The sequence below is a fragment of the Petaurus breviceps genome, unplaced genomic scaffold (genome assembly GCF_028583685.1).
Source record: "Petaurus breviceps papuanus isolate PSGF00001 unplaced genomic scaffold, PetGlider_PUasm1.0 185, whole genome shotgun sequence".
Taxonomy (NCBI): Eukaryota; Metazoa; Chordata; class Mammalia; order Diprotodontia; family Petauridae; genus Petaurus; species Petaurus breviceps.
In genome coordinates this window covers 12162228-12224569 of record NW_027185797.1, presented here as the reverse complement: position 1 = coordinate 12224569, position 62342 = coordinate 12162228, and the positions used below count along the sequence as shown (strand labels likewise).

Genomic DNA, 62342 nt, shown 5'->3' with positions numbered 1-62342 from the left:
TAGATATTTAAACATTTGATTTTAAAACTTTGAATTCCAGATTCATTCCCTTCCTCCCTTGTCACTCACTCCTACTGAGAAGATAAGCAGTTCAATATAGGTTGAACATGTGTAGCTAATGCAAAAGAATAACATAGTAGATATATTGTAAAGGACTGATTATATTTCCCTCCCTCCTATCTCACTTCCCACTTGTTCTATTCTCTACTTTGATCTCATCCCTTTTCAAAAGTGGGTGCTTCCAACTTCCCTCCCCCCCAGCCTGCCCTCCCTTCCATCATCCCCCCTATTATCCCCTTCCCTCCCTACTCTCCTGGAGGGTGAGATACCCTATTTAGTGTGTATTTCATTCCCTCCCCGAGCCAAATTCAATGAGAATAAGATTGACCCATTCCCTTTTGCCTTCCTATTCTACCCCTCCATTGTAACCATTTTCCCTTGCCTCTTCTTTATGAGATAGTTTACCCCATTCTGTCTCTCCCCATCTCCTCTCATTATATTCCTCTCTCACTTCTCAATTTCACCTTTTAAGTATCATCCCTTCCTATTCAATTGGTCCTATGCCCTCTGTCTATATATACCTGTAGACATATATACACACATTCACATATGTATTCATATGCCCATATACCCTCCGATATAGACATATATATGTATATATGTGTATGTATAATATATGTATATGTGTGTGTGTGTGTGTGTATATATATATATATATATATATTCCCTTCAACTATTTTCATACTAAGAAAAGTTTCATCAGTTACAATTATCGTTTTTCCATGTAGGAACATTAATATTTCAACTTTGATAAGTGGCTTATGATTTCTTTTCCCTGTTTACCTTCTCAAGCTTCTCTTGCTTCTTCTATCTGAATGTCAAATTTTCTGTTCAACTCTGGTTTTTTCAGCAAGAATGCTTGAAAGTCCTCTATTCCACTGAATGACCACATTTTACCCTGAAATATGATACTCGGTTTTGCTGGGTAGGTGACTCTTGGTTTTAATCCCAGCTCCTTTGCCCTCCGGAATATCATATTCCAGGCCCTTCGATCACTCAGTGTAGAAGCTACTAGATCCTGGGTTATCCTGATTGTGTTTCCACAATATTCAAATTGTTTCTTCCTGGCTGCTTGTATTATTCTCTCCTTGATCTGGGAATTTCGGAACCTGGCTATAATATTCCTAGGAGTTTTCTTTTGGGGATCTTTTTCAGGAGGTGATTGGTAAATTCTTTCAACCTCTATTTTGCCTTCTGGTTCTAAAACATCAGGGCAATTTTCCTTGAGAATTTCTTGAAGGATGATTTCTAGGTTCTTTCTTTGATCATGGCTTTCATGTAGTCCAATAATTTTTTTAATTATTTCTATTTTCCAGGTCATTGGTTTTTCCCATGAGATATTTCACATTGCCTTCTTTCATTTGTTTGGATCTGTTTAACATCATCTTGATTTCTCATAAAGTCACTAGCTTCCCTTTGCTCCATTCTAAATCTGAGGGAATGATTCCCTTCATTGAGCTTTTGAGATTCTTTTTCCATCTGGCAAATTCAGCTTTTTAAGGCATTCCTCTCCTCATTGCCTTTTTGAGCCTCTTTTGCCAATTGAGTTAGTCTGTTTTTTAAGGTGTGATTTTCCTCAGTCAGGATGTTGACTCTCATTTCGTAATTTTCTTGCATTGTTCTCATTTTTCTTCCCAATTTTTCCTCTGCTTCTTAAGGTCCTCTATGGCCTGTAACCAGCTCATATTTTCCTTGGAAGCTCTTGGTGCAGGATTTCTCACTTCGCTGTCTTCCTCCTGTTCTATGCTTTGCTCCTTTTTGTCCCCCAAATAGGAGTCTAATGTCGGATTCTTCTGTTTGTTTTGTTTCCTTTGCCTGGTCATGTCACCCCTCAGTCACTTGACCCCTGGGCTTTTTGCCACAGTAGGACTCTACCACCAGACAGTGGAGCTTTTGTCCCAAATGCTGGGGTTTTCTCAGCTGCTGGAGGTATTAGTTGGGTGCCCTCTCTGAAGCCTCCACATGCTCTGGCAAGCTGGTCACACACCCCAGAACCTCCACCCTAGACTGCAATCCAAATCCAAGTAGGTTAAAGCAAGAGCGATTATCCCTCACAACTGGTTGCTTGGTCCCCCTACAGTCTGTAGGCCAGCAGCTGAAGCTGCAATGTGGCACCAGCTGCACAGCCAGGGCTCCTCAGCAGCTTCTCGCCCCCAGGGGCAAAAGCCAATGCACTCCCAACTACTGGTCCCAAAGTCCACACTGCACTGACCTCTCACTTTGTCCTTTGCATCTATGTGTTGATAAATCTGGGAACAGCCACAGCTGCTGGTAATCTGAAGTCCCTCCAGCTGGTGGTTGGTCAGGCCTGCCCTGAGGCTAAAACCTCCGGCTCATGTGGGCCTGGGCTCAGCTCCCACACTGCTGCACTGTCCAATTCCTGCCATCCTGCCGGGCTGTCCTCAGAGGAAGGTTAGCTTTTCTGTGTCATTTTGTGGGTTCTGTAGGCTCCAAAGTTTGTTCAGAGTCTCCTTTTACATGGATTGGGGAAGGTGGAAGCTGGTGCCACATGGAGGTCCTGTTTCTTCTCTGCCATCTTGACTCCCCAACTTTATTTCTTAAATGAGTGTTACCTTTGTGTACCATCTCTCCTTGCATTTGGTAAGTAAGGCAAAGTATATGCTTACAAAAGTGCTTTTGGGGCTTTATTGGTATCCCTGTGATACCAATTAATATCTCTCTATAAAATTTTTATAATTATTGCTTTTAATTGGTTTCTACTGTTCACTATTCATTCTCATTTTTAAGTACTTATTTAATTAGTTCAAGATTGAGTCACTTCAACTTTAGGCCCTATTTTTTTTCATTATTATTCTTTACTCTAACTTTTTATTAATTCTGATCTGTCTGTTACATGGCTGATATAAGGATTATTACCATATCAATAATTATAAAAAATAGCTAGTATTTGCATAGTGTTTCAAGTTGCAAAGTACTTTAAAAATACATACTCATTTTATCCTCATAATAATCCTGGGAGAGAGGTACTATTCTTATTTCTGCCTTCCAAAGGAAAGAATAGAGGCCAAGAGAGGTTAAACTTGTTTAGGATTACATAGCCAACCAGTGTCAGGGTAGAATTTGAACCTAGGTCTTCCTGACTCTAGGTCCAGAGCTCTAGCCACCATAGCTTTAATACAAGCTTTTTTAATACACACCACTCTTTAATACAAGCATATGTATCCTAACGGTGCTTGTATTAAACCATGTAAATCTCTGCTCATTGTATGTACTAGGAGAAGGACCTGCTCAAAGAGACTATTGCAGTTTCTAATTGCTTCCTGCATTTATTAACATCTCTCCCCCTGTTTGCAGAATGCTATGGAAGTCTAAGGTACCGAATGTTGAGCAAATTCCATTCAAGGAGGAGAGGAAGTCAGAAGATGACAGTAAGTCTGAAAATTCCATATTCCAAAGAGAATCCACAGAGTTTCCAACAAGTGGAGTGTCCCAAAAAGCAGAAACAGGAACAACTCAGAACATCCCAGCCTTTCAAAGGTTAAGCCATGGGTTCAGAGCTCCTTACAGGCTCACCATTCCCTGCTCGTTATGCAACCAAGAACTTCGTCCATCTGAATTTTTTGCCCATAAGAGACAGCACAAAGCCATGGCTGTGATGGGCTACAAGTTGACAGATGGAGAAAAACCAGAAAGGCATAAGGTTATAGTACAGAGGCATTTTATAATCTCTACATTAATTGAAGCTTATTTGTACAATGAAAAAACCAGACAAAACATTGACAATGCTTGTGAGTTCCTTTGTAAGCAGCACATACCTTCCTATTACAAGGTTCTTAACAATTCTTTCAATAGCTCTGTGCACCTTAGGAAAACAGATAATCCACTAGTGAATGCTGTTGCCATCTGTGAAGACCAGAACAAGTCATGGAGACCAGTAATGGAAGACAGATATATCTTCCGGGACAGATATGGGAAGAAATCCAATGTGTGTTTTTTTGGCTTGTTTGATGGACACCATGGCTCTGTGGCAGCTGAAATCACTGCTGTAGAACTCCCTAAGTTTTTTCTGGACCAACTTACTCAATATGATCTTTCCTATAGGATATCCAAGGCAGAACAAAGATTTGTCCACTCTTTTGACACAGTGTTTAAGGAGGCTTACAAGAGACAAGAATACTTGTTTTCTTCACAAAAGAGAAATACTTCACCTTCAAAATATGATTATGAGTGGATCCATAGGGCCTTTGCTAAAGCTTTCTGGAGGACGGATAAAGTTTTGAAACTTGGGAGGAAGGAAGTATCCAGTTTCTACTGGAGTGGCTGTTCAGCAGTTGCGTGTTTACTGGAATGTGATGACCATTTTGGTAGTAGTACCTCTTGGCAAACTGCCAGTTTCACTGATGCTTCAGAAATGGAAATGGAAATGGGAGAAAAGAAGAGTTTTCAGCTTTCCAAACAATTTGAAAGCAACTTTGGAGTATTACACATTGCAAATGTTGGTAAGTAAGTCGCCCACTGATTGCCAAAAGTTGGCCTTATTTTATTTCTTAGTAGCAAAAAAAATGTTTTGTGAGGAAAGTAATACATGACTAATATATGCCAAATTCCAGTATTATTCAGTTCAATTCCACAAACATTTTTTAGTGACTTCTGAGAGTTGGGGCAGCTAGGTGGCACAGTGGATAGAGTGCTGGGGCTGGAGTCAGGAAGACTCATCTTCTTGAGTTCAAATTTGGCCTCAAATGCTTACTAGTTGTGTGATCATGGGCAAATCACTTAACCAGATTTGCCTCAGTTTCCTCATCTGTAAAATGAGCTGGAGAAGGAAATGGCAAACCACTCCAGGATCTTTACCAAGAAAACCCCAAATGGGATGATGAAGAGTCAGACACGACTAAGCCACAACAGCAGCGACAACAACTGAGAGTGGAGCATTATGCTGTGCCTTGGGAGACATGTAAGTTCTAGAGAGAAGACATGGTTTCTACCTCCAAGGAAGAAACTGTCTAGTAGGGGATGTAACAGACACAAATAAGAACACCACTAAATAATTCAAGATAAATGCATAAGAGGTGAAAGAAAAGAACTGTGAGAAGTCTGGGGAAAAGGTATTCTCTCCTGGAGTAAAGCAGTGAAGGCTTTCTAGAGAGCCAAAGTCTTGAACTGGATCATGGTTCAGTTTGGTTTGGTAGGTAGAGGGCAGAGAAGAGGAGAGCATTCCAGACAAAGGAAAGAGCACTGACATGGGATGTGTAGCGTGTTCAGGGAGACAAGGAGGAGTTTAGTTGGGTTGGACTACATAGAATATGTGGAGGGCAATCATTTAAGATAAAGTTGGAGAAGTTGGCATTGTGTTAGACCATGGAAAACAAAGGATGTATGAGGGAGTATCCATTTTCCTGGTTGGCCATGGAAGCCATTAAAGGGTTTTAAGCCGAGGAGCAGCATGGCCAGATCTCTACATAAAGCTATATGTAATAAGGAGAGGTATAGGATGATTTGTAAGGGGGTAGGGAGGAGGGTGGATTTGGGAAGATCAGGAGAGAGTACTCTTGTAGGGTAGTGGCAATGGAACTATGCAGGAGAGAAGAGAAGTCTAAGAGGATGTATATAGAGAACTGAAAGGATTTTGTAACGGATTAGAGATGTGAGGGAAAGACGTAGAGCAAGGGTGGGGAACCTGAGGCCTCAAGGCCACATGCAGCCCTCTAGGGCCTCAAGTGTAGCCCTTTGACTGAATCCAAACTCACAGCACAAATCATTTGGATTCAGTCAAAGGGCCTCACGTGAGTCCCTGGAGGGCCATGTGTGGCCTTCAGGTCACAGGTTCCCCACCCCTGACAGAAAGAATATCAAGGTTAGGAATTTGCAAGATGAGATGAATGGTGGAGCCAATGATAAGTAATAATAATAATAAATCAAGAGAAGAAGCAGAGTTAAGGGGAAATAGAACAATTTTTTTTTCCAAATATTTTATTTTTTCTAATTACATGTAAGCTTTTTTTTTAGTTTTGAGTTTTAAATTCTCTGCCTCCCTTACCTTTTTTTTTTTGAGGGGCAATTGGGGTTAAGTGACTTGCCCAAGGTCACATGGCTAGTTAAATGTTAATGTTAAATGTCTGAGGCCAGACTAGAACTCAGGTCCTCCTGACTCCAGGGCTGGTGCTCTATTCACTGCGCCACCTAGCCACCCTTCTCCCTTACCTTTTTTCCCCTCTCATTGAGAAGGCAAGCAATTTGATATGTTACACATATGTAGTCATACAAAACATTTCCATATTAGTCATGATGTTGCAAAAGAAAGTACAGAGCAAAAAAAATAACAAGAAAAATATGGAAAGTTATAAAAGTATGCTTTGATCTGCATTCAGACTCCATCATTTCCTTCTCTGGAACTGGATGGCCTTTTTCATCATGAGTCCTTCAAAATTGTATTGCTGAGAATAGCCGAGTTTTTCACAGTTGATAACCTTACAATATTCCTGCTACTGTGTAAAATGTTGTCTTGATTCTGCTCACTTCACTTTGCCTTTTCATCAGTTCACATAAGTCTTTCCAGGTTTTCCTGAAACCATCTTGCTCGTCATTTCTTATAGTACAATAGTATTCCAATTCCATCACAATCATATACCACAGCTTGTTCAGCCATTCCCCAATTGATGGACGTTTTCTCAGTTTCTAGTTTGACATTACAAGAGCTACTATCAATATTTTTGTGCACATAAGTCCTTTTCTTTTTTGTGTGATCTTTTTGGGATAGATCTAGTAGCAGCACTGCTGAGTCAAAGTTTATGCGCAGTTGTATGTTGAATTTGGTGGGCTGATAGGAGTTGCAAGTAGAAATGATATGTAGGCATTTGAAAATGTGGATGGGGAGCTAGATCAGGGCTGGAGGCAGAGATAGTCAAGTTATTTGGATAGATGATAGCTGAAGCCCTAGCAAGGAAGATTGCTAAGGGAAAGAGTATCAAGAGAAAAGAGAGAGGCTTGAAGATAACACTTTGGGATCTACCGATTTTAAGAGAACGGGAAAAAGAGAGAAAAGAAAGGAGAAAGAGGGGGGAGCTCAGAGAAGAAGCAGCACAACTACCAAGGAAGGAGAGAGTAACCAGTATCGGGGGTGAGGAGGAGAGGGTGGAGCGAACCATGTCAAAATCTGCAGAGTGATGGAAGACTGAAAAAAGGACAGTGGGTTTGGCAATGAGGATGTTTGGTGATCTTTGTTTTTCAAAGTTTTCAATAGTAATGGTTTCAATATTAAAGCCAGCACTTACGTAGCATTGTAAAGTTTGCAAAGCAATGAACACTTATTATCTTATTTGATCCTCATAACATCCATTGTGAGATATATGCAATTATTATTCCCTTTTACAGATAAAGAAATCAAGTGCAAAACGGGTTGCCCCTAGGACCATGAAGCAATTGTCTGATGGGAAAAGATTCAAACTCAGATCTTTCTAAATCCCAGTCCAGTAGGCTAACCACAATGCACTTAAGAGCATTGGTGGTAGAGGGTGCATATTGAGGTGATGGTGACAACAGGTGAAGAGAATATTTTAAAGAAATTTGGACCTAAAGGGGAGGAGGAAAATGGCCATAGGATAGACTGGTCAAGGGTAGGGTTTTTGTTTTATGTTTAATTTAAAAGATTGGAAAAACCTGAGAATGTTTCCAAGTAGGTGGGAATGAATGGATATTTAGGATTCATGAGAAGGAAAAGTGATAATTGGAGCTGAATCCTGAGATTAAGGGTATGGATGGGGTAAGAGACTGTACCTTAACAAGATGTTAGCAATAATAGAAATGAAGGCGGAAAGAAGGAGGGCAGTTCTGAGTCATCACTGACGTCTCCTCAATCTTCTCTGTGAAGCAGGGTGTAGGGGAGGTTGGGGAGAAAGGAATGTGGTGGACAAAAGATCAGCAATCAGTGAGACAAGTTGAAGGATATGAGCAACCTTGAGGGTTCAAGCATGAAAAAGAAAATGTAGATTTAATGCATAATAAATTGAAGTTGAGGAAAAGATAATCTCAGAAACAAGGGTTCTTAACCTTTTGTTTGTCATGGATCCCTGTGGCAGCCAGGTGAAACCTAGGGACTCCTCCAAATAATTGTTTATTGCCTATATTTGTAATAGAAGGAAAGGCTAACTTTTAGTTAGAGGTTAGATGTTATTTTTCCCTATTCAAGTTCATTGATCCCCTGAAATCTGTCCATGGCCCACACACCCATGTTAAGAATGTTTAATCTAAAATGTCTTTGGAACTTAACCAATCATTTTTTTTTTCCATTTAATTAACAACACAAGCCCACTGCTTCTTTTCAAGATAACTGAAACTTTGTTTCTTCTTTTTTTAATAGTTGTAAATTTAAAAATGCTTAATGTCTTGTTTTTACATAATTTTCAGTTCCAAAATACATTCCTTCCCATTTCCTTTGCCAAAAAGCACGACTGGTAACAAAGTTAAAAAAAAATAGAGAAAAACAGGTTGGCAAAACTAACCAAATCTTCTAGTTATGGGAGGGTCCCCACCCATAGTGCCCCACTTTTGCAAAGAAAAGAAAAAAGTTGGTCCCTTTGCTCATATCTCGTTTAGGACCCAAACTTCCTCATTTCTTAAGGAAACTGTAAGTCTAGTGGTTCAAATTGGCTTGCCCCTTTTGGTAACACAAATTAATCCTCCTAGGTCATGCTCACTATCTGGGGTAAATAACAGCAATGGCTTCCAACAGAAAAGATTTCATGGAAGCGGCAGCAGGATGTGTGGATCTAGAATAAGGAAGAACTGGGGCCACCATTCCATTTCTCATGGTTACTAGCTGTTTGACCTTGGGCAAGTTATTTTATCAATAAATATAAAATACTCAGTGTATAGTAGGTTTTGATAGATACAAAGACAAAACAGATCTGTCCTCAAAGAGCTCACATTCAAATAATCTGTATACATATTAATACATACAAAATACATATCAAGTAAATTGAAGGAGATTTATGGTCAGGGCAGGGAGGCACTAGCAGCTGGAATAAGGAGGGAAAGAAGAAAGGACTTTTGAAGGAGGTGGTGCTTGAGTTGAACTTTCTAGTAAGCTGGAAAGCCTAAGAGGCCTAGGTGAGAAGTAGCATATTCCATGAAGGTAGGGGTGGGGAGGGAACAGCCAGCTTGGCTGGGTTGTACAGTGCCAGAAGAGGGGTAATGAGTAGTAAGCCTAGAAAGGTCATTTGGACTACTTAATTAACAGGCCTGTTGTGAGGCCCAAAGATAATGCAAGTAAAATTTAAAGTAGTTCTTTGTACATGCCAATTACTATGATCAGGACATATGCTCTCTTATGATTTCTACTGCTATTAAAAGAAATAATAGGGAGCTAATTTTACCAATAAGTTCTCCAAACACATCATGCTAATAGTGTTTATTTCTGTAGTACTTAAAGGTGTATAGGGTGCCTGCCTTACAATAAACTCTTTAAATATATACAAGTAAGAGTAGTATTATCCTAATTTTCCAAATTCAGAAACTGAGTCCCAGAAAGTTAAAGTGAGTTTCCTAGTGTCACACATTGAAGTACTCAAACTCAGGGTCTTTGAACCCAGATTTATTGACTGAATCTAATGCTTCTTCCATTAACTGGGCCAAGTTGCCTTGTCATATGACACGCTAAATTGGATATATATTTTTTTAAATAAGGATTCAATCTATGATTTCATTGGTGGAGAGAGATTCCCAGATGAGAAAACTCCCTCTATCCCTGCAGGTTGGTACCCTCTGTTCCACTTATATAATCTTTTTGCCCCTCCTCTTTAACATTTATTTTAAAATGTTGAGTTCTCAATTTCTCCCCTATCCTCTCCTACTCACTGAAAAAAGGAAAAGAACCTGTATGTTTTAAAATGTTTGTAGCAGCTCTCTTTGAAGTGGCAAAGAACTGGAAATTGAGGGGATGTCCATCAGTTGGGGAATGGATGTGGTATATGATTGTGAGGGAACACCACTGTGCTCTAAGAAATAAGCAGGTTGATTAAAAAAATAGAAAGACTTGTACAAAACAACAAAAATTGAACAGAACCAAGAGAACATTGTATGTAGTAACAGCAATATGTGTGAAGAATAATTCTGAACAACTAAGCTATTCTAAGTATTGTCAACCCTCAAGTCACCTACAAAAGCTGTCAACCTCTAGAGAAAGAACCGATAAAATAGAAGTCTGCATAGTATTGTTTTACATATATTTATAAATCTGTGTCAAACGGTGGCCGCCTCTTGAGGTGAGGAGGGAGGGAGACACTTTAAAACTTAAAATGTAACAAAAGAAAATTAAATTAAAGGGAGAAAAGGTAAGTGATGATAACCACTATACTATACACGTGAAGTTATTCAAAACATATCCATATTGACTGTGTTGCAAAAAAAAAAAAAGCAAGAGGGGAAGGCTAAGTGGCACAGTGAATAGAGCACCAGCCTTGGAGTCAGGAGGACCTGAGTTCAAATGTGACCTCAGACACTTAACATTTATTAGCCGTCTGACCTTGGGCAAGTCATTTAACCCCAATCACCCTGCCTTCCTCCCTCCAAAAAAACAAAAGCAGGAATATATATAAAAAGAACAAAATATGCTTCAATCTGTACTGAGTTCATTGGTTTTCTTTCTGAAGGTAGATAGCATTTTTTATTATAAGTCCTTTGGAACTGTTGTAGACCATTATATTGATCACAGCTACTATAAGTTCTTTTTGTGGTGGCAAAGAATTGGAAATTGAGGGGATGCCCATCAATTGGTGAATCAATTGTGGCATATGATTATGAGGGAATACTATTGTATATAGATGTTATATATTGAATATATTACATATTGTTATAAGAAATGATGAAGACTATGCTTTCATAAAAACCTGTAAAGACACATATGAGCTGATGCAAAGTGAAATAAATAGAACCAGGAGGACATTGTACCCAGTAACAGCAATATTGTGATGATCAACCATGAATGGCTTAGCTATTCTCAGCAACACAATGATCCAGGACAACTGAAGGACTTGTGATGGAAAATGCTATCCACCTCCAGAGAAAGAACTGATGGAGTCTGAATGCAGACTGAAGCATACTTTTTTTTCTTAAAGCAATCGGGGTTAAGTAACTTGCTCAAGGTTACACAGCCAGTTATTTCTGGGTGTGGTGCTGAGTATCTGAGCCCAGATTTGATCCAGGTCATCCTGACACCGGAGCCAGTGCTCTTACTCGCTGAGCCACCTGGCTGCCCCTAAGCAACTGGGGTTAAGTAACTCGCTCAAGGTTACAAGGCCAGGTGTTTCTGGGTGGGTGCTAAGTGTCTGAGCCCGGGATTCGATCTCCAGGTCTTCTCAACACTGGAGTTGGTGCTCTTACTCGCTGTGCTACCTGGCTGCCCCATGAAGCATACTTTTAAAAAACTTTATTTTTAATTTTTTTCTTTCCCCCCTTTGGTCTGTGTCTCTTTCACAACGTGACTAATATGGAAATGGAGCATAGGATGCTCAGAGAAGACTAGTATCTCTGGTGTGAGGGCTTCTGAACCCTTTTCAGGGCTACTTTCCACCTTTGGTGTCCACCTGATTCACCCACTTCTTACCTGTGACTCCAAGAACTTGTAACATGCACAGCAACCAACCATACCCTAGTAGACCATTTTGGCAGACAGGCTAAACTAGGTTGAGGTTAACTGGGAAGCCTCAAACCCATGAGTGAGTTTGTGGGGTGTCTACACCAAACAAGTGAAGACTTCCCCTGGCAGAATAAGCAGATGAGAACAATTTGTTCCAAAGGCCATAAAGGTAGCCGAAGCATGCACTGTGGAGTGCTTAGGGCTTGGTTAGACATCAAAGACGCCAGGGTCATTCGCTGGCAGTTGTCTTAACTTTTGTCCTGCCACTGGACTTCAGTGACTGAAGAGTAAAGCTGATGACTTTGCACAAGTCTGTTTCACTTAAATACAATTTACGTGAGAGTCAGGACACCACTCACACCATTTTTACCTACCTCAGAGTCCTGTGGGACAGGCAAGTGACAAAGCAGCAGTTGCAGTTACACTGGAAACTGTAGTCACAACCCTGCACAGAGGTGGCCCAGGCCGCAGGGTCATCTTACTGGACTGGGGCAGCAGTAGGATTAGGGGCACCCTGGGTGTCTGAGCAGCACCCCCCCCCTTTTTTTCTGTTAACTGTCTTTATTTCAGAAGAAAAAAAAATCTTTGTAGAACTGAAGAGACCACCAAATGCCACTTGCAACACCCCCCCAAACTGCAAGGATGTACAATATATAGAGCAAAGGCAATACACATCACACCATGCCCAAGCAGAGACTGAAGCTGTGGCTGATCATAGACTGACCAAGGAAGAAAGATATCTAGTGTACAGAAGGCAACGTAGCACTTCTGCATCAGATTTGTGGTCACCAGTCCAAGCAGATCTTCTGGTGGTCATGTCATGGTCATGGCTGCGAGGTGGATAGTCTCCAAGAAGCTGCATTCAGATCACAGCAGGCAGTATTAGAAGTCACTAGTAACATCAGCTGTGCTACAGGCCTGCCTGGCTGGGCTGCTACCAAGTCAATGTCACTCAGGTTCCTAGTCAGCCAGACACCAGACACCAGCAGCAGTCCCAAATTAACAATCAGATTCCTCCAGAAGTCCTTCCAGTCGGTGGTGAAGTGTTAGGCGCCCTGCAGCCATTCCCCGATGCCCCCGGGGGCTCCAGTCCCTCCTCTGGAGGCCCCTGCAGGCAACACCACCTGAGGGGGCACAAGGATCCGCTGGCAGCCATCTCCCCCACCCCCACCCCCAGTAGCCCTTTTTAAGGACCACACTGCTCTTCTCCTGGCATGTGGAAGGGGCTAGCAAAGGTGCCTTAAAAACTGTCTGCTGGGGTGGCTAGGTGGCGCAGTGAACAGAATACCGGCCCTGGAGTCAGGAGAACCTGAGTGCAAAGCTAGCCTCAGACATTTAACACTTACTAGCTGTGTGACCTTGGGCAAGTCACTTAACCCCAACTGCCCTGCCCTCCCCACTCCAAAAAGAAAACAAACAAACAAACAAAAACCAAACTGTCTGCTTCACTCAACCCTGGCCTTCTAGCTGAGTCTGGCAGGAAACCTACCCTAAGGTTGAAACAACAACAACAAAAAAAGTACAAAAACTTTTGTGAAGATCTTTCCACTCACCATCAGTACATGGGATGTGTAAATGCTCACAGACAACACAAAATCTAGCAGACCTGAAAGACAAACAGGTCTTGTCGTGAGAGAATTCAGTAGGTATCATATTCAAATAGCAGCCTTGAGTGAAACAAGGCTGGCAAATGAAGGCCAGTTGATCAAAGCTGGAGCTGGATACATGTTTTTCTGGAGTGGCTTCATTGAAGGGGAATGCTGCGAAGTTGGTATAGGTTTTGCAATTAAAACTAATCTATTCCACAAGCTTGTATGCCTAGCAAAAGAAGTGAACAACAGACTCATGACAATGATTGTCACTTGCAGGAAAGTACCACGCCAGATCATCAGTATGTATGTTCCCACCATGACGTACCCTATATGAGGCTAAAGGAAAAACTTATTAAGACCTGGAGACCTTCATCATTAATGGACCAAAAGAGGAAAAGCTTATAATTCTGGGAGGCTTTAATGCTGCAGTAGGCACAGACTAGCAGACATGGCAAAGAGTCTGAGGGAGGTGTGGAGTCAGAAACAGCAACAGCAGTGATCACTTACTCCTGAAAAGTTGTGAAACTCATGACCTCATCACCAACACTGTCTTCCATTTACCTAAATGCAATAAAACTTTGTGGCTGCACCCTTGCAGCAAACATTGGCATTTAATAGACTGTGTCACTGTAAGAAGAGACAGGCAGAAAGTGAGAGTAAAAAGGAGACATATCCCACAGAGTGCTGGAATGATCAGAGACTTATCCTCACATTCAACAAAAGCAGGCCCCAAGGCAAGATGACTACCAGAGGACTTAATGTCTATAGATTTGAGCCTTTCTCCAAGTGTGAACAATTGGTTGCTAACTTGGAGGGAAAATTGATAAGGGAGGATGTTGAAAATAAGATTTCAGATTAAGAGATGAGTCCAGAAGCTTTTAGACTATACAGAAGTATTCTATCTATATATCATGAAACATTTCTTCAAGAGGAGGTTTCAACAGAACTGGACATAGAAAACAATGAGTACCATTGCAAAAAAATGAAATCCATGTTACCTTGATAGGAAATAATTGATTATTAATATGGAGTATCAGAACCAGCTGTCTGTAGGTAGTCATACTTGACTTGTTTAAACAAGTAGAAAAATAAGAACATCAGAATAAAGATGAGAAGTTGCAGTATGTAATTACAAAAGTTCTAATTGACCTACTCAAAGGAGTTATATTGAACAATGAAAACAGATAAAGGAAAGGACATGAAACAAAGCACTATATTAAGGAAGCCAAAAGTTTATCAGTTACCTGAGCCAGCAAACACTTCAGCTCCCTGCCAAACAGAAAGTGATGGTAGCCAAAGGCAACCCAAGTTTAAAATTAAAAAAAAATATTTTCAAAATCTTATCAATGAAGATAGAGGAAAATTTAGAGCATTATTGCCTGAGAAAAGTGATGAACAGCGGAAGGGAAAAATGAGATTGCAGAAAGCCTGACATAAGACTCTTTGACAGTAGAATCATCACATTTGGACTCACATCTCAGATCCTTATGCTATATGGAAAAGTGAAAATGGTACTAATGAAGATCACAATGAGGGAAAGAGCTGTGATAGAGCAGTAGATACAGAGGAAACCCATGCTGGAGGAGAAAGAACTTTGAAGGCATTTTTTTCCTCAATAAGAGGAATATATCAAATTACTTATGGGGGGGGGGGTGGAAATCACTATCTAAAAAGAGGGAAAAGATTAATGACTATTGAGTCATGTGCCATAAAATCCTTATGAGCATGACATATACATGTATGGAGCCTATCCAGATGAAAATAAAAATATTTCATTGTGGAATACATGTGAACCTAAATTCTCAAAAGAATTACTGGCTTGCAAAATTTTACTGTGGTTAGGCTTTTGCAAATGATTTTCTATATCAGATTACAACTTTATAGCCACACATTATTTGAAAAGTAGAAAATATAGGATCTCAATATGGTTTGAGATTTGATTACAGATGTCTGACTTGGATCACAATGCAGACTTAAAGGCTTTTCTCAAAGCATTTCCTACACGCATAAATGAACACTATATGATTGCTTGATGGACGTAACAAGGTCATTCAGTGATTGTTGACTGTTTTCATTCATGTCAAAGATGTTTGTCACTGAGGATGTGATGGAAAAGGGATTTCCTACAGAGGTTCAATTCCTCCAGATGCTCCTGTTTGCAGACTGACATCCGAGACCAAAGCAACGCAGATCTAGGGCTGAAAAGGATAGTAGTAATCTAGTTCAAAGCCTTCAACTCAGGGAAGATAAGTGATTTGCTTAGGGTCACACAGATAGCATCAGAAATGGAATTTGAACCCGTCTTCTGAATCCAGAGCCAGTGGCTCATAAGTTTAGAGCTGAAAGGGAACTCGGAGGTCATATACTCCAACTTTTTCATTATGGATGAGAAAAGTGGAATTCTGGGAGGTTAAAGTCCCTTGTCCAGTCACAAAGGTAGTAAACAAGACTTAGACAGGATTTCCTTAATGAGAACTGTCACCAATCAAGAATTAGTTGTAACAATCCAAAACGGGAAAATCCCAAGTAGAAAAGGAATGCTTATTTTGTCAACTAATAACCAGTTGGATGAGAGCCAATCATTGAGTTGGTAGAACAGTACATATTTCTTAAGATAATGAACTGGGACTAGGAGTAGGAAGAAAAGAGGCTGAATTTCACTAAGGAAACTGTGAAGCTGATTCAATGATCCCAAGGCAGTTCTTGAACAAAGGCTCCCTTTTAAATGGCATATAGATGTGAATTATGGAATACAAAAATTGCCAGAGTACAAATGCTACTCATCTGCAACTTAAAAGTTTTAAGTTATTTGGTTGCCCTGGGTGGTTGTGTAATTTGCTCATGACCAGAACCTAGTATGTTATAATCAGGCCTTACTGACTCAAAGGCCAGTTTTCTATCCACTATCGCACACTCTCAACATGTAACAAACAACTAATGCCCTTCTCTTCTAACACAAAAGACCTTTCTCCTGCCAGAGTTCTATTTCATCCATCCCAACATTCCTCAGTCTAACTTTCAGACTGACTTGCTACACTTACTGGGAACGTTACTAGACAGAGCCCTTGGCTAGCAGGAATCAGAGGGTCTCCATTCAAATCCTGGCTCTTCCACATACTTGGTATATTACTTTGGGCTTGTTTCCTTAGCTGTAAAATGATGGAACTGGGAGGACATGATCTCAAAGGCCCTTCTAAAGCTTAATATTCTAAGATTTAAAACTGTCTGAACTGTTAGATTAGATTTCTAACAGCAGATCATTCTGTTTTTTAGGAAAACAATTTACATGAAACTTTGCTAACAGCTAGTGACAATTTGACAGGCTAGCAATAAAAAAGTATTTTCATTAATTTCATTATATAAATGGCATATCTTGCCAGGGAGGCCAAGCTACTAGAAAAATATTTTGGGGTCAAATTTTTGTGTTCAGTTACATTAAATTCTGAATTAAAAGCAAAATTTTAAAATATGCTTAGCGATTCTTTACATTTATAAGTGTTTTCCAGTTTTCAGGGTGCTTTCAAGTATATTTAGTTTGTCACCTCCATTCCAATGACTTTCTCTAACTTCTGTTCATTTCAATGAAAGCTCTGCATACCATTAGTGACAGTTCCCATAAGCTAATAAAAGCATTCCAAAAATATTAAGATAATTTAATTTAAAAATCATTTAATGATCCTCTTTACAAAGTTTACATAAACAGGGGAAAATCTCAAAAATAACTGAAGCAATATTGTTGTCCCTCATTTTACAGAATCGTGATCCTGAAAAGGATGTAAATTAAAATTCAGAAACAGAAAAATCTGAATGCACCAAAACTCTTTCAAGGCATCCTGAAATATTTGAAGTTATTTAGTAATAGAAATAATTACTCCTCACTACTTTATATTCTCTTATGTTGGATTTTCTTAAAAAGTACATTTCATTTTCAATATGGATATTGCAGCTGATGTCTGTGAATATGGTAATGAACATTATCAGGCTGGAAATCTTTTAACAATTTTGTTCTCAGGGCAGCTAGGTGGCACAGTGAATAGAGAGCACCGGCCCTGGTGTCAGGAGGACCCAAGTTCAAATTCGGCTTCAGACAGTTAACACTTATACAAGTCGTGTGACCTTGGGCAAGTCACTTAACCCCAACTGCCCTGCCTTTCCCCCTCCAAAAAGCAAACAAAAGTTTTGTTCTCAAATGTTCTATTAATTTAACCAATTATTAAATGTGCCAAAACCATTAAAAAAATTACCTGCCATATACTAAGGATGACAAAGTCAGCTGGATTGTCAACAAAGCCATCAAGAGAAACAATCTATTTTATTGATCAGTAGCAAACTTAAGCTTTAGCTTTTACTCATAAAAACAGAGTTTTACACAGAATTAAATGCTGAAGCTACTACTTTAACCTTTGCTAATTAGCATCCTATCTATAAAAGGATTCTACTAAAATACGCATAAACCAATGTACTTTCTTGGATCTTTGTATGTATCAACATTACTAAAAAATCCTAAAATACTCAAAATTTTGGAGTGACAATATATTTTGAAAATTAGTGCTGGAAGAAACCTTAGCATTGAATGTGCCTTCTTTAAAAGGCATCAAAAATCAGTGACTTGTCTAAGATCCACAGCTGAGTAGTAGAGAAGTGAGGCTTGGAATCAAGACTACATGGTTGACAGAGAAGCTAAGTGGTGCAGTGGATAAAGCATCAACCATGGAGAGGAAGATCTGAGTTCAAATTCAACCTCAGAAACTTGACATTTACTAGTTGTATGATCCTGGGTAAGTCACTTTACCCTGACCGCCTTAAAAAACAAAACAAAACCCCAAACCAAAAAGATTACATGATTAAGTCCAGTGTTATTTCACCTATGTCACACTGCCACAATTTACCCAAGGGGAAAAAGCCAGAACACTAGACTTCTTATATGACTACTGACTCGTGTCATCACCTTAAACGTTGTAAAGTGCTTTACCTGGAATACTGTCTCATTTGATCCCAACAGCCACCTTGTACAAATTAAAATTATTATCCCCATTTTATATTTGAGTAAAGGAAGGTTCAGGTCATTTAAATGGCTCATCAAGCTGTGTAGGGCTGGAGATGGTAGGTAAGTCAGTCCAAGTTTTTCTGACTTCATTCTACTCACTACAATCATTCTCTCTTCATTCATGACTAAGAATCATATCTCAAAATTGGGGTTATTGTAAACACATTTTGAAAAGTTATGTTAGCCCTACTTCCTAGTATTAAGCAGTATTTTGATATTATTTACTTTGATAATATAAAAATTATTTGATTTTAAAAACAGCATGATGCACATAATGCTATATTTTGCTGCTATAAAATTGAATTACTTTTTTCTTTTAAAAAAAACTTTAGGTAATGTACACGTAGTCTTATGCAAAAGTGGGCAAGCCCATCTTCTTACCAAAGAACATACAACGCGAAGCCTAAGTGAAAGACACCGTGTATTAAGTGAAGGAGGAAAAATCAGCAGCAATGAACCAAATGGATTCACTGAAGGGATTGTGCAAATAACACGTGGGCTTGGGTTTCATGGAAATCCAAATCTGAGAAAGTCTGTTATTCCTGTACCCCAAACAATCTCTGTTCCTATAGATGATACGTGTCAATTCCTTATTGTTGCTACTACTGGACTTTGGGACGTTATAGATAAAAATGAAGCTGCAGCAATAGCAATGTCATTATTTAGCATATATGAGGAAATATATAAAACAACTAAGCGAGAAATGTACAGGCCACTCCAATACAGAGCACCTTTTTTACCTAGTATATCATCTTCAATTCTTAGTGTGCAAGACAGTAAAATCAAATTATTATACCGTAATACTTCAGCATTTCTTCAGAAAATGCCCAACCACAGCATGGGTGAAATTTCACAAGTAAGTAGCCAAAAAAGTAGTTCTCCAACTTCAGAAAGTTTGGGTAAACATAAAGCTTCAAAATCTAAGTTAAATAGTAAAACAGAAATTTCAAGTTCAAGACCTTTTTATTTGTATGGTGTTGAGGATAGTGATGAAACAGACAGCAGCACATCTTGTGAATCATCAAATTCAAGTATAGCAGACAAAGAAATAAACAGGAATTTCTTTGATTATGCAGCAGAATATGTAAGTCATGGACTTGTCAAAGCTGCTCTTACAGCAGGTTCTAGGGAGAACATTACTGTGCTGGTAATACTTCTCAATGGAATTGGCTATCAGCTATATGGAAGTGAAATCTGATCCACCTCTTCTGGACTAAAGAAGCATGTGCCATAAGAAAATACATGTACTGTATTTGTATAGTACTGCATAACCTTGCTTTCAATCATGTGTGTGTGTATGTCGGGGAAGGGGGTTGGTGAGGAGGAAGAGGGGAACCACTTCTCTCACATATGTGGTACAATAAATGTTGTTTTGTGATTTAAAAAAAAGAATGATAAATGCAGTCCTGTTTTATACCACTTTATTAAAACCTGAGCACCTCAATATAAAACTAAACACTGGTGAACTCTCATTTTCCTTGCTAAACCCCAATTACTGCAAATTTACAACCTGCACAAGTAAGTTTCCACTAGCAGTTCAACATTTAAATAGATTAAATTTTCTCTGACACACTTGGTAGATTTCATATAATGAAAATAACTAAAAGAATTAGTGCAATATATGGAACAGATCAAAGTAAAATGAACTTTAGAAAACAAGGCTGCAGAGTTCGTTATTGACAGACAGCAGTACTCATGTTACAGACACAGTAGCTTCATTTTATTACTGTTCTAGCCATGGAGGAATAACTGAAATCCCCCTCAAATCCAAGGGAGGAAGGGAGGGAAGTGGTGAAGAGGAAATAATTAGCTGTTTTAGTAACTGTACATTTTTGCATACTTTTAAGCAACTCTTAAATATTACAGAACGTATTAAACATAAATGGAGACTACAATGCAGTACTCTATTTACAGTACATCTGAAGATCCAAGTTTAAAATAATCAAGTTGAATGTACATAATTGTTAGTGCATTGACTAGATTATGTCCAAAGGGATCAAAAAACCCCCCACCACAAAACAAAACAGAACCACCCCATGTAAATGGCCAGCAGTGATTAAAGAGAAATCACAGACACTTGGTTTGTTTCATTTTAGTTGAAGAGTTCTTATGTTTGAAGGAAAACACTTCTTTCTGTCAAGTTGCATTTATTAGTTTTGTCTTTTTAAGACAAAATGGGGATAAACTTGATTTTTATCACCATTTAAAAACAGGATAGGGTGCTATCATTTAGATGCCATGTACCAACTACAGTTCATTTTTTTCTGAAGACATGGATGGCTAAGTCTTTTTGTTCTAGTTTTTTAAGTGGTTAAATTATTAAAATGTGGAATGTACATTTAAAATAGACACCGGCAGGAACTATCATTTTAATGAACACTGCAGATAAGCAGAATTATCTCGAGGGCCTGCTTCTAGAAAGAACTTATTTTAAAATAACAATTTGAGGAGTCCCAATTCTGTGGCCTGGATTAACACCTGCATCAATCTGGGAATTCTTCTATATTTCTAATGGCAAGAACTGATTCCCCACCCCGACCTTCCAATGAAGCAAATATTAAGAGCTTCTAGTTGCCCCTTCTATTGCTGAAACATTAGTCAAATAGTGACACATGCATGTTATTAAAAATTAAGTTCAAAACACATAAAATAATTCTGTATTAGAAACGACTATAATAAGTCTCTTCTCCTTTTTGGAAGTTGTACTGGGCCAGGCTAAATGCTCCAATTCCACTGTTGTTAATAATCAGGAAGCAGAAGAATATTCCAGATAGTTTAGTTACTACAACACTGACTCCTAGTTGGTTGTGTGGGTTCAGTAAGGTCTACACCTCTTCCTCTGGCAGAATTGGCTCCTGGATTCTGTGGTTCGTTCTTCGGCAACTTTTTGGCTGAAAGAGTAAACATCAAGAACCATCAAGACTAAAACAGCTACAGTTTACCTCAAGCTACACGTACATTTCAAGGGAAAGAAAGTCACTTTATGACTCCACGCCACTGTCTTACGGATAAAAGCTGAGATTTTGTCATCTTAACCTTCCCCTCCCCCAGCCCCATTTGATAGAGAAATCACAACCAATGATACCAAGATGTTGGGAGGATGCTACTTAATATCAGGAAGGCGAGAGAGGTTTCTCCTACTGGATAAAAGCTGCCAAAACAAGAGTTAGAATGGTGTCAAAGTGAGAAGAGTCCTGTTTATAGGCTCTCTCTCTAAACTTCTGAAGGTTACTAAAGTTACCACTATGGCTGGACCAGAGATCAGAGTAAACACCACTAAATGGATGGTATAATTAATATACAAATTAATCCTGACTCAGAGAAACTATTTTTTAAAACCCCAAATGACAACTTGAACGTATAATATTTAGTAGTCTGATGAATGAAAACTGAATAAGTTCTAAGTATACTCTGAACCAATTATTTAAAAGCCCAAACTGATAAATATGGTTATGACATCATTCCAGAATTCTCTCTTTACTACTAATACCATCCTGAAATGACTAGAAAATATACTATCAAATATCACACACCTCTACTAAAAGATCAGTTGTAGCATTTGCAAGTTTTATGTATAAAAACAAATGTGCTAACTATGGAAATATTTAAACATTAATAGGAAAGAATATGCACACAAAGGATAAAAACACCAGCACAGGAATAGTATAACATAAAGAGAACATGAGACAGAGATTATCATGGTTGGGTTTCTCAGAGATTATCCACCCCAAGCCCTTATGTGACAGATGAGATACAAGAGGTGAAGTAACTTGTTCAAAGTCACACAGTAAAGTATGTATGGAGGGGATGTAAAGTGTGAGTGAGGGCGTGAGTGAGTGTGTGTGTAGAGGGATGCGAACCAAATCTACCTGGCATGAAGTCCAATGTCTGATCCACTATGCCATAGAAAAGGAAGGGTAGGGGAATGAGGGAGAGAGGAAGAGGGGGAAGAGAGTAAGGAAAAGAAGAGAGAGAAAAAAAAAGGAGAGGAAGAGAGGAGAGAAGGAAAAAGTAGAGAGGGAAAGAGGAGAGAAACAAAGGGAAAGGGAGCATGAGACAAATATATATACACAAGGGGATCAGTGACCTGCCCTAAATCACAGGTAATACAATTTAGCAAAACTAGGATTTGAACACAGGTCCCATGACTAAATTTAGTTCTATAAGTCTAGTTTTCTTTCCACTAATTTCATGCTCCCTGATAATTGGGATTTATTACTAGTAACTACCATCAGTGCTTAGTAGGAAAATAACATGGAATGTTCTAAGATCTTTAAAATTCAAGATGTAAGGAACTTTTTCTTCTTTTAATTTCCATCTTTAATATCTGATTCTAAGCAATAGCATGAAGTAGAGCAGTTAATTCCTTCTGGTGGGGGAGATAAGATGGTGGAATAGAGGAAGCACTGCAACTGAACTCTCCCAACATTTCTCCCCAAACAACTTTAAAATAACACCTCAATCTGAATTATGGAGTGGCAAATCCAACAAAAGATTGAGGTAGGATATTTTTCCAGCCTAAGACAACTTAGGAGGTCAAAAGAAGAGGTCTGTGACACTGAGGCAGAGGCTGGCCCAGGGGATACAAGGTGGCAAAAAAGGAATTGAGGGAATAAGAATAAACAAAAGGAAACAAAGCTCACTTTCTGCAGACATTATGAAGAGATACTCAGAAAACCCTAGAGAATCAACTAAAAAACAACCACATAAATCATCAGCATTTCTCTGTCACCAACAAAACTCAACTGGAAGTGAAGGAGAAATTCCATTTAGAATCTACCTGTCAAGACAAATCCAAGAATTATACGAACACGATACAAATACAAAACACTTCACACAAATACAGATCTAAACAATTAGAGAAATATTAATTGCTCAGGGATAGGCTGAGCCAATATAATAAAAATGACAATTCTACCTAAATTAATGTACTTATCCAGTGCTATGCAAATCAAACTACAAAATAATTATTTTATAAAGCTAAGGAAAAAAAAAAATTCACCTGGAAGAATAAAAGGAAGAATATAAAGGAAATCAATGAAAAAGAAAATGTGAAGGAATGTGGCCTAGCAGTATCACATCTCAAATTATATTTCAAAGCAGTAATTCTCAAAACAATCTGGTACTGGATAACAAATAGTGTTAGATCAGTGAAATAGATCAGGTACAGTATACAGAGAAGTAAATGGTCATAGTAATTTAGTGTTTGATTTACAGAAATGCAAAACAGATCCTAATTCACACCTATCAGACAGGCTAACATGACAAAAAAAGAAAATGACAAATGTTGGAGGGTCATTAATACACTATTGGTGCAGCTGTAAACTGGTGCATTCTGGAGAACAATTTGGAACTATGCTCAAACTATAAAACTCCATGTCCACTGATTCAGCAATGCCACTTACAGTTCTATGTCCCAAAGAGATCAAAGAAAAATAAAAAGGACCTATGTGTACAAAAATATCAGCTTTTGTGGTGGCAAAGAATTGGAAATTGAGGGGATGTCCATCAACAGGGCATCTCCTGAACAAGTTGTGGTACAAGATTACTGTGCTGTAAGAAATGATGAAGAGGCAGTTTCAGAAAAACCTTATGAACTGATGTAAAGTGGGCAGAAAAGAACACTGTACACAGTAACAGCAATGATCTGCTGTGAAAAACTTAATTACTTTTAATCAATACAATAATCCAAGACAATTCCAAAGGACTCAGGAAGAAAAAATGCTATCTACTTCTCCAGAGAAAGAACTAATGAACTATGGGTATAGGCAGAAGCATACTGTTTTCCCACTTTTTCTTTTGTGCAACACAGTTAATATGGAAATGTTTTACATGACTTCACATGTATAACTGACATAATGTTTGCTTTCTCAACAGGTGGGGGAGGGACTAGGGGGAATTGAAATCTCAAAATTTTTTTAAAGGAATGTTAAAGTATAATTAATTTTTTTTAAAAAAGCAAGTATTTCTTCCTTGAAACCTCTCCTCCAATTCCTCAAATCTCAAATGAGCATGGAGTACTTAAATCTTTAAAGAAGCTTAAAGCCCTGTGATTTCCCTGTTACATTAAACATCTGACAATTTTTTTTTTTGCTATATCCTCAACATAAATGATATCTCTACTCATTTACAACATTTTAAAAGCATTACCTCCATATAATCACCACAAACAAAAGAGTATTAAAACTTAAAGGGTAAGTTCAGTGAGGTATAGAATTCACAGGTACAACAGGGTATTAAAAGACTTCTAAGTGATAAGGGTCAGAAATGAGCCATAGAAACTAGTGGAATGCCTAATTTCTAGAGGTAATCTAATATTTCTTGATCAAATGAAATAGCACTTTTAATATTGGAAATCACAGAGCTGACATGATAACCTGGTGTCAGTGAAACTGAACAAAATTTGCCAGTGTATGAGTACTATTTCCTTGCCCTCAAGGCCCTTCCAAGTCCCGGGAGACAGACACAAAGAATCGAACCCAAATAAATTGAATAAATAACCACAAAAGAATTTTTGTTACCTTATCATTTAAACCATATAGTAATTATAGCTATTTATGTGAAAATAGGAAGAATAGTTCACATTACCACACAAGTTTTCCCAGAAATCTTTGTACTAAGTTTCTCTGAGAAAGGTCCAAGTCAAATTTATAATATTAAGAGTCATTCCCCAAATGATAAATGGTCAACAGACAGTTGATCTGAACATGAATAGACATGTGAACAGACAGTTTTCAGAGGATGAAATCCAAGCTATCAATAGCCCTATTCAAAAAATTGTTGGGGTGGCTAGGTGGCACAGTGAATACAGCACCAGCCCTGGAGTCAGGAGGACCTGAGTTCAAAGCTGGCCTCAGACACTTAACACTTACTAGTCGTGTGACCTTGGGCAAGTCACTCAACCCCAATTGCCTGCCTTCCCCCCTCCAAAAAGCAAGAAAAAAATAAAATTAAATTAAAAACCTGTCTAAATCACTAATAGAAAAATACAAATAAAACAACTTCAAGGTGTACTTTATACCTCTCAGATTGGCTAATTTGACCAAAAAAAAGAAGAAGAAAATGATAAATGCTGGAAGGGCTGGATTAATGCATTGGTGAAGCTGGGAACTAATCCAACCTTTCTGGAAAGCAATTTGGAATCATGCCCCAAAAGCTCACTAAACTATTCATAAACTTTGACCTAGGATAGACACCAGTACTAAGTCCATGCCCCAAATATGTTAAAGAAAGAAGAAAAGGTCCTATATTTAGAAAAAATCTTCACAGTGGCTCTTTTTTTGTGGTAGTAAAGATTTGGAAACTGAGAGGACGCCTATAAATTAGGGCTGAACAAGTTATGGTGTATCAAGGTGGGGGAATACTTTTGAGCTACAAGAAAAGATGAAGAGGACAGTTTCAGAAAAACCTGAGACTTGTTTGAACTTACACAAAACGAAGTAAACAGAACCGGGAGAATAATTTATACCACAATAATATTGTAAAGATAATCAACTTTCAAAGACTTAGTAATAACTCTGACCAACACATAATTCCAAAGGACTCAAGATGAAACATTCTAACTATCTCCAGAAAACTGACAGTATAGACAAGTTTTCTTTTCTTTCTTCATTTTCCTCTTTACTTTTTTTCCTTCTCTGTCTCTCTCTTTTCTTTCTTCCTGGATTTTGTTTTATATGACCTCTCAACAAGTAGAGGAAGAGAAGAAGAGGAGAGAATTCTGAACTTAAAAAAAAACCAAAAAAAAAAAAAAAAAAGCAATGAAAAGGGGGAAAAAAAAAGAGAAGTTTCCTCAGGGATAGAGAAACTATCCCTTTCATCAATTCTTATGGTATGGTTATTTTTTTTCTCCAAGCAAGCACCAAACTCATGGCAATTCCAGGTTCAACGTGGGATGAATCCAGTATTATATTTATTGAGGTTAGTTTAGGACTAATTTATGCTTTGGATCAAGCTAATGTTACTTGAACTAGCCTTGTCAGGATCCCTTAGAATCAAATTCTTTATCAACAGTTCAGGCAGGAAACATAAATGAAATAACACAACATTTAATCAGAACTGAACGGCAAAATAATTTGTTTAACCTAACCTGTGAAATTCTGGTGAGGAACTCCTTCCACAAATGTAAATTAATATCACCTGAGTTAATCCTTAACTTTTCCTCTCATCCCTTTTTTAAAGCCAATCTGAGCCAAGGCCTACGATTTCACCTGCAGAACTTCTCTGACACTGCCACTACCCTAGGACACATCCTCATCAATTCCTGCAATAGCCTATTGCATGCTCTACATGCCTCAGGTCTTTCCCTACTCCCCGCCATCATCCATTTAGTCACTAACGTGATTTTCCTAAAGAGCAGTTCCAATCATGTCATTTCTGTACTTAATAAAGTCCAGTAGCTTGTAATCACTTTCAGGATTAAACACAAAATCCTCTGTTTGGCATTCAAAGTCCTTCAAAACCTAGCCCCACCCCACCCCACCAATTTTCCACTCTTCTTTTTCATTCAGTAACACTGGAGTCCTTGTTATTTCACAAATAAAGACATTCCATTTCTCAGCTCCAAGCATATTCTCCTGTAATACTCTCCATCATCTCTGCCTCCTGGTTTCCTTCAAGTCCCTGCTAATATCTCACCTTCTCCAGGAAGTCTTTTCCAAACTCTCTTCCCTTCCTTTTCTTGTTTGTTCATTTGCTGACTGTCTCCCCACACTGGTCTGTGAACTTCGAAAGGGCAGGGACTGTTCCTGGTTTTTCTTTGTATCTTCAGTGCTCAGCACAGGGCCAGGCACATAGGAAGTGCTCAGTAAGTGCGTATTGAGTTACTCTAGTCATATAGCCAGTATGCATACAGCCATAAAGCAACTTGGACTCAGGTCCTTCCTGACTCCCTGAGGCTGGTTTTATACCCACTCCATTAGGTTGCTTCTCCAAAATAAGCAATGGGAAAATCAAGCAGTTGTACCATTGTGCTCTTAGCACCTTTACACACATGGACAGACCCCCACCAATTACTGTGCCAGTGGGAGAAGAAACAACCCACAGCCACATCGCCGTCTTCAGTGTGCCTTGAATGCTGCTCCCGTCACCTCTGTAGCTGCCATCTGCTGCTGCAGCCTCTTCTTTCTTGAAGGGAGGCTGTGACTGCTATTCTCTCAAGACTGCCACTGGGCCTGGGGCTAACCACCACATTTTATCTCTGGTACAGTCATGCAGGATAGGCACACAAAACAGGCCCTCCAGCAGTTGTCCAGGCTTTGTTCTCTTTCAACTGTACCCTCTGAAGAGGAGAGGTTCATTATTTTCAGTTTTCTTCCAACTCTCAAAAAAGGTGACAGGCCCCAAACCGTCAAAAATGGCACAGATTTTAGATGATATTTTTGACACTTCTATCATGATATATGACTAGAAGGCAAGGTTGAGAAATTGCTTCTTATATTTTAGTCAAATGGATTCGCTGCTGTTATTTTGGGAATTGACATCTTAAGCAAATACAAAGCACAAAAGCACTTGGTCCACTATCATTTTTATATTATGTGGTTACCATGGATTTTCTTCATTAATGTAAAGTTCATTCCATTCTGAGGGCGGCTAGGAGGCACAGTAAATAGCGCAATGGAATCAAGAAGACTTATTTTCCTTAATTAAAATCTGGCCTCAGACACTTACTAGCTGTGTAGTGGTGCTGGGCAAGTCACTTAACCCAGTTCCTCATCTATAAAATGAGCTGGAGGAGGAAAAGGCAAACCACTCCAGTATCTTTGCCAAGAAAACTCCAAATGGGGTCACAAAGAGTCAGACGCCACTGAAATGATACAACATTCTATTCTGAATGGTTTACTTTTTTGTACTCTTTGAGCCTGTGGAAAAATTTAAACATTAAGGTTGGTTTATATATAAAATTTCTTAAGGTTGGTTCACATGTAATTGTCCTGAAGTATGTCTCAAGAATTCATACAGATGGGGAAAAAAACCAAACCAAGCCCATTTGAGTTTTACCAGCTCAAAATCTATTTTATGTTCTTCTTAAATGTGTTTTCAAAAGGATGATGTTAATGGAAAGTAATTGGGCAGTTTCTTCAAGGGTGGGCTGTCCACCAAAGTCCAGATCACTAAAATGATGTTGGAAAGGAGTTATAGCCTAAATTTTAGACAAATAAGAAACTAAGACTAAAGTTAGATCTCATTAGCCTCCTATTGAGAGAAGATGACGGCATGCGTCTTGAGCAAAAGGAAGTCACATACAGCAAACTAAATGCTGTCCTGGCCTCTTCCTTCGGCTTTTGATCCCATCTCTCCCTAAAACCTTCTTTTGAGTATCTCAGCTTTAGATGTTCCTCTAGAAGATCTTGGTGGTCTCTTCCACAAGTTGTGATCCTGCCTTCTGGCTTCATGCTTCAATCTCTGTGTATAACAACGGGCCATCTAGTTTATGGGATAGGCTGCAATGTTTTGTTTTGTTTTTAAAGTGAGTCCTCGAGGCAACTAGATGGCACAGTGAATAGAATACTGACTCTGGAGTCAGGAAGACCTGAGTTCAAATCCAGCATCAGACCCTCAACACATACAAGCTGTGTGACCCTGGGCAAGTCACTTAACCCCAACTGTCTGCCTTCTCCTCTCCAAAAAGACCAAAAAAAAAAAAAAAAAAAAAAAAAAAAGGCCTAACCATATATGGATGTAGGGCATTATTCTAATGGAAAGGGGAAACCTGGAAGAACTCAGAAGCAAGCTGCCAGACAAATACCTAAATGCCACAAAAGAACCACAGGTTCATAGGTCAGCAGCACTATACTATTCTTTTTCACTCTAATACTCTTGCAAGAAGGTAATGACATGCAAAAAAATCAAGGAATCCCAAACAACTGGAGGGCATTTAGGGGCTTTTAAATTCAAAGACCATAAAAGAATGGCTTCTGTGAAAAGGTCCTTTGTAAGGTAGGTCACATTTTGCTCAAGTATAAGGGAAAGCCATTAGGGTTAATGAAATTAAGAAAACAGTTCTATTTTTGTAGAAAACTATAAAATATCAATAAAGTATGATAGCTATATTTCTTAGTTATACATGTCCATAGCAAAACTGTTTTGACCCCATGGACAGGGAACAGGAACTATCACTGTGTAAAAGCTCACCTGGAGTGCATGCACAGTACCTAGGGAAGAAATAAAGAACTCCTGGAATACAAACTCGAATATTTATCAAGTGACCACAAATGGCACAATATTATTAACAAATTAAGAAAAAAAAAACACCTGCCTCTAAAGGGAGGTTTTAAAGCAGCACACTATAAATGGAGTCAAGACAATAAAAAGAAAAGAGAATAAACAGTTAAAATAGATATCAAACCTGAGAAAAAATTTTTATGCTAACTTTTATCATTTAAAAATAGAAGCTAGTCTTACCTATTGCCATGAATATTTCATTTACATTCATTGATGTTTTAGCTGATGTCTCCATGAATAATAAACTGTTGTCATCTGCATAAGACTGTGCTTCCTATAAAAAAAGAAAATTGATTTTTCCATTATATGTTTTTCCCCAATGTCAGCCTCTATTTTCCTATTATCTATTATTGGTCTAATTATTGGTCACACTGGAACAGAGAAATTTCATTAGATTTTGGCAATAGTATCTATATCTCATCTATAAAAATCAGTATGACAAAAATTTCACTATTAATTGCAAGCATTTTCCCTATCTTTTTATTCTGGAATATATTTTACATAATTCTGTAAATATCTCTCCGCTATACCTAATACAATTATTTAATTTCTAATTTTGAGGAATTTGCTTTCATTCAAGACAAAAACTTTTACTCTGTACAAAGAATTCTGCTTGACCTATGGTGCTATAACCGGTCTTAATGCTATTATTTATTGCACGTTTTTTTCCTTTCACAAAAACTGAGAGTCCAGAAATCTGTCCCTCAAAAGAAAGGAGAATGAGTCTGAAAGTTTAATATAAGTAGATGTAATAATCAGGTATACCAGGAAAAGAGGTCCAATGTTACTTATTCCCATTCCCTATATTGTACTATATTTACTTTTAAAACGGGTCTAGAAACAGAAATTTGGGGTGGGGAAGAAAGGTATTAAAAAACAGTTGGAGAGTAGGGGTGGGGTGCAATGGTAGCAGTGAGACAGAGAAATGGGATTATAGGAAAACATTAACGATGGGACGAAATGTAGGGTCCTGGAACTTAGAAAAGGGTAATACGGCATTTTAGATCAAGTGGGTCCTGGGAACATATACCATTAAGATGGTACCCTAGACACCAGTCTATGGCAACAGAAAAGAAAAACCATATAAATAAAGGACTCTGGAGGTCACGGTACAGATGGTCCCATAGGTTCATGGTTACAACGTTTAAGGTAAGACAGATGAGTAGGTCCTATTAGGTATAAATATCTGAATAAAGACCATGTGTGGAAGGGCACAAGAAGGGAAGCATCTAAGGAGAACTTATACATCTAGAATGACAAATGATGACGTATATTCTAAATGCATAATTATTTCTAACCTTCTAAACTAAATTTTGATCAACTATAAAATCTAAAATTTGTTAGAACATTTGGCCCAGAAAGACCGAGTCAGGTGATGGCAGATAAAATTGGGAGAAAGATTTGGACCAACCAGACAAGAGGCACTATTATCTTTTACTTTCCATCATATTCTACTTCTCCTTATATTTTCCCCTGTAATAATGAGTAGAACTATTTAGTTATAAATAACTATTTTCAAGGAGCAGAGCAAAGGGAAAGAGAGAAATTGACTGATTGTATCAAAGAATGAAATTCTGGAGCTTGCTGGTGAAAGAAAAGAGTAGAGCCCCAGGATAAAATGGGTTCTTAAGGCCACAGACATGAATGGACATTTTTTCCCACCCCTTTTTGCATAGGGAAAAACAAAACAAAAAACCACATATACAATATTAGCTTCCTATCACTTATCTGGATTTTAAAATGTCTACATGGTTCCCCCCTCTGTTCCCCAAAATGTTCAGTACCATGATTTCATCAATGTGGGAAATTCCCAGTATAAAAACTCTCTCCAGTGATACAGATCAGAAACTTAACAATCTTTTGAGAGTTGCTGTGCAGCACTGATGGGTTAAACCACTTGCCCATGGTCACATAGTGTATATATGACAAAATGCAGGACCCGACATATACCTGTCTAGATGTAGATACACACACACACACACACACACACCATGTGACCTTGGGCAAGTCACTTAACCGCAAATGCCCTACCTTTCCCCCTCCAAAAAGTCTCGCCCCCAAAAGACCAATATGTAACAAGTTGTCTTTTCCACTCTTGAGAACATGCAAAAAAATGGCTTACAAGTAACGTTATCAATTGCAGAAACTAGTGATGTGTGCAACTATCTTCTTCAAATAAACAATAAAAACCAAACAAATACAACAAAATAACCCCCCCCCCCAACTAAACTTCACCACCTCTCCCCCACCTTCCCACCCTGGTGCAAGCAACAGCTGTCTCCCCAAAGCCCTTAAAAAAAGATGAAGTTTGAGATGGCTTTCAGGACTTAAGAAGAGAATACAATTATAGCTTTCTATACTTTATGATGAGAACATTTTAAACCAATGACAGTGCTTAACAGATCAATTCTTACCAAGTAAGAGTTATCTTCTAACACTGCATAGGTTTACTAAATAAATATTACTAAAATTCCTTGATCAATCAGTAAAATATGAAAATTCAGACAACATAACATAAACTCTGTTCATCAATTACATTAAAACATCTGTATATTCTTTGATATATTCATTAATCTCTAATTGCAACTGGTTCAGAAAAAAATATTCTTTAATGATATTTGCTTTTAAGTTAAAAAGTTAAATACAACATACCTGGAAATCTACAGCTCTTTTATTTGCTAGATCAGCCTTGTTCCCTGCTAATGCTATTACAATGTTAGGACTTGCTTGCCTCTGAAGTTCTTTAACCCAGTTTTTTGCTCTTGCAAAGGACTCCTGGTTAATTGGAGGAAAAAAAAAACACAACACCACAAAATCACCAACTAAAAAGCTAATTTATGTCTAAAACAGGCCTTTTAAAATTGCTGAGTATGACCTTGTCAGAAATAAGTTCTTAAATATTATTTATAGCACTGTTCAACAAATTTTCCTTTTAAAAATAAATTTCTTTAAATGATAAAAATCTGGCAGAAACAATATTATGTTTGGTCTTCCCATATTTTCACATAGGTGTTTCAGAGTTTCTCTTGAATGAAGGGTTGTAGAGTCAAAATGCATATTGAAGACTGTATTTTCTTTTTCTTTTTTGAGGGCAACTGGGGTTAAGTGACTTGCCCAAGGTCACACAGCTAGTGTTAAGTGTCTGATGCTGGATTTGTACTCAGGTCCTCCTGACTCCAGGGCTGGTGCTCTATTCACTGCACCACCTAGCTGCCCCTTGAAGACTGTGTTTTTTTGTAATGTTAATGATGATGACAACTAACATTTATTTGGTGCTTACTGTGTGCCCAGGCACTATGCAAAAGCACTTTATGATTATCATTTGGGCATCACAAAACCCTGAGAGGTAAGTGCTCTTATTGACTCTCATTTTGTGGATGATGGAACAGAGGTTAGGTGACTTGCCCAGGGTCACACAGCTGCCCAGGGTCACACAGCTAGTAAGTGTCTGAGGCCAGATTCCAACTTAGGTCTTCCTTATTCTAGGCCAGCACCCTATCTACTATACCACCTAACTGCCCAAGCATAAACTGCAGTCACTTTATACTTACCTCATTTGTGATGTCGTATACAACTATTGCTGCTTGTGCGCCTCTGTAGTACATTGGTGCTAAGCTATGATATCTTTCCTGTCCAGCTGTATCCCATATTTCAAATTTTACTGTTGTATCATCCAGACACACAGTCTGGGTTAGGAAAGCAGCTGAAAAAAAGAAAAAAGAGCTTGAAATAAGTTAATCACCAATTTTATTAAAGTTTATATAATTAGATTATATATTTCCACATTTAATTAATAGAGAAGTGCATTTGAAAGGGGCAAGATGCCGGCATGTAGGTAGGTGGACAGAGTTCCGGTCAAGACACTTAAATTCTGATTCAGTTCCTCATTTGTAAAATGGGGATAACAATAGATTTTTTTGTGAGGATCAAATGAGATAATAGTTGCACAGTGCCTGGCATAGAGAAGTTTAAGAAATGCTTGTTAATTTTTTTTAACATGAAGTCTATTATTGGAGCTGGGGAGATAAAACCTTTAATTATCAATGACAGGATTAACTTGCATTTTAATAAAAAAAAAACTAACAAAAGAATTTCTCATCCTTATATTTTTGTTTATTCTCTCGGCATGGGTAAACTGACAGCTCCAAGACATTTGTTTGATTCTAAAAATGAATACCAAGAAAAATGCTCAAATGGATGCTTAAAGAAAAGAAACCAGTAAAAAGAATTACAGTAAGGTAAAACTTTAAAGTACCAAATATTAGAGAAAGCTTACAATTTTATTATTTATGTAGGGACCTACAGAGACTGTTTTTAATGGCATTTAGGCTGTCATTATGGCCACACACTCCCATTATTTTGCTTTATAAATTGTACTATCTCATCTAAGATATAGTTAATATAATAAATTAAATTTAAAAACCACTTATTGGGGTAGGGAAGACCTTGCCTTCAAAGAGTTTACAATCTCATTGCTTATTAATCCACATAGGCAAAGAAATATAATCTGAATTATAATGCCCTAGGTGCATAGAAGGGAATGAAAAAACTGGTAAGAGAGAATAGAAACAACTGCGAATAGCTTAGCTATTTCAGCAATGCAATGATCTATGAAAATTTCGAAGGATTTATGATAAAAAGGCTAGATAAGTCTAGAGAAACAAGCGATGGTATCTGAATGCAGATTGAAGCATACTTTTCCTAGATTTTCCTGCTTTCTCTTTTGCTAATATAGAAACATACTTTGCATGACTGCGCTTATATAATCTTATCAAAAGTCTTTGCCTTCTCAAGGAGGGGAGTTAGAAAAAATCATAAAAATAATTGTTAAAAATGGCTTTTACGTGTTAATTGAGAGAAAATAAACAAAAACATTCTTTAAAAAAGAGAATGGAAGAAGGATCAGGAAAATCCCTCATATAGCAATGTCAATCCAATAAAATTTGCCCCACTAAGGGGTAACTGTCTTATGCTAATTTTACATTAATTTTAAAAAATTGAATGCAAATGCCAAACAAAATGAGCATTTTCACATACAAGAATAAAGGGGACTGCACAAGAAAATGCAAATCTCTACTTTGCAGAGCCCATTCAAAGCTGTCTTGCTCGTCCTTTTGACCATGATACTGAAAGCAGAGAAAGTGATACTATGTCTATGGACTATTAGGATACTGCAAAAGCAATAAGCCTGAGATCTCCTTCTGAATAAAAATGAACATATCTAAAATAGTTAACTTATTACCTTGAACTTCAAACCTGAATGATTCCAAATTCTAATATAAGCATAAATTTAATATTCTGAAAACATAAAATAACAGAAAATTCAATATTAGTTTTAAAGTTCGTTGTCTGTCATGTCAATTTAACTTTGAAAGATTCTAGGGTAGATAAAAAAATATTTTGTTGTTACAAAGGAAGAACTATATGCACACAGCTAAACAAATGAAAAAGTAAAAACAGAACAACAAAAGAAGAAATACCTTAAGGAAATGTTATGTTGGTAAGAGAAGGAAGATCTGGTTATCTCATGTTCTTAACTGTTTAGTTAAAAAAAATTCATGTGGGGCGGCTAGGTGGCACAGAGAATAGAGCACAGACCCTGGAGTCAGGAAGACCTCATGAAGACAAGTAACTTTGTTTACTATATAACATGCAAATAACTTGCTTCTATAAAGACAATAAAACTAAAAACATTTGAAATTAAGCTATTATTTCTTTAATAAAAAGTTAAGTTTTATGGTTTAGTACTGGGGTATTGATGAGGGTCCATGGGATAAGGATTAGCCACAATATGTACAACATCAACTTCCCAATTCTTGTGAGCAAAGTTCTAAACAACCTTGATAAAAATAGTAAAATTTGAGCCCATATGCTTAAATAGCATGATTTAATATATTTTTTAAAAAAATGTTTTATTCTAGATTTAGGAACTCACAAATATAAATACTCTTTCCCAATGTAAAATTGATCCCACATGAAAAAAAAATCTATAATTTGCTTAAAAATAAGTCTGTCATCTTTCACAAAATAATAGTAAAAAATTTGTTTGCTTATGTCCCCCTTTTGACTTTTTCTTCTATTTTCCGATGGATTTTATTTTTACCTAATTATAGTTTGTATAATGATTTTGATTTTGTTTTCTCATTCTGCATTATTTCATATAAGTCCTTCCCATATTTCTTTGTATTCTTCATATTTGTTATTTCCTACTTTGCAACAATATTCCATTAAATCCATATCTCAAATTATCCAGTCATTCTTCAAATGACTCTTAAATCTGCTCCCTTCTGTCCACTTTACACAAACTGACTACTCTTAATTCAGGCCCTAATTACGTCTCTCCTGAAATAGCCTCTTAATTGCTTGTCCTGCTTCTAATCTCTCACCTCTCTAGATCATCCTCCACACGCCACTGCCAAACTGATATACATAAAACACAGATTTGATCAAGGTAGTCCCTACTCAAACACCAAGGGTTTCAACTGCTTCTTAAAACAGAAAATCCTTGCCCTATCGTTTGAAGCCCTACATAACACGGTTCCCTCCTACCTTTCCAATCCTGAATAGCCTGCCCTCTGACCTTCCTGTCTGAAATTCACCCCTTCCTCATCTTTGCTCTCTCGGAATCCCTAACTTCCTCAAAAGCACAGCTCAAGCACCAACTGCTTTAGGAGACTTTTCTTCTCAAGGATTGCTCCCTTTGAAATAACTTTGAAGATCTCTGTACTCATTTCCATGTAATGTATGTTGTATACCTTCAGTTAAATGTAAGCTCTTTGAGGGTAGGGATTGTTTCTTTTTTGTCTTTATATCTTCAATACCTAGAATAGGGTCTTGCACACAAATGGTTAAAAATGTCTGCTGAATTGACTATTATAAAAGCATTCATTTCGATCCTCTAATAATCAAAAGTAAATCAAAGAGGCAGAAGTAAGTCTGCTTTAATGGGAAAGTTGGTCTCTAAAACCAGAGAGAAGTTATGACTACCTGTGATTTCTTTTAAGTATCTCAAGAAGGGATTCAGAATCCATGTTCTCACAGAAACATACATAAAGAAGGGGTCAGCTAACTAGAGTTGGCATTGGCCTGCCATGGTTTTGTATGACTTGTGAACTAAGAATGGTTTTTGCATTTTTAAAGTGGGCTATAGTCTGCCAACCTCTGTAATAACAGGTACTTAGGTTCCATAACATATGGTACAGGTGTATTATAGGTTAGATAGTTCTGAAGGCTAGCAGGGAAAGCTAATCAATCTATAACATTATTTTCATGGAAAAATGTATTCCCAAAGTGCTTGTTAAAAAAAAAAAACATTTTTTAAAAATGAAAGGTCTTGTTTCTACTCTGTCTCCTTGCAGTTACTCCTCTGGTCAGCTGGTCCCTGGGAGAACACAGTAAGATAAAATGGCAGCACACTTTCATGGCCACGACTGTAATGGTAGTAATCTCAGGGTCACACAGTAAGTATGAGGCAGCATTCACACTCAAAGTCCACCCTTCTATCCACGGCATTCAAGGAATTTCCAATCCAGTTGGAAGAGTAACAAATGACAAGGGAGGGATTTTGTGACATTAGGAACCATGTCATTTTCCACATGTGTATCCCTCAAATCCTAGCATAACGCCTTGCATGTAATAGTCATATAATGGCTGTTAAAACTGAAAATAAGTTTTAGAGCACATAATAACCTGAATCTCGAAGGATAAATCGAAACTTAGATAAGTAGACAGAAAAGGAGAGGGAATTCTAGGGGATGTGGAACAAAAGTCAAAGATGGATCCTGTTAGATGACGAGTTGGAGCCAAGGCTGGAAAATGCTGATTCCAGTAAGACTGTGGAAGACCTTGAATTCTCAGCTGAGAAGTATGGACTTCATTCTGTGGGAAATCATGAACTACTGAAAGTTTTAGATCAAGGGACTAATATTGGTCAAATATACAAATACTAGAAGAGGGAAAAGACTGGAGGCAGAGATCAGTAAGTGGGCAGCAACGGGGACCTAAAAAAGGGCAGGGAAAGGGCTAAGGTGAAAGAGGGAAGGGAGATAGTACAGTGAGAATAGGTCTGGCAGTAAACCTGCTTTACTCATTACCGGGTGCTGACGGAAGGGATGGCTGGTTTATTAAAAAGAGACTTGGGAAATATAAACTCTACCTGCTAAAGTCCTGTTAAGTCTCAAACCTGGAGATCATTGAGCACAATTCCATCTGAATGGCTTACTAGGCCCCTCTCTTCCATTTTTTCTTCAAATTCCCTTCATCATTAAAGATCATTATGTAAGTGGCATAAACTACACAAGAAGCTATACATATTATAGGAGTTCTTGAAGACTTCTAGAGAAGCAGAAGGGATGCCCTCAGTACCTCTGGTGCCAGAGCAAGCTCCACAGCTTTGCCTTCAGGGTTGGTCTTAGGCTGCTGTTTAATTTGGTTCTAAGAAGATTCCTTTGATAGACAGACTGGCCTAGGGATAGAGGGCCATCCCAGCAGGACATGGGTCCTGGTCCTGCCTGTAACACAGGCTAGCAGCGTAGCCACGGGCAAATCACTTCCCCTCAGTATATCTTGAATGTTTTTCCATACCTTCCTTGTTGCTATGCAGGACAAAACCTAAGTATGGCAGTTGTTCGATGATTCTGTTTGTCGCATCCTGGTACCACAGGAGCATATCTCAGTCTGTTGAAGGTTACTATTCCCCATGGTTTCTGTGTCCTCGCCCTCAGTATGAATGAATTTCAGTTCAAATATATGTCTGATAATCTCTTGTTTTGAGAGGAGGACATTAGGGAATGTAAAGCTAATGGTTGGGAAGGAAATGCCACTGAAAGAGAGGGATACTGAAAGCAAATCACCTATTTCTCTATTTTGCCTAGATCTGACTGATTTATCCACAGTACTTAGCTGTATAAAGTAGGTGCTCAGTATTTGTTGAATGAATACCTCTTCATCTGTGTATTATAGGGAAACAGTAGCTATCCACAGGTGTATTTTACATCCTGCAAAGTAATATGCATTTATGCACATTAGAGAACTACAGTATTTCAGGTCTCAAAAAGAGATTGGTTAAATACATTTCTCTGATCACTTCTCTACAGACAAAATTGTTTAAAACTTGGGGTCAAGTACCTGTTGTCACCCCATTTCTCTTCCCTCTCACATGTATTCCTCTACTTTCTATGTTGCTACCCCTGAGCCAACAACAAAGTACCTGATGCTGGAGGGAGTCCCAGACACTTCAATGATTAGGTACACCAGAAATTCATATTAGCAATAAGCTTTTATTTGGTCTGAGTTAGATCCCTTCCAACTCAATCTAGATCCCTAAATCTCTGAATGCTTCCCTGTGCCACAACACATAGTGACTAATCCAAACCTCTTTCTTTTTAATTCCCCAATTTAAGGCTTAGGCCCACCTTATTTGGCAGGTTATCTAATACTAAAGCTTCCTCATCTTGTGTTTTCTCTTAGCTTAAAATCTCTCTTATTCACAGAAAATGACAGGTGATCTCAGAGGATGAAGTAGCTCCCTTTATTCTAAGCTCTACTTAACACATCCTTTGTGCCTCTGATCCTACCCTTCTTCCTGTGTCTTCTGGGACTGAGTATTTGATCTGTCTTGCATGCTGTCTATCATCTTCAATCTGTGCCCCTCTGTGGACCATTTCCCTCTGCTCATAAACCAAAGTACCCTGCCTTCTCTTAAGGGGCCCTTTTTATTGCTTGTTTTCCTACTTACCTGACAACAGGCTACTTTTCAATTTTGTCAATCTTCTCCCGTGCCCTAAGTTTAAGCTTTAATAGCTTACAATTGCACTAAGAATTTTGGAACACTGAATTATAGTAGCTCTGCTACTCTTGACTGCTAACCTTCAGGAAAAGCTGAGTTGATGGTTGCTCTGTTCATTTACCCACTCCTCCAGCCTCTGTAATCTGGCTTCAACCGTATCACTTTAGTGACAATGTACTCTCAAAGGTCAATGATGACATGTACATGATTTCAGACTAGGTACCTTCCTTTCCTAAATTTCTGTCTCTTATCCATCTCCTCCCTACTCATATGATGACCACCACCCTTATCATCTCTCTTCTAGACATCTGCCCATAGCCTACTGATTGGTATCCCTGCCTCAGTCACTTATTCTCTCTTTCCACATGGGTGCCAAATTGTTCATCCTAAAGCACACATCTGGCAATATCATTTGAACCTTGGATGAGTCCCTGTTGCTTCTCAGGGGGAAAAAATGTAGTTCAGCTTGCCATTTGAAACCTTTCCTAATCTGACATCCTCTCTAGGTTTGTTGTACACTACACCCTTTTGTGCCCTCTACATCCTAACCAAACTGGTCTGCTTGCAGTTTCCCAAACTCAGCATTCTATTTATTACTTTACTTATTTTGTATATGGTTGTACCTAGAATCTTTACTTGGACCTCAGCTTATGTATCAGTTGCCTTTTTTTTTTTTTTACTTAATAAAGTATTTTTTTTCCAATTACATGTAAAGCTTCCACCATTCATTTTTGTAAGATTCTTGAGTTCCAAATTTTTCTCCCTCCACAAAAAAGTATGCAGATGTCAACAGCAACTAGTTTCTCAGTCTACTATTTTCTTGTGGAAAAAGCACAAGAAAGAAAGAAACAAAAAAAAATTAGTATGCTTCTATCAGCATTCAAGACTCCATAGTTCTTTCTCTGGGTGTGGATAGTATTTTCCATCACAAGTCTTTTGTAATTGTCTTGGATTGTTATATTGCTGAGAAGAGCTAAATCTTATAATTAATCATCTTACAGTGTTGCTGTAGTTGTATTTGTGGTTGTGTACAGATGTTCTCCTGGTTCTGTTCACTCCACTCAGCATCGGTTCGTGTAAATCTTTCCAAGTTTTTCTAAAGTCTGCCTGCTCATCATTTCTTATACAGTAGTGTTCCATTACAATCATATACCATAACTTGTTCAGCTATTTCCCATTCTTGGCCACCACAAAAAGAGCTGCTATAAACGTTATTTGTACAAATAGTTCCTTTTCTTTTTTATGACTCTCTTTGGGCTACAGACCTAATTATAGTATTGCTGGGTCCCAGATTGCTCTCCAGAATGGTTGGATCAGTTCACAAATCCACCAGCAGTGTGTTAGTAGTGTCCCAATTTTCCCATATTCCCTCCAACATTTATCATTTTCCTTTTCTGTCATGTTAGTCTGTCTGATAGGTATGAGGTGATATCTCAGAAGTGTCTAAGACAGAATTTGAACTTGGGTCTTCCTGAGTCCTGACCCAGTGCACCATCCAATGTGTCACCTATAAATACAAACAGGTACAAAGTAGTTAAAACATAAGGTAGTCTGGGAGGGACTAAAAATTGGGGGGGCCAATAAAGGCCATTTAGTTCTTGAGAACTACATCTTAAAGAAAGAGACTTCCACAAAAGATTATGAGGAAGTATACTCCAGGGACAATGAATAACCAGGTCAGATCCCAAAGTGGGAGAGAGAGCCAGGTTCAACAAGGCTACAAAAGTGGGCTGGGGGCTGGACAGTGTAGGACTTCAAAAGCTCAAGTCATAGTCTGTATTTTATCCTAGAGGAATTAGAAGTCACTAGGGTTGACAGAATAAAGGAATCACATAGTCAGATTTTCCCTTAAGGAAAATTATTTTGGCAGTAGCTTGTAGAATAGAGTGGAAGGCAGGAGACCAATTAGGAGGCTGCTACAATAATTAGACCCTCAATTAAGGTTTTAGCAGTGCAAGTAGAAAGGGGTTGGAAAATGAAATGTGTTATAAAGGGAGAAACTGAAAGTACTGGCAAATTACTTAATTTGAGGATGTCAAGGAGTCCAGGATAATGCCAAAATTAGGAACCTGAAATACAAGGATGGTGGTGCCTTTGGCGGAAGTGGATAATTGTGGAAAAGGACAGGGTTTAAGAGGAAAGATGAGTTCAGTTTTAGACATGCTGAGTTTAAGATATCTGTAGAAGATCTAACTCAAAATGTCCAAAGGGCAATTGGTCACTGGGAACTGATACTCAGGGAAGACTGGTTATTAGGTGCCAGTTATATGTTTCATAGTAGAGTTCAATTTATAAATTATATATTATGCTTTGGATTTGGGGCCATAAATAAAGATTTTAGAATACTGATTATTAGTTTGGGATCTTCAGTAGTCATTTGCCCTTGGCTTTAGGGTTGTCAATAGTTCATTTTTTATTTAAACTTCAAAGTGGGACTTATGTATGAAAAATTGTTGGTGACTACACAGACAGTTGAGAGAGAACATAAAATATGGTATTAATACACCAAGGATATATGGTTTGCTAATATAGTTATAGGCCAATGTAGCAAACTCTCTAACGTAAAAAAAAAAGTTCCAATAATTGAATAAATCATCACCCTAAGGTCAACCTGGTGGTAAATTTGTTTTTGAATTAAGCCTGGTCTACACATGCTTATTGCTGAGGCCATAGTTAGAAATATTTCCAATCTGTTAGGATCTGCAAGAACTTGTAACAGCCTATTGGGGTGTGGGTAAATATAGCACCTATTACTTCCAGCAGCCTTAGCTTCTAGCTATTTAACAACTAATTATTCTTAGAATTAAAAAAAAAGATCCCTTATTAAGTATTCTGGCCTACAGTAGATTAGCAAGAAATTAGAAGGGATGACAGAATGGAAGGTCAATTGTTAGAAGCAGGCACACTGACATAACAAAAACCGTAACAAGCAGACAGAATTATCTAAGCACAACTTTTGCTACTATAGAGGCCATTTAGCACAGGTGCAAACAGATCATCATGCATCAATGACTTGATAGGGTCATCACAGCCTATCAGATGGTAACACAATAATCAGCATTCTTAATTCCTAAACAACTTGAGATTAAATTATAATTCTTGCCTTCTTTCTTATGAATAAAATCGAATGCCAGCTAGGTAGTACAGTGGATAGTATTGTGTCTGGGTTTATGAAGACCTCAGATCAAATCTGGTTTCAGACACTTCCTAGCTATGTGACTGACAAATCACTTCACCACTTTCCTCATCTGTAAAATGTGGATAACAATAGCACCTATCTCCCAGGGTTGCTGTGAGGATAAAATGAGAGAACAGGTAAAGTGCTTTGAAAACAAAGTGCTAGAAAAATGCTAGTTATTAGACAGCAATAAAGATGGTAAGAGGCATGTAGGACATGTCACACATGGATGGAATGGATAGAAAAGAGAACATTCAGAGGGATATAATAGCAGTCCCAAGTTTTTGAAGGATTGCCAAGTGGGAGACAACTATCACTACTCAGCTTGAGGGCAGAAACAGGAACAACAGGAAATTGCCAAGAGGCAAACTTAAAGATAAGAACAAAAATTCCTAAAAAATGAGATCAGTCTAAAGGGAATGGATTGCCTTAGGAGGTAATGAGTATTGTTAGAAAGTATTTTAGATAAGGTATAGGCTGGACTAGAATGCTTCTCAATTCTCTTTCTAGTACTCTGATTCAATGATTTTTCCCTTCTGCCTAGGGTGCTCTCTCTACCATCCCTGGGGGCTGGGACAGAGGTCCAGTTTCTGGAAGTGTTTTAGTAGCTGGGAGAGGTCGAGGCAGGGCAGCAATTATGGGATATGACTGGGAGGCAGGGAGAGGTCCAAGGTGTTGGCAGATATAGGAACAGGACTTCAGGAGCATGAAGTGCCAAGCCCCAGCCTTGGCCTTAGTCATCATGATAACCACAAAATTCTTCTCACTAATCTTAAATTCTAAATTTGGCTAACATCATGAAGACCTTCCTACAGAGATGAGCTTCTGCCCAGACACAGGGAAGACCTCATAATGCTTCTTTAATTTAATCTTCCTCTTTAGCACCTTGCCCAGGCTCCAGGTGATGGTGACCACTAAAGTGGAACAAGGACAAGTGGTGACATGGCCAAATGTCTGTTGGTTTCTATGTCAGATGTGGCTCTAATTGTTGTAGATCTTTTGAGCCACACCCTAACCTTAGCCTTCTAAAACAGAATGTTGCAAGATTTTCAGCAAAATTTCCATGGGGAAAAAAAGAGCTTAAAAAGGAAAAAAAATGTGATGTTTAAAGCAGTAAACTTTGGTCCTTAGCAAATAAACTTTTGTGAAATATTCCATTCCTTGATTTTTGGACCTAGGATCTTAGAAGGAGAAAGAATTCTTCATATTACAGATAAGTAAGGCTCAATAGATAGAGCACTGGGCCTGAAGTCACTAAGACCTAAGTTCAAATCCAGCCTCAGACACTTACTAGACCCTGGGCAAGTCACTTAACGTCTGTTTGCTTTAATCTGGAGTAGAAAAGGGCAAACCATTCTAGTATCTTTGACATGGACAATGCAGTCATGAAGACATGACTAAATAACTGAACAACAAACTAAGGCAAAGAGAAGTGGAATGACTTCGTAAAAATCAAAGCTATTTTTTTTGGAGGGGGGAAGGCAGGACAACTGGGGTTAAGTGACTTGCCCAAGGTCACATGGCTAGTAAGTGTTAAGTGTCTGAGGTGTGATTTGAACTCAGGTCCTCCTGACTCCAGTGCCGTTCCTCTATTCACTATGCCACCTAGCCGCCCCTGTCAAATCTATTCTTGTCAGTCAAACTAGAACTCATGTCTCCTGAACTTTAGAGTTCTCTGTAAGGTGTAAGAGCTTGAAAATAGTTACACAGTAGACATCCACAGTGGGTTAAACACGTTGTTACTTGAATGTAATGAAGTCTTACTGTACCATAAGAAACAATGATGAAGAAGGGAAGTCTGGAAGACATATATAAACTGATTCAATGTTAAGTAAACAGAACCAGAAAAACAATGTAGGCCCATGGTTCTCTCAAACTTTCTGATCTCATGATCCCTTTATACTTTTAAAAACTGAGAACCCCACAAAGAGTTCCTGTTTATATGTATTTATATCTACCTATATTTATACTAGAAATTAAAACATCTTTGATTATGAAAATAGTTTTGACCTTGTGGTCTCACTGAAAAGGTCCCACCTTAGCTCATACTTTAAGAACCTTTGATACACAGAGCAATACTAAAAAGACAAAAAGAATAAAAAGTGAAAAAAGAATACTGTGTAATTATAATACTCAAAGTTGGCTTCAGAGAGAAGAGAAAATGTACCTCCTTCCCTTCTTTGCAGAAATGGAATACTATTGGCATGGGACACAACATATACTACCAGATTTGATCAATGTTGTCTGCTGAACTGCTTTTTCCCATCTTTTTAATTTTTTGTTATAAGGGATGGTGCTCTGGGGAAGGAATATATTCAGAAATGAAGGTGAAGTAAAAACAAAAATAGCAGTAAAATTCAAAAAGAAGACAGTCAATTACTCAGACTATTAGGTTAAAAAAATTGTAAACTTTCCATTCTAACTATTTGAACAAGAATCAGTCCATAATACTCCTCAACAAGTGGTCTTCCAGCTTTTGCTTCAATACCTAAAATGAAGGGGACTCTAATCTTCCAAGGCAGATAAGTTTCACTTTTAGATACCTTTATAAGGAAGTTTTCCTTTACTCGAAGCCCAAATCTGCCTTGGGATTTTGGGACAGCTTATTTTAAGTACTTGTAAGGACATAAGGTACTTTCTTTCCTTTATAGGTCAGAGCAGAATGGTGCAAGATGAAACAAAGTATATTTGTATTAACCCCCCCCCCCCCCCATTCCAAGAGACTATATGCCTTCTAAAGGTACCAATGAATTTAACTGTATTATTTCTTCTGTTTAAAACCAAAGCCTTTAAAATTTTAAAGTTATCAAGCATAATTAAGTATGATTGCTTCAGAAAATATTTCTCTCAGTGAGAAAGCCTGTTTTCTATTTTTTCTTCTCCAAGGTAAAGAATCTTTCTAAAAAATCATACTGAGATTGAGAATATACAATGCCCAAAAGGAACAAAAAAATTAGAGGGTATTCTAAAGCCATTGTTTCAAAAGGCATATTTTTCTCCTCTGCCTTAACCTTAATGTTAAAAGCCACAATGGTAAAATGGTAATGTATACTAGACTAGAATGAGGAACACTTGATATGGTTCCATTTGCTTCAGCATGTAAACTTTTTTTCTGACCTAGTTCTTAGTACTCAGACTTAGCTTTTCTAATAATCTTTACTTCAGTTTAAAAAGTCACTTAATGTTCATCTATATGGAGTCCTTCCTCTCTCTGCACTTTTCCTAAGAGAAAATCCTTACAAATTACTTAATAATTCAAAAGAATATAAGCTCCTAAATGGCAGGGCCTTTTATTTTTGTCTCTGTGTGTTTAGTGTCTAGATGAGTGCCTGACAGCAGGACAAGGATAAGGACAAGCCCTGTGATTTCACTGATAAAGGCAAGTCCTACATGGAGACTCCCTCTACAAAAGTAGGCAAACACATTTTCTGTAACTCAGTCTTGGAAAGAGTTTCCAAGAGTTCTGAGATCTTAAGTGACTTCTTGGGGTCACACAGCTAGTACATGTCAAAGGCAAGACTTCAGGACTAGCTATCTATGAAGTTTTGCTGCCTTTTATGTGAATTATAGTAAGCATTAAATGTTTGAGGCATGAAATGTTGAATGGGGTGAAGTAATGTATTTTTGAAGGACATATGTGGTTGTCTATAAGAATGTTTTATTAACTACTCTACTGAAAATCAAAGTCCTTAGCGTTTTAATGTGGTCCTTAATAAAATACAGTATAGTACAGAACTCTGACTTGAAGTCTGAGGATCTGGCTTTGGTACCTATCTGCTCCTCACTATGTGACCTTCAGTAGACCTATCTTCCCTAGCCTCTGGAGTAAAAATTCTTTCAAATCCCTTGCCAGCTCCAAATCTTATAAATGACTCCAATAAACAGTATTCCCAAAGTAATGAAAATTGTGGACCTAAACAAATTTGTTAATGGATTTCCCTTATTTTTGTGCTCTAAATTTCAAACAACTGAGAAGTTGAATACACTAGGAATAACATTAGATGCCTACCATGTCATGCATTGAACAAAAATATTGTTTGTAATTTAGACAGATTAAATATGTAGTGGTCTGTGAAGAGCTGACCAGACAATGATAATATACTGTATCCTATTATTACAGCTTTTAACGTGCTCTTTTTCCTCTATATGCTGATGTTGAAAAAATAAGAGACTGAAGACATTTTTTTCAAGTACTGTACACTGGATGCTGAATTTAGCTCAAGAACTGGCCCCTGCCATTTCCTAATTAAGCTGTTTCGCTGGACATATGGGAGAGTTTGGAGGGAACCACAGTCTTTGTATGCCAGGGTCTGTAGGCAGGATAGCAATTCTAAGGCTCCTTCATCAGACAGTGACCTGGTATGTACTCCTGTAGATGTTACTTAATAGCCAGTAAAAATAAACATGAATGCTTCTGTGTCTTCAGGATGTTATAGGGGTTATGGAGACAGAAGAAATTAGGGTATAGAGGGAAGAGAAAGATCATCAAGGGCTTATTAAATGGCTATTGTGAACCCAGAGATATAGGAGCAAAACCTACTTTAATGTTCCTTGCAGTTACCAGGGTTCTTTGGTGGCAATGTGATTAACACACACAGCCCCCCAAATTCTAAATTACTGCTAGTTTCATCAAAAGAGGAAGACATAAACAGTGAGTAGAAGAGGCAGTGTATGGTATAGCAGAGTGTGAGACTTGGAGTGAGAAAGAACTGAGTTCAAATCACTCCTTTAATACTTGCTATGTCAGTGGCCACTGAGCTCAATTGGCCTCTCTGAGGCTCACTTTCCTCAGGTGAGGTCCTCACAGAGCTGAATGTTGTACGGAAAGCAGCATAGAAGACAACTTGGCCTAAGATACCTCTTTTAAAACCATCCTTTCCAAAGGCTCTAAATCACTATCGATTGGAGAAATATAAAATTAAAAAAACCTATGAGGTACCACATCACACCTATCAGATTGGCTAACATGACAAAGCAGGAAAACTGGAACACGAATACATTGTTGGTGGAGTTGTGAATAAATTTCATCATTATGGAGAGCAATTTGGAACTATGTCCAAAGGGCTAGAAAAGGGGTGGCTAGGTGGCACAGTGAACAGAGCACCAGCAGTGGAGTCAGGAGGACCTGAGTTCAAATCTGGCCTCAAACACTTAACACTTACTAGCCATTTGACCTTGGGTAAGATACTTAAACCCAAATGCCTTGCCTTGCCCCCTCCAGAAAAAAAAGGCAATCAATCAATCAAAAACAAAGGGCTAAAAATCAGTATACCCTTCGATCCAGCAATACTAGGTCTGTATCCCAAAGAGATCATAAAAAAAGGACCCAAATATACATAAAATATTCATAGCAGTACGTTTTGTGGTGGTAAAGAATTGAAAACTGAGGGGATGTCCATCAACTGGGGAATAGCTGAACAAGCTGTAGTATACGCGTGTAATGGAATACTATTGATCCATAACAAATGGTGGATTTCAGAAAAACATGGAAAGACTGACATGACCTGTCAATGAGTGAAGTGAGCAGAACCAGAAGGACATTGTAAATAGTAACAGCAACACTGTAAGATGATCAACTGTGATAGACTTAGCTCTTCTCAGCAATGCAATGATCTAAGACAATTCCAAAAGACTCATGATGGAAAATGCCATCCAGATCCAGAGAAATAACTATGGGGTCCGAATGTAGATCAAAGCATATTGTTTTCTTTCTTGTGGTTTTTCTCTTTTGTTCTGAGTCTTCTCTCACAACATGACTGATGTGGAAATGTTTAATAGGACTGTACATGTATAGTCTGTATCAGATTTCATGAGGTCTTGGGGAGGGGAAAAATTTAGAACTCAAAATCTTATATAAAAGTGAATATCTAAAACTAAAAACTAATTAAAAAACCTATCCTTTCTATGAGTCTTGAAGGCAAGAAGCATGTATTCCACTCCTTGCTTTCTCTCCCTGTGACCTCAAGTTGTACCCTCTAGCAAATTTATGAAGAGCTATATGAATGTTAGTTATTATCATTTTATAGAGACAGTAACACGTATTATTCAGACAGGTTACTATAAATATTAAGAATAGGAAATAATTGAATTACAAAAGGATTACAAGCAGACCTGATTTCAAATCTAGCTTCAGATAGTTCCTAGTTGTGACCTTAGGAAAGTCACTTAACCTCTCACTGCTTGACAAAGGGATGAAGAAAATGGCAAACCAAACCAGTCTTTGCCAAGAAAACTCCAAGACAGCTGGTCCACACAGTAATGAAAAGTTGGAGTGAGCAATTAAACAACAAAACTTTAAAACTGAGTAAACTGAGGCACTCAGTTAAGTGACTTGCTCAAGGTCACACAGCTAGTAAATGTCTGAGGCTGAATTTGAACTTAGGTCTTCTAGACTCCAGGTCTGAACCATCTAGTTACTCTATAGTAACCTCATTTAACTACCAGCATAGTAAGAAAATGCTTAGTACCACTGTCATAGAAATTTAAATGTCAGTTTATGTTGTGATTTGATTTGAACTATATAAAACAGAAGATATTAAGGAAATCTTTATAGCAAGTATTCATCACTGAAAGTTAGCTAACAGAGGATAGACTATTAACATGTGAATTGAAATAATATAGAAATTTATGTAATCTTATTTGAAATATACCATCACCAGCAAATTAGGGAGGAGGGAGACAGGGGATAGGACCCTCCTTGAGAGCTTTAAAATCTTTATTACTATATCCTATTTATATCTTAGACAGAACCTTCAACATAGTGCTACCTTACATAATATTCAAATAATCTATACATTTTAAAAAAACTTTGTTCTGAAGGAGAAACAGAATTTTTTAAAAACTTGTTTAGTTCTTTAACAGATGTGTAGGCTGGGGCTGACTGCAATTAGGAAATGTACAGGTATAAAGTAAAGAATGCTATTTTATTTCTAAAACATCTTTAAGAAAACCAGAAAAATGTTTGGTGTTTTTTTTTACTATTTGATTTGAAATCTGAATTTGAAATTTGAAAAATCAAACTTCAGAGCAGAGTTGGATTATATAGAACCACTGGATCATTTTCCCAAGTGACCCTTGGGGTAACTGTACTATTTGCATCATTCTAAGTATGACATGTCCAGTTGTTACTGGAAACTCTCCCTACTAATTTGGCATCACATGCATTTGCCCAGCCCACCTTGACTTCTGCCACTTGTGCTTTGGAAGTGATTTTACATGACTAGTCAAATGGATTATCTAAAAGCATTTAATGGATGCAGAAGTGTCTCAGAAAGGTTAAGTATTAATTTCAGAGAAATCAAGTGTGCTACAAGGCAGGTCTTTAGCATCTTCAACACAAAGTCTTGTGTTCTCCCCACTATACCACACTGCTAATGCCAAAACATAATAGAAATCTGTTATTTGGGGACAAATCTGAGGACCTTAGCTCAAATTCTGCCTTTCAACACTTCTGACTTGGGGAACATCACGTGAATTACTTCACTTCCTGAAGCCTCAGTGAGGGGGCTGCACATGATAGCCACCTTTGAGGCACTTTTCCATTCTAAATCTACAATCCTGCACATTAAAGTATTTGTATCCTTCAAGGTGATAAATCTAATGGAATCAAAGTAAAAGAAAAGGACAGCTAGGTGGCGCAATGAATAGAGCAGCTATTCCACCAGCTCTGGAATCAGGAGGACCTGAGTTCAAATCCAGCCTCAGACACTTAACACTTACTAGTGTGTGACCTTGGGCAAGTCACTTAACCCCAAAATGCCCTGTCTTCCCCCTCCAAAAAGCAAAAAACAAATAAACAAAAAACCCCTAAGTAAAAGAATATACTTATGTCATCAGTAAGTGCCTACCTGCGACTGACTCACTTGCAGGATACAGACACACACCTTACCACTCATTCATAAGTGAAGCTACTATTATTTCATACTTAGGAAAGATGTCAAATAGTCTACATAAAGATTATAAATAACAAAGATCACAAAAACATGATTCAAGTCAGTATATGAATTAAATTAAATTCAGAAGGGAAAAAAAGTGTTCTCACCCCCAATGGTACTCTCTTGAAATTCATGAAATTGGCCCTTCACAAATCGAAGCACAAGACTTGATTTTCCAACAGCAGATTCACCAAGAAGTACTAGTTTGAACTGGCAAATTTTATTCCCAGTATTTGGCCCATTGGGTCTTGTTGCTCCTCGATTAGCCATGTCCAAATTAGAATAAAGTCCCTAATTTCAGGTTCTTAAGTGGTAGACTTCCAGGATGTTAAGTGTCAATATTTTCCTTTCTATTGGCAATAACCTGTGAATCAAAACCAAAATAAATATCAAGTTACTAAAATGGAGAAAATAACAAAACAGATCAAATCCAATATGAATTATTTTAATGACCACAGTGTAATATCAAGAGTTCCCTGATTTTCTGGGAAATACACTCTCATTCATTCAATTTTACTAATTTTTAATTCCACAATCGAAAATGTTAAGGATTATAATCTTCAAAAATCATCCCTGTGCCATTGTTGTGGTATTATACTGCTATGGAAATGTGTTTTTGCTTTTCATTAATGACCACACAGATATACTGCTATAGATACAATTTCAAAAATATTTTGTACAACGTAATATATATATATATATATATGTATATATATATACACACATATATATAAGCATATAATTCACATGGTTTAAATCACCCAAGAATACAGGTAGTACAGTGGTTTAAAGAAAATTATTCTTATAGAAAAACTACTCCATCCTGTTTCTTTTCTCCTTTAACAATCTATTTTTAAACTTACGAGTTAGTGAACAATTTTAAGGATAATAATCAAAATTTTTCTTCCAACTTTAACCAAGACTTTTATACAAGTATGCTTAAGAAGTCACTGAACTTACACATACCTCCAACAGGATTTCTAACCCACTGTTTTATTAGGTCCTGAATTTAAGCATTATTTAGCTCCTACAAAAATGTGGCAGTCTACATAAGCAACACTCTCAATGATGAATAAATACTATTGTTCTTAGGAGGCAGCCAGGTAGCTAAGTGGTTAGAGTGCTGGGGCTGGAGTCAAGATCTGAGTTCAAATCCAGTCCAAATCCTTAAGATACTCACTAGCTGTGTGACTCTAGGCAAGTCAATTAACCTGCTTGCCTTAATCCAATGGAGAAGGAAGCAGCAAATCACTCCAATATCTTTGCAAAGAAAATCCTATAGAGGATAAATACAGTCAGACAGTAACTGAACAACAACAAATTGTTCTTAGTCCATAAAACAAATGTGGAAACATTTGCCTGCAAAAACTATTCTTAACTAATGGGAAAATAGTTTATTAGGTGTCCACATGATGGGGACAATGATTAATTGCCAATGCAATGTCTTGTAGACTTAAAATGCACTAACACACCTACCCAGGATATGACTGACAGCAACTGAAACACTCCCTAGATGTGTGATGTGGCATGATTTGTAAAACTGCATATTAGAATACTGAGCAAGGATATTATACGTTTATACTTGTTAGTCATCTAACAGTAAGCTCTTTGAGGGGAAGGAACTTTTTTGTCTATGTGCATACAGTGCCTAGTAAATAAAAGGCACTTGTCAATGCTTGAAGTCAACAACCATTTATTAATTACCTACTGTGTGTTCGATGTTTAATGATTATGCTAAAGTTCAATCAAAAAAGTCTCAGTTCCAAAGCACAGTTAGGCATATTGCTGTGTTAATTTCAAAATTTGCATCGAAAGACTAGACTTGCATAAAATTAATCTAGGCCGTTTAAGCTGCTAGTAATAGCAGTAAGAGTTTTACAAATGTCTCATTTTATCCTAACAGACCAGAGAGATAGGTATTATCACCCCCATTTAAGTAAGATGAGGTTGGAAAGGTTAAACGATTTCTCCAGTTGCTAGTAGCTGAGATTAGCTTTGAACTCATGGTTTGGGAGAAACAACTTTACAGTCATTCTATTTAACAAAATTGTGAAGGCCTGCATTTTCATTCTGTGCCTTTTAGCTGAGCATTTTGGTATTTAAGCTTGGGATTTGTTTTCTAGTTAACAAACTAAAAATTTTAAAGGAAAAATTTAATTAGATTTAGTTGGGTGGTTGGACAAGACTAAGTAAAAATAATAAAGATAGGCTTTCAAATCTTCATATTTACATGAGATATGGCTCTCACATCACACCACTCACCTCTACTAGAATATTTAAATTATTTATCATAGTATTTTAAGAATGCAAAAGATAGTTAAGTGGATGATAACTTATCAAAGGCATTTCCTCCCACCCCCATTCCAGCAGGCTTTAATAAAAACAATTCTAAAGCACTAAAAATTGCTTTTTTTTTGCTCACATAATAGCTAACAATGATAAAGCACCTTAAGGTTTGCAAAGCACTTCACAAATATTACCTCATTTTATCCTACAAAATTATTGATAATTTCTTTAAACAGCAAAGTTTTTTTTTTTTTAAGTCTTTTTGGAAGGAGCGTGGGGTCGGAGTTTCGTCTGTGAGCTCACCCATCTGAGGGCCTGGGGAGAAACCTTACGGAACAGGGGCTTCTGTACAAATGAGCTTTTCGCATAGCAGAGAACACCCCGGTTTTACTTGGCCCCCCGCCCCCCGCCAGGGGCTCTGCACGGACTTTCCCTCATCAGCGCTCCTCCAAGGACCTTTCGAAGATCATTTAGTCCAGCCCCCTCGTTTTGCAGAGGAGGAAACTGAGGCCCCAAGAGCGGCTCGAAGCCTTCCCGGGCATTAAACACGTCTGCGGGCGCCGGGGTCCGCACAGGCTCAGGCTGAAGCCCCACCGAGTCCTGCCCCTCCCAGAAGGGCCCCTAACCCCCGCATTAGCCCAAAGGGAAGCCCAACAGGTGGACGACGAGGCTCGGGCTGAGAGGCTCCGGGGACGAGCCCGGGGCGGTCCGGCCGGCCCAGAGCGCAGTCCCCGAGCTGGCCCGGCTGCCCGGGCCGGGGAGGGCCCCGGGCCGCCATCTTGGGCCGGGAGCAGGGACACCGGCTGGGCCGGGCCTGGGGCGTGCGCCCGGCTCCGCTCGTTACCTGGCGCGGCGGGGCCGGCGTCTCTTCAAGGACGAGGCCCGGGGCCGGCGTCTCCTCCGCGGCCTGGCTGCACCTCGTCGCGCCGCTCCCCTCCCTCAGACTGGCCGGTGCTGGGCTCGCGCCGCTGGGGCCGCCCCCGTCGGGCTCCGTCCCCGCCTCCCGCCGCTCCTCCCCCTCGGCCGGAGCCGGGCGCCCACGGCCGCCGCCGCCGCTTCCTCCTCCGCCCCTTCCTCTTCTGGCTCTCCCGGGCTCAGCCGCCGGACGCCTTCCGAAACCAAAACACAAACACCAGCCCCAGCGCGGCCGCCACTTCCGCCCCCCGGCGCCGACCTCGCCGCCGCCGCCGCCGCCACGTCCGCGCACGTAGCGCGAGCCTCTACGTCACTTCCTGTTCGCGGATCCGCCCAACGCCTCCCGCCTCCCGCTCCTCCCCTCGGCTAGTCTCGGCCCCGCCCCTCCCTCGCCGCGGCCTTGGCCTCCCGGGCTTTCCCGGTTTTTCTCTGCTCCTCACCGCTGCCGCTCGTGCTGGAACCTTGGGTCTGCGGTGTCGGGGCCCGCACGGGCTGCCCCACGCTGCGCACCGCCTCAGACGCTTCCCGTCAGGCGCAGGCTCGGTCCTGCTGTGGAGGGGAAGGGCGGCTGAGCGCGCCCAGGCCCCGCGGGGTGTAGTCTGTGGGGGCGGGAGGAGCCCCGCGAACACCCACTGGCCGTCAGCAGTGATAACCGCAACAGCAGCCATGTGCGCAGCGCATCCAGATGCTCTAAGCGCTTCGGGCGAATCGCCTCCCGCCAGGGGCAGTTAGGAGCACCATTTTACAGATGGGGAAACTGAGGCTGCGAACGGCGACGTGTCTGAAGCCGGGCTCTGGCTCCCTAGGCTGCCCGGCTGGCCGGGCCGGATGTCCAGGACCCTGCCCCGAGCAGGGAAAGGGATCGGTGGAGGGAGATCCCCGGCCGCTGCCTCCCCGAGGGCAGGGTGAAAAGTGAAAAGTGAAAAGCCCTGTCCCGAAGGAGCTTCCGTGAACAAGCTTGCAGGACTGACCATCTAGGCTGGTGGGGGAGTTCCTCCATTCTGGAGAGAGGAGCTCGGTGCAAGTGGTGTCCCCCAGGGCCCTCCCCCAGTCATTCAGGCCTGGCGCCTCGGCTCTGTGCCCCACCCCACACTGACCACCCACACGTTCCTGAGCCAAAGCTTGTCTTCTCTACCTCTGTATTTATACACACAGACTCAGTTTCTCTGCCTTTCTTCAAGATATCTACGTGTATGCATGCCTACATACACACATACATATGTACATGTGGTTAACGTGTCCACTTAGCTGCCACCCTTATTTATCACCTCTCTTCTGACTATTGCTATAGCCTTCTCTTTGGTCTCCCTACCACTCCCCACTCTCATCTTCAGTTCAGCCACCAAAATGATCTTTGTAAAAAGCATCGGCTTCTGTTGGCTTCCTATTATCTGCAGGATCAAAATAAACTGTTTGACATTTAAAACTTTTCAAAACCTGGCCTTTTCCTATGTTTCCTATCTTCGTATAGTCTACTGACCTCCTGGTACTATGCAATCTAGCTTTATTGACCTACTTGCTGTTCCTTGCTCACATGACACTGTATGGAGTCTCCATGCATTTGCCTCTACTGATCTGTCTGCTTACTTTCCATTCTTAGTTTCTTTGGCTTCTTTGAATCCCATCTTTTGTGGGAGCCTTTTCTGACTCTGCTGCTGCCTATATCTCACAGAGATTGCTCTCCATCTACTTTTTATCGTGTATCTGCTACTATTACTACTACCACTTATAATTTATATAATATTTTTTAAGGTTTGAAATGTAATTCTATCATTCAGTCGTGTTCAACTCTTCATAGCCCCATGGACCATAGCATGCTAGGCCAGTCTATACCATTTCTTGAAGTTTGTTTCCATAACACCATCAACCCATCTCATCCTCTGCCATCCCCTTTTCCTTTTGCCTTCAATCTTTTCCAACATCAGGGTATTTTCCAAAGAGTCCTGTCTTCTCATTATGTGGCCAAAGTATTTAAGCTTCAGCTTCAGTATTTGACCTCCCAATGAACAGCGTGAATTAATTTCTTTATTGACTGATTTGATCTCCTTGTTGTCCAAGGGACTCTCAAAAGTCTTCTCTAGCACCACAATTTGAAAGCATCAATTCTGCAGCACTCAGTTTTCCTTTTAGTCCAACTCTCAGCCTTGCATTGCTACTGGAAAAACCATAGCTCTGACTATATGGACCTTTGTCAGCAAGGTTATGTCTCTGCCTTTTTAGCATGCTGTCCAGATTTGCCATAAATTTCCTTTGAAGGAGCGTCTTTTAATTTCATAACCACAGTCACTGTTCTGTAGTGATCTTAGTGCCCAAGACCATAAAATCCAATACTGCTTCTATTTCTTCTCCCTCTGTTTGCCAGGAAGTGATGGAACCAGTTGCCAAGATCTTAGTTTTTTTGATGCTAAGCTTTAAGCCACCTTTTTACACTTTCCTCTTTCATTCTCATCAAGGGACTTAATTCTTCTTCACTTTCTGCCTTCAGAGTGGTATCAGGGATACATCCCTGAGGTCGTTGATAGTTTTCCCAGAAAACTTTAAGTCCAGCTTTTGAATCATCCATCCTGGCATGTTCCGTGATGTACTCTATATATGTTAAAGTGCCAATATAGAGCTTTTTTTTTCAACCCTTAACCAGTCAGTTGTTCCACATTTAAATCTAACCGTTGCTTCTTGACCTGCATATAAGTTCCTCAGGAGTCAAGTAACATAATCTGATATTCTCATCTCTTTGAGGACTTGCCACACTTTATTGTGATCTACACAGAAAAAGGCTTTAGTGTAGTTAGTGAAGCAGAAGTAGATGTTTTTTTCTGGAATGCTCTTACTTTCTCCATCATCCAGTGAATATTGGTAATTTGATTTCTTGTTCCTCTGCCTCTTTGAAAACCATCCTGCTCTTTTGGTAATTTTTGGTTCACATATTGATGAAGCCTAATTTGCAGAATCTTAAGCATACCCTTGCTGGTATGTGAAATGAAAACAATTGTTTGGTAATTTGAACGTACTTTAGCATTGCTCTTCTTTTTTGGTTTAAAGGAATTAGTAACATTTCTTTTTTCTTTTTTTTTCATTTTTCAAATGCTTTATTAACTTCTGATTTACATCATTAATTTCCGTCAGATTTTGAGTTGCAAATTTTCTCCCCGTTTTCCCCCTACCCACCACCCCAAAATAGAAATCCCACAGGATATCCCCACCTCCAATCTGCTCTCTCCCATATCTTCTCTCATACCCCCTTCTACTTTTCCAGTAGGGAGTGGTGGAACTCTATGCCCCAGTGCCTGTATATCTTATTTCCCAATTACATGTAAAATAGTATTAATGATAGTATATATATATATAATTTTAAACATTTGATTTTAAAACTTTGGATTCCAGATTCAATCCCTTCCTCCCTTGTCACCCACCCTTACTCAGAAGATAAGCAGTTCAGTATAGGTTGTACATGTGTAGCTAATGCAAAACATTAACATAGAAGATATATTATAAAGACTGACTATATTTCCCTCCCTCCTATCCCACCACCCACTTGTTCTGTTCTCTGCTTTGATCCCGTCCCTTTTCAAAAGTGAGTGCTTCCAACTTCCCTCCCCCCCAGCCTGCTCTCCCTTCCATCATTCCCCCTCTCATTCCCTTCCCCTTACTCTCCTGTAGGGTGAGATACCCTATTTAGTGTGTATGTCATTCCCTCCCCGGGCCAAATTCAATAAGAATAAGGTTGACCCATTCCCTTTTGCCTTCCTATTCTTCCCCCGCCCCCATTGTAACCATTTTCCCTTGCCTCTTCTATATGAGATAGTTTATCCCATTCTGTCTCCATCTCCTCTCATTATATTCCTCTCTCACCTCTTAATTTTACCTTTTAAGTATCATCCCTTCCTATTAAGTTGGTCCTGTGCCCTCTTTGTATGTATACCTGTAAACATATGTACACACATTCACATATGTATTTATATGCCTGCATATCCTCTGATATAGACACATATATATACACACATATATACATATATATATTTCTATTCCCTTCAACTATTTTCATACTGAGAAAAGTTTCATCAGTTACAATTATCATTTTGCAATTAGGAATGTTAATAGTTCAACTTTGATAAGTGGCTTATGATTTATTTTCCCTGTTTATCTTCTCAAGCTTCTTTTGCTTCTTGTATCTGAATGTCAAATTTTCTATTCAACTCTGGTTTTTTCATCAAGAATGTTTGAAAGTCCTCTATTTCACTGAATGAACATATTTTCCCCTGAAACAGTTTTTCTGGGTAGGTGATTTTTGGTTTTAATCCCAGCTCCTCTGCCCTCCAGTATATCATATTCCAGGCCCTTCGATCCTTCAGTGTAGAAGCTGCCAGATCCTGTGTTATCCTGATTTTGTTTCCACAATATTCAAATTGTTTCTTCCTGGCTGCTTGTAATATTCTTTCCTTGATCTGGGAATTCTGGAACCTGGCTATAATATTCCAAAGAGTTTTCTTTTTTGTTTTTGGAGAGAGGAAGGCAGGGTAATTGGGGTTAAGTGACTTGTCCAAGGTCACACGGCTAGTAAAGTGTCTGAAGCCAGATTTGAACTCAGGTCCTCCTGACTCCAGGACTGGTGCTCTATTCACTGTGCCACCCAGCTGCCCCCCAAGGATTTTTCTTTTTGGAATCTTTTTCAGGAGATGATCGGTGGATTCTTTCAACCTCTATTTTGCCTTCTGGTTCTAAAACATCAGGGCAATTTTCCTTGAGAATTTCTTGGAGGATGATTTCTAGGTTCTTTCTTTGATTCTGGCTTTCAGGTAGTCTAATAATTTTTAAATTATCTCTCCTGGATCTATTTTCCAGGTCAGTGGTTTTTCCCATGAGATATTTCACATTGCCTTCTATTCTTTCATTTGTTTGGATCTCTTTAACATCATCTTGATTTCTCATAAAGTCACTAGCTTCCCTTTGCTCCATTTTAAATCTGAGGGAATGATTCTCCTCATTGAGCTTTTGAGCTTCTTTTTCCAGCTGGCAAATTCGGCTTTTTAAGGCATTCCTCTCCCCATTGCCTTTTTGAGCCTTTTTTTGCCAATTTGGTTAGTCTGTTTTTTAAGGTGTGATTTTCCTCAGTCAGGCTGTTGACTCTCATTTCATAATTTTCTTGCATCATTCTCATATCTCTTCCCAATTTTTCCTCCACTTCTCTTATCTGCTTCTTAAGGTCCTCTATGGCCTGTAACCAGCTTGTATTTTTCTTTGAAGCTTTTGATGCAGGAGTTCTGACTTCACTGTCTTCCTCCTGTTCCATGCTTTGCTCCTTTTTGTCCCCAAAATAGGAGTCTAATGTTGGATTCTTCTGTTTGTTTTGTTTCCTTTGCCTGGTCATGTTCCCCTCAGTCTCTTGATCCCTGGGCTTTTTGCCACTGTAGGACTCTGCCACCAGACAGGGGAGCTTTCACCCCAAAGCTGGGGTTTTCTCAGCTGCTGGAGGTATTAGTTGGGTGCCCTCTCTGAAGCCTCCACATGCTCTGGCAAGCTGGTCACACACCCCAGGACCTCCACCCTAGACTACAATCCAGATCCAAGCAGGTTAAAGCAAGATTGCTTACCCTTCAGACAGGTGGCTTGGTGTAATGAAAATGCAAATTTAAAGATCTTCCCTGCCCCTAGGCCCTTTGATAGGCTTAAGAGACACTTGAGAACCTTCCTTGATTTGCAAATATACTCTGCCTCCTAATAGGCTGAATGTGGTCACATGGAGCCTGTGGCAGGAGCCTTGGTTTTCAGGAATGCCCACACCTTGATGCTGTGTGATTGGGCGGTGGCTCAAGAGGGTGGTTACATTCTCTGACCCAGGAGAAGGCTATATAATCCCTGATGTGAAGCTTTGCTTTGGGGCTCACTTTGAGAAGTGTTCTGTGATTTGATCAGATGACACTCTGGGAAGCCATTGTTGAGAGCCCCCCGGCTTTGAAAAACCCAGCTGTTGATTTGGTATGGATGTAATGGTTGGACAGTTTGGAAACCTGTCTGCTTGATCTGTTTCTCTGTCTTGACAATTCTTTCTGTATACTCTGAAGTTCGGGGTGCTGACCTTTTTCCCCTGAACAAGGTAAAGGATATATATTTGACTGATTAAAGTAAGCTTGTTAACCCATTTTGAGTTGCTTTCCTTTAACAAAGCAGATCTAAGAACCTGTGTTGGCAGCCACCCTGTGGTTGCTGGGGTGCTTGCTGGTACTCTTGGTCCCCCTACAGTCTGCAGGCCAGGAGATGAAGCTGCAACACGGCGCCAGCTGAGCCAAGGTGTCTGAGTGGCTTCTCGCCCTGGGGGCAAAAGCTGTGCTCTCCCAACTACTGGTCCCAAAGTTCAGACTGCACTGACCTCTCACTTTGTCCTTTGCATGTATGTGTTGATAAATCTGGAAACGGCCACAGCTGCTGGTGATCTGGAGTCCCTCCTGCTGGCGGCTAATCTGACCCACCCTGGGGCTAAAACCTCTGGCTCACCTGGGCCTGGGCTTGGCTCCCAGAGCTATGTGCTGTCTGATTCCTGCCAGCCTGCCGGGCTGTCCTCAGAGGGAGGTTAGCTTCGCTGTGTCATTTTGTGGGTTGTGCAGCTCCAAAGTTTGTTCAGAGTCTCCTTTTACATGGATTGGGGAAGGTGGAAGCCAGAGCCACATGGAGGTCATGCTTCTACTCTGCCATCTTGATTCCCTAACATTGCTCTTCTTTAGAATTGGGACATAGAGTGCAATTTTCTAATCCAGTGGCCACGGCCAAGTTTTCCAAATTTACTGGCATACTGAATGCAGCACTTTGATAGTATCATCTTTTAGGATTTTAAATAGATCAACTAGAATTCCATCACTAGCCTTAATGTTAGCAGTTCCTTTTTTAAAAATTTTTTTTATCTTTATTAATTTGTTTACTTTCAGTTTACAGGATTCATTTCCACAATTCCTTGAGTTTCAAATTTTCTCTCCCTCCCCCCCTTCCCTCTCATGGTGGCATACAATCAGGTATAGTATCTGCTAATACTTTCACATTAGTCAGGTTATAAAGAAAGATTGTATCAGATGGAATGAACAATGGGAAAGAGGAAGCAAAACCAAATAAGAAAAAGAAAAAGAGCAGGTAGTTTGCTTTAATCTGTGTTCAAACTCAGTTCTTTCTCTGGGTGTAGACATCTCTCTCCATCATGAGTCCTTTGGGGTTGATTTATAACCCTGGATTGCTGAGAAGAGTCCAGTGTATCAAAGTTGGTCCTCACATGTACGTCATGTCTGTAATTGTGTACAAATTTCTCCTGGTTCTACTCTTCTCACTCAGCATCAGTTCGTATAAGCCTCTTTAGGTAGATATGAAGTCCATCTGCTCCTAGTTTCTTATAGCACAATAGTATTCCATTACATTCATATACCACAACTTGTTCAGCCATTCCCCGATTGATGGGCAACCCCTTAATTTCCAATTCTTTGCCACCACAAAAAGAGCTGCTATAAATGTTTTTGTACATATAGGCCTTCCTCCCACTTCTATGATCTCTTTGGGATACAACCTTAGAAGTGGTATTGTTGGATCAAATGGTATGAAATTATTTATAGCCCTTTGGGCATAATTCCAGATTGCTCTCCAGAACGGTTGGATCATTTTACAACCTCACTAGCAATGCATTAGTGTTCCGATTTGTCCACATCCTCTCCAGCATTTGTCATTTCCCTGTTTTGTCATCTTAGCCAATCTGACTGGTGAGATGTGGTACCTCAGAGTTGTTTTGATTTGCATTTCTCTAGTCAATAGTGATTTAGAGCATTTTTTATATGCTTATAAATATCTTTAATTTCTTCCTCTGAAAACTGCCTGTTTATATCCTTTGACCATTTATCAATTGGGGAATGACTTGTATTCTTATAGATTTGAATAAATTCTTTGTATATTTTAGAAATGAGTCCTTTATCAGAAACATAGGTTGTAAAAATTCTTTCCCAATTTTCCTCTTCCCTCCTAATCCTGGTTACATTGGCTTTGTTTGTACAGAAGCTATTCAATTTAATGTAATCAAAATTATCCATTTTGCATTTTATAATGCTCTCTAATTCTTGTTTGGTCATAAAATCTTTCCCCCTCCACAAATCTGACAGGTAAACTATTCCTTGCTTTCCCAGATTGCTTACAGTATCGGCCTTTATACCTAGATCATGTGCTCATTTAGACTTGATTTTGGTATATGGTGTTAGATAATGGTCTATGCCCAGTTTCTGCCATACTATATTCCAGTTTTCCCAGCAGATTTTGCCAAATAGTGAGTTCTTATCCCAAAAGCTGGGGTCTTTGGGTTTATGGAACAGTAGGTTACTATAGTCATTCACTGCTGAGTCTTGTGTACCCAATCTATTCCATGATCCACTACTCTGTTCCTCAGCCAGTACCAAGTAGTTTTGAGGACTGCTGCTTTATAGTACAGATTAAAATCTGGTATAGCTAGTCCACCATCCCTAGCATTTCTTTTCATTCATTCTCTTGATATTCTGGACCTTTTGTTCTTCCAGATGAATTTTGTTACTATTTTTTTTTCTAGCTCTATAAGGTAGTTTTTTGGTAAATTGATTGGTATGGCACTAAATATATATTTTAACTTAGGTAAAATTGTCATTTTTATTATATCAGCTCGACCCAGCCATGAGCAATTGATGTCTTTCCAATTAGTTAGATCTGACTTTATTTGTGTGAAAAGTGTTTTAT

The 62342-nt window shown here is 38.9% G+C and overlaps 2 protein-coding genes across 4 annotated transcripts; one reads left to right on the top strand and one right to left on the bottom strand.

Annotated features, from left to right (window-relative positions):
- Window positions 1-3376: 3376 nt before the first annotated feature.
- On the top strand, window positions 3377-19493 carry PP2D1 (protein phosphatase 2C like domain containing 1). Its single transcript, XM_069088460.1, has 2 exons — window positions 3377-4520; window positions 18628-19493. Exons 1-2 carry the CDS (start codon window positions 3377-3379, stop codon window positions 19491-19493), a joined length of 2010 nt encoding a protein of 669 aa, XP_068944561.1.
- Window positions 19494-19699: 206 nt separating this feature from the next.
- RAB5A (RAB5A, member RAS oncogene family) lies at window positions 19700-53700 on the bottom strand. Of its 3 annotated transcripts, XM_069088461.1 has the most exons (7): window positions 53548-53689; window positions 51598-51693; window positions 50525-50781; window positions 33070-33221; window positions 32171-32293; window positions 29699-29792; window positions 19700-21186 (listed from the first exon to the last, which is right to left on the bottom strand). In XM_069088461.1, exons 3-7 carry the CDS (start codon window positions 50685-50687, stop codon window positions 21071-21073), a joined length of 648 nt encoding a protein of 215 aa, XP_068944562.1. In that variant the 5' UTR covers window positions 50688-50781; window positions 51598-51693; window positions 53548-53689; the 3' UTR covers window positions 19700-21070. The 3 variants fall into 3 exon arrangements, with proteins under 3 accessions (XP_068944562.1, XP_068944563.1, XP_068944564.1); XM_069088462.1 differs by lacking the exon at window positions 51598-51693 and having other exon boundaries at window positions 53548-53700; XM_069088463.1 differs by lacking the exon at window positions 32171-32293.
- Between the last annotated feature and the right edge of the window lie 8642 nt (window positions 53701-62342).

What these genes read in the sequence shown, in the direction of transcription:
- PP2D1 (XM_069088460.1), top strand. Translation starts at nt 3,377, where the DNA reads ATGCTATGGAAGTCTAAGGTACCGAATGTTGAGCAAATTCCATTCAAG. An exon ending in ATTACACATTGCAAATGTTG is followed by an intron (nt 4,521 to 18,627) that starts GTAAGTAAGTCG and finishes AAAAAACTTTAG; the next exon opens with GTAATGTACACGTAGTCTTA.
- RAB5A (XM_069088462.1), bottom strand. Translation starts at nt 50,687, where the DNA reads ATGGCTAATCGAGGAGCAACAAGACCCAATGGGCCAAATACTGGGAAT. An exon ending in TATACGACATCACAAATGAG is followed by an intron (nt 32,294 to 33,069) that starts GTAAGTATAAAG and finishes CCAATTAACCAG; the next exon opens with GAGTCCTTTGCAAGAGCAAA. An exon ending in TGAAATATTCATGGCAATAG is followed by an intron (nt 21,187 to 29,698) that starts GTAAGACTAGCT and finishes TTACTCTTTCAG; the next exon opens with CCAAAAAGTTGCCGAAGAAC.